This window comes from Canis lupus, chromosome 8 (assembly GCF_011100685.1).
Source record: "Canis lupus familiaris isolate Mischka breed German Shepherd chromosome 8, alternate assembly UU_Cfam_GSD_1.0, whole genome shotgun sequence".
NCBI lineage: Eukaryota > Metazoa > Chordata > Mammalia > Carnivora > Canidae > Canis > Canis lupus.
Window position 1 is genome coordinate 1,922,259 of NC_049229.1, and position 60,948 is coordinate 1,983,206.

The 60,948-nt window shown below is 40.8% G+C and overlaps 1 protein-coding gene and 1 long non-coding RNA gene across 5 annotated transcripts; one reads left to right on the forward strand and one right to left on the reverse strand.

Annotated features, from left to right (window-relative positions):
• Positions 1-16,798: 16,798 nt before the first annotated feature.
• LOC119872807 lies at positions 16,799-21,419 on the reverse strand. Its single transcript, XR_005363014.1, has 2 exons — positions 21,204-21,419; positions 16,799-19,287 (listed from the first exon to the last, which is right to left on the reverse strand). It is a non-coding gene; the product is annotated as an uncharacterized LOC119872807 (long non-coding RNA).
• A 196-nt stretch (positions 21,420-21,615) lies between these two features.
• GOLGA5 (golgin A5) lies at positions 21,616-54,733 on the forward strand. 4 transcript variants are annotated; one of them, XM_038544127.1, is made up of 13 exons: positions 21,616-21,815; positions 23,709-24,282; positions 31,030-31,257; positions 32,611-32,830; positions 33,692-33,815; positions 36,990-37,193; positions 40,896-41,066; positions 44,074-44,202; positions 46,395-46,493; positions 48,409-48,634; positions 51,176-51,281; positions 52,700-52,763; positions 54,263-54,733. In XM_038544127.1, exons 2-13 carry the CDS (start codon positions 23,739-23,741, stop codon positions 54,341-54,343), a joined length of 2,196 nt encoding a protein of 731 aa, XP_038400055.1. In that variant the 5' UTR covers positions 21,616-21,815; positions 23,709-23,738; the 3' UTR covers positions 54,344-54,733. The 4 variants fall into 4 exon arrangements, with proteins under 4 accessions (XP_038400055.1, XP_038400058.1, XP_038400056.1 ...); XM_038544130.1 differs by lacking the exon at positions 21,616-21,815 and adding an exon at positions 22,253-22,271; XM_038544128.1 differs by lacking the exon at positions 21,616-21,815 and adding an exon at positions 22,285-22,303.
• Positions 54,734-60,948: the final 6,215 nt, after the last annotated feature.

Here is a 60,948-nt window from a genome sequence, read left to right on the forward strand (position 1 = left end):
GAATTTTCATGTCCCTCTAGCAAAGGCTCACATTTTCAGAAGATAGTTCAGAAATGGCTGAGAAAGGTGTATGTGTGGCTGTGCGGGTGTTCTGAAGGGCAGCCCAGAATGATTGACCTACCCCAGCAGAGTTTGGAGAAGGCAGCTGAGAGCTCCTGGTGGCTCATCAAGCACAAAGTATAGAAGCAAACTGTAGAGCAGCACCATAGAGCCAGGAGCAAGTCCCAGTTTAGCATCTGAGAACCTAAGTGGGACCAGCCAGGTAGGCACCCCTGCCGTATGCCAGAGAACTAACCCAAGTAAGTGTCCAGGCAGCAGAGACCAGTAAATCTTGGAGGATAACATTGAAAAAGGGCCCTTCTCCCTGGCCACAGGTTACCTCAGTCTACCCTGTCTCCAGACACCATCTGGGAAAGAGAAGAGGGGACAGGAACTATGACAAAGTCTCAAAGTGAACAGTGACATAAACAAGATAGAGAAGATTTGTCTGTCATGAAGTACTCCAAGTGTTAGCAGTCCAGAGCCCTTGGTATTAGGGACCCAGGCTCCTCTGTCTTGAGTTCTTCCGTTCCTAGACTGTTGGCTTCATCTGGTCCAAGATTGCTCTACATCGTGTTCCATTCCCCAATATGTATATGTATCATGTCCTATTGGCCAGAACCGAATCACAGGGCCATACCTGGCTTCAAGGGAGGCTGGGAAATGTAGTTGGGCATTGCCATGGTCCTGGCTAAAACTCAAGGGTTCTATTATTAAAGGGAGAAAGAGAAAATAGATATTTGAGAACAACCAGACATTTCTGCCACCCAGAAGGTAGACTGATCACTTTTCCAAAAAACAGTGCTAGAAAGTGATTTAAACCAGAAGAATCTGAGATGCTTCTTCTTCTTCTTTTTTTTTTTTTCTTTTGGATTTTATTTATTTCTTTATTTGAGAGAGAGAGCAGAACAAGAGAGAGAGCACAAACAGGGGTGAGGGCCAGAGGGAAAGGGAGAAGCAAGCTCCCTTCTGACCAGGAAGTCCAACTCAGAGCTCGATCTGAGGAGCCTGAGATCATGACATGAGCCAAAGGCAGACTCAACTGATTGAGCCACCCAGGCATCCCTGAGGTGCTTCTAATTGGCAACCTTAAACTGCCTCCCTTTCCTTGCCCTTTACCCTACAAGACCCATCAATACCATCTGGAAAGGAAATAGAAGAACACAATATGGAAGGGAATGGAGGAACACAATATTTCCTGCCCATCTGAGGGTAACTGTGTGATTGTTGAACCTTACCAAGAGAGAAAACAGAACTATGTAAGGTTTTTATTTCAAATTCTGTTCCAGAACACCCAGGCAGGCCTGCATAGGCTCACCCTTGGGAGAGGAGGAGCAGGGGGCTGTATTGCAACATGCACTGTCACCCCTAAAGCAGATCTAGCAAGAGCCACATGAGTCTTCTGCAGAGGTCTGGTGAGGACTCAGTAAATTTAGTAGGCAATGATAGAAGAGGAGGAGGTTCTAGGGTAATCGGAAACACGTCTGTACTGTTCTATTCATTTATTTGTTTTTAATAGACTGCTTTTCTAGAGCAGTTTTAGGTTCACAGCAAAATTGAGCTGAAATAGGGCACCTGGGGGTCTTGGTCGGTTAAGTATCTGCGTTTGGCTCAGGTCATGATCCCAAAGTCTCAGGATCGAGACCTGCATCAGGCTCCCTGCTCAGTGGGACGTCTGCTTCTCCCTCTGCCCCTCATCCCCCACTTGTGCTCTTTCTCTCTCGCTCTCTGTCTCTCAAATAAATAAATAAATAAATAAATAAATAAATAAAATCTTTTTTAAAAATTGAGCTGAAAGTACAGAGAGTTTCTATAGAGGTCCCCATCTCCCATATGCACATGGCCTCCCCAGCTATCAACATCTTGGTCCATTTATTACAGTCAATGAACCTACACTGACACGTGACCATCACTCAAAGAGCACAGCTTATATCAGGGTTCACTTTTGGTGTTGTACGCCCTATGGATCTTGACAAAGGTAAAATGACAGGTAGCCACCATTTCAGTATCAAACAGAATAGTTTCACTGCCCTAAAAATCCCCTGTACGTGGCCTATTCATCCCTTCCCTCCCTTGGCAACTACTGATCTCTTTCTACTGTCTCTATAGTTTTGCCTTTTTCAGAAAGTCAGAGTTAGAATCCTATGGTGTGTAGCCCTCTCACACTCTTGGCTTTTTTTTTTTTTTTTAACTCATCTCTATACCCAACATGGAGCTTGAACTCACAACCCTCAGATCAAGAGTTGCATGATCTTCTGACTGCGCCAGGTGCCCCAGACTGGCTTCTTTCCCTTAGTTACATGCATTTAAGTTTCTTCCATGTCTGTTCACAGTTTGATAGCTCATTTCTCTTCAGTGCCAAATAATATTCCATGGGCTGGATATACCACAGTTTATTTATGTGTTCATCTATGCAAGGATGTCTTGGTTGTCCCCAAGTTTTGGCAATTATGCATAATGTTGCTGTAAACATCTATGTGGTGATTTTCTGTGGCTCTAAGTTTTCAGCTTCTTGGTGTAAATACATCGTATGGCCAGAGTATGTTTAGTTTTGAAAGAAATTGCCAAAGTGTCTTCCAAAGTGGCTGTCACTGTTCCATCTTGCATCCTCCCCAGCAATGAACAGGAATTCTTGTTCTACGTTGTCTCACAAGCATGTGGTGTCATTGGTGTTTGCGATATAAGCCAATCTATGCGTAGTTAGTGGTATCTCACTGTCGTTTTAATTTACAATTCCCTAATGACACATGATATTGAGCATCTTCTTATATGTTTATATACCATCCCTGTATCTCCTTGGGTGAGGTGTCTGTCCAGGTCTTTTGACCATTTTTTTAAAGATTTTATTTTTAAATAATCTACACACCCAACATGGGCCCAAACCCACAACCCTGAGATGAAGAGTCGCATGCCCCATCCACAGAGCCAACCAGGATCATTTTTTTAATTGTGCTGTTCATTTTCTCATTGTTGAGAAAACAATGTTACGAGTTAAGAGTTCTTTGTGTATTTTGGATAAGCCCTTTAAAAAATTTTTGTATTTATTTATTCATGAGAGACACAGAGAGAAAGGCAGAGACACAGACAGAGGGAGAAGCAGGCTCCCTGCAGGGAGCCCGATGTGGAACTTGATCCCAGGACCCCAGGATCATGAATTGAACCAAAGGCAGACGTTCAACTGCTGAGCCACCCAGGCATCCCTATTTTGGGTAAGTCCTTTATCAAATATGTCTTTTGCAAATATTTTTCTCTGAGTCTGTGGCTTGTCTTCTCATTCTCTTGACTTATTTATATTTTTAAAAAGTTTTACTGAAAAAGGATGACCCTTGAAAACACTCTGAAAAGTGAAGGGAGCCAATTACAAAAGGCCACATTGCCTCATTCCATTTATATGAAATGTCCCTTAGGCAAATCCATGGAGTCAGAAAATACTGGTTGTGAGGGGCTGGGAGAAAATGGGGAATGACTGCTAACACATACAGTTTCCTTTCTGGGGTGATGAAAAGCTTCTAAAATTAAATATTGGTGATGGAGGCACAACTGTGAATACTCTAAAAGCCACTTTACACCTTTAAAAGAGTGATTTTTGTGGTATAGAAATTACAATAAGATCATTACGTTTTAAAGTTTGTACTATAGAGCTAAAAGGTATACAAATTTTAGCTGAATACTTTCAATAGACATTTTTAATTAAAAAATTGGGGGATCCCTGGGTGGCGCAGCGGTTTGGCGCCTGCCTTTGGCCCAGGGCGCGATCCTGGAGACCCGGGATCGAATCCCACATCGGGCTCCCGGTGCATGGAGCCTGCTTCTCCCTCTGCCTGTGTCTCTGCCTCTCTCTCTCTCTCTGTGACTATCATAAATAAATAAAAATTAAAAACAAAAATTGGGCTTCAAGGCTCCCTAGGTGGCTCAGTCAGTTAAGTGTCTGCCTTTGTCTCAGGTCATGATCCCAGGGTTCTAGGATTGAGTCTTGCATTGAGCTCCCTGCTCAGTGGGAGTCTGCTTCTCCCTCCCTCTGCCTACTGCTCCCCCTGCTTGTTCTCTCTCTCTCTCTCTCTCTCAGACAAATATATAAAGTCTTAAAAAAAAAGTTAGGTTTCAGGTCAGAACACGATTCCATATTTATATAACTTCAGTAGCACTCCCCATCTAATTAAGGCTCCCTGTATTTTCTGTATCCTCTGAAACTGCCTTCTTTCTGGAACAAGACTTGGTGTAAATAAAAAGAGAAAAACAGAAATACCGGATTCATCTTTGCATTCCCCAAGTGCCTTTAGCCTTGGGGGTCCAGACATTTCCATAGGTGCCTTTGCAGTGTATTTTCAGAAGCAAGGGTGAAATCGAGAATTCAGGTCGGGGTCCAACCCCAGGGGTTACAATTCACATGTCCCACTCGGCTGAGTCTTGGGGAAGTGCCCTTAGTTACCAACACAAATAGTCAACATCTTCTCTTTTAGTCCAGTAAGCACTTCTTAGTCATTTGGCAGATGCACCTCAGAACCTTTGATTGTCATGTGATGATGTGGACTGGTCTGGATCAGGTGACTTACCCAGATTAATCCACTCAGTGGAGCCAAGCATTTCCTTTGAACTGTGTCCTTGGCAAAGCCTCTCAACATGTTAACCTAGCCAGAATATCATACCTCAGTGTGTACTGATAAGCAGATTGACAAAAGAGTTCTTAGATTCATGAAATCAAAGGCACCTCTGCGGGGAGGGGAGAGGTTTGCAGTGAGAGTGGACACAAATGAACGACCAGACACTGGCTGGGCAACCTTGGACGAGGGGTTCCACTGCCATAGCCTTCAACTCTTTCTCATCTTGAAAATGAGAGAGTTGAATTCAATGATCCCTCAGACCTCTTCCCACTTTAACAGATCAGCTGGTCTAGAGCTTCCTTGGACTCCTGGACTTCACATATCAGTACAGTTTTTACAAACATTCAAGAATTGACATGGTGTTAGGGGAACCTGGGTAGCTCCTTTAGTTAAATGGCCGACTCTTCACTTCAGCTCAGGTCATGATCTCTGGGTCCTGGGATCAAGCCCTGTGTGCTCGGCAGGGCATCTGCCTGAGGATTCTCTCTCTCTCTCCCTCTGCCCTTTCCGTTGCTCACACTCTCTGTGTGAGACCCTCTAAAAAGTAGATAAATCTTAAAAAAAAAAAAAAAAGAAAACCAACACAAAATGTTTACTTTTTACTTTACAAGGAAAGACAATGAAAAGAACCACTATTATTACTGCCATTTTCTATCATATCACTTTCAGAAAAGAAAGATAAATTAACTTTAAAAAGTAGGAAGGAAATAATCTCAGAATGAAAGACAGTCCTTGTTAAGAAAAGGGCTGGTGGGATGCCTGGGTGGCTCAGTGGTTGAGCGTCTGCCTTTGGCTCAGGGCGTGATCCTGGGGTCCTGGGATCGAGTCTCACATCAGACTTCTCTGAGGGAGCCTGTTTCTCCCTCTCTGCCTCTCTCTCTCTCTCTCTCTCTCTCTCTCCCTCTCTCATGAATAAATAAATAAGATCTTTTTAAAAAAAAAAAAAAGAAAAGGTTGACAACTTGGCTTCAGCATAAGCACTGTGTCCTGTCTTTCTCGTTTAAAAAAAAAAAAAGCTTTATTGGGATATAATCTAAATATCATACAATACATTCATTTAAAAAAAAAAAAGTAGGTTCCACAATGGGCATGGAGCCCAATGCTGGGCTTGAACTCATGACCCGGAGATCAAGACCTGAGCTGAGGTCAAGAGTCAGATGCTTAACTGACTGAGCCACCCAGGTGCCCCTCCATTCATTTTAAGTGCACGATTCAATAATTTATAGTATGTAAAGTTATGCAACCATCCCCACAATCTAATTTTAGAATATTTCCCATCACCTCCAAAAGATCCTTTATGCCCATTTCCAGTCATTCCTCATTCCCACCCTGAACATGAATCCACTTCCCATCTCTATAAATTTGCCTTTCCTGGACATTTAATCTAAGGGAATCATGTAGTATGAGGTCTTCTGTGTCTGGCTTCTTGAACTTAGCATAATATTTTCAGTGTCCATCTATGCATGTACCAATATTTCATTCTATTTTATGGCTCAATAATACCGTATTGTAAGGATATACCACACCTTGTCTATCCCTGGACATTCAGGTTGTTTCTGTTTATTGACTATTATAAACAATGCTACTGTGAACATTTGTATACAAGTTTTTTTTTCCCTTAATGTTTTCAATTCTCTTGGGTGTATGCTACAAGTAGAATTGCTGGGTGTGGTGGGCAGAATAATGGCCCCCAGACAACGTCTACATCCTAAACCTGAGAAACCTGTACATACGTGTCTGTATATGGCAAGAAAGTCTATAGAGATGGTTAAGGATCTTGAGATGAGGAAATTATTTTGGATTATCAAAGTGGGCCCAATGAAATCAAAAGGGTTATTATAATGAAAAAGGGGAGATAAAAGTCACCAGTGTCAGGTGATGCAGCGTGAGAAAGACTCATCTGGGTATTGGGGACTATTGTAGATGGAGGAAAGCCAGGAGTCGAGGAGCATAGGCAGCCTCCGAGAAAGGCAAATAATTCCCTCGTAGGGCCTCCAGAAGGAATGTAATCCTGTCAACACGTTGATTTTAAACCAGTGAGACCCATTTTGGGCTCCTGAGCTTCAGAACTATCAGAGAATAAATTTTTGTTATCTTAAGCTGTCAAATTAGCGGGAATTTATTACAGGTGCCACAGGAAACCAATTCACTGGGTCGTAAGGTAATCCTAGGTTCACTTTTATGTTACTAACAGACTTGTTTAGGGAAGCATTGGCGAATGAACTTAAGAATACAATTTGTCAGGGATATGGGTTCAAATCCAGCTCTACGACTTATTGTATGCCATCTTGATTAAGTTTTTTTTTATTAAGTTTTTAAAAGCTGTGCATTCCTCAGCTCCCCCATCTATAAGATCAGATTAATAAAAATACCACCCTTGCATTCTATTTTGAGAAATTTGAAGGGGACTTAGTATAGCATCTGGCATATGGGAAGCACTACATGGAATCATTTACTCTTATCATTACTCACATAGTCTTCCCCCAACAAAGCAATAATAGGACCTGCCCCCAGTAGAAACAAAAAATCTATTTAAACCTTTCAAAACATGTTTTCTTCCTCCCAGCAATAATCTTGCTCAGAAATCACAGGTTAGTCCAGGGACAGCAGTCAGTTACGTGTTTTTATCCAGTCCCTCAAGACATTGTTAGGCACCTAGCAAATGTTAGCTGAATACCAAAGAAATAAATGAATGGGAGCTGGCCAGAAGAGCCCTTTGATTCAAACTTCTGATGATCTTTCTAGAATAGATGAAGACCCTTTTATGACTTTTGGATATAAAATTTTGGAACTTGAATAACTTTGGAGATGACAGGGCCGAGGACGCTGGTTTTGCAAATAAAGAAATTGAGATATTGAAGGAAACACGACACCTAAGAGTATGCAGCAAGTTGGCCACAAACCAAGACTCGAAGATAGCTCTTCTGGTTTTCAGCCTAGATGCCTCTCTAGATGTTGCTACAAGTGATAGAGTCTAAGACTTTGGACTAAATGGGTTGATCTCAAGTCATGCCCTCAAAATCACTTGCAGAATCAAGTTCCTGGTATCACCCTGTTTTATTTTCTTATACTTCCTCTCCTAAATAAAGCTTCTTTCTTAATTTTAGGGTTCAGTAAATCAAAGAAATGTTATCGGTATTATTTCTTTCCACATCTTCAATCTTCAGCCCCCAACGAGCATGAAACAACATTGGCAAAAGCCACCATTGTCTTTGGCTGGTATCCTGGAACCCGTGACTTCCCCCAGCAAGGGCTGAATTGCATAAATAGTAAGGCTGGCTTGTGAGGCTCAGCAAAATACAGAAACAATAATTAACATGAACTCAAAAATAAAACTAGTTAACAGGAGGCCAGAGTTCCTCTTTTTCCTTCTTTTTCTATAGCAAAGCACTTGATTGAATAAAAGACTGCTGACTGAGAAACTAAAAAAAAAAAAAAAAAAAAAAAATCAAAACAGGAAGCAGTAAATGGCTAACAAAGCACTATATTTAAGAATATGCTAGACACCATCATGCTTTCGTAGATGAGCAGACAGCCCCTGACTCAATGAAGAATGATGCAGAATATATGTATACACTCCACAAGCGTGGAGACGCTTAGGGAGACTTAGGGAGACTTTATACAAATAGGGAGACTTCTCTTAGGGAGAATTTATACAAATAGACGTCCAGGGCCCCTTACTTTCTTTTATATCATTCAGGAAAGGAGTAACTTTATCACTTATATAGATTCATGCAACCACCACCACAATCAAGCTGTCAAGATACAGAACTATCTCATGAACACAAAAGAGTTCTTTTAAAAACACAATCTTGGAGTGCCAAGGTGGCTCCATTGGTCAAGCACTCAACTCTTGTTTTCAGCTCAAGTCATGATCTCAGGATTGTGCCATCAAGCCCCATGTCAGGCTCTGTGCTCAGTGGGGAGTCTGCTTGGGATTCTCTCTCTCTTCCCCTCCTTCTGCCCCTCCCTTCCTCTCTCTCTCTCTAAAGAAAAAAAAACCATAATCTTAGCACTATTAACACCCTAAATAATTTCTCAATACCACTATAATCCAGCCATTGTTCAAATTTCCCATTCTTTCTTTCTTTTTCTGTTTTTGTTTGAAAGAATATCCAAGTAAGATCCATCCATACATACAAATCTATAGGTCTCTTGTCTCTGCTTCTCTCTCTCGTTTTTGTTATAGTTTCTGTTTTTTTTTTTTTATTTTTTTATTTATTTATGATAGTCACAGAGAGAGAGAGAGGCAGAGACATAGGCAGAGGGAGAAGCAGGCTCCATGCACCGGGAGCCTGATGTGGGATTCGATCCCGGGTCTCCAGGATCGCGCCCTGGGCCAAAGGCAGGCGCCAAACCGCTGCGCCACCCAGGGATCCCTTCTGTTTTTTATTTTCAAATGTGTTTGTTGAGAAAATCAATTTGTCCTATAGAGTTTCTCTCATTTTGAATGTTGCTTATTGTATCTCCATGGTGTTAACATGTTCCTCCCTGAAGGCTTAATTAAGATTCAGATGCTAATTTTTTATGAGAATGCTTCTTCAGGAAGCACCTCATGCCTGGTTACCTCTCTATCTCTTTTTTAAGTAACAGCTTCATTGATATACAATTCACATAAAATTCACTCTTTTAAAGTATATAATTCTATGGTTTTTACCATATTCACAACATTGTGCAGCCAACACCTCACAATGTAATTCCAGAATCAGATAGAATTCCATCCCCCATAGAAATCCTATACCCATTGGCAGTCACTCCCCATTCTCTTCCACCTCCAACCCCTGCAAACACTAATCTACTTCCTGTCACTGTGTTTGACTATTCTGTGCATTTCATATACAGCTGACTCTTGAACAATGCAGGGGTTGGGGTGCTGACCCCCCATGCAGCTAAAACTCCATGTATAAGTTTTGATTCTCCAAAAGCTTAATTAACTACTAATAACCTACTGTTCACCAGAAGCCTTACTGATAACATAAGGAATCATTTAACACAGATTTTATATATGTATTACATACTATATTCTTATAATAATACAAGCTAGAACAAATAAAATGGAGACACCTGGGTGGCTCAGTGGTTGAGCATCTGCCTTTGGCTCATGTCGTGATCCTGGGGTCCTGGGATGAAGTCCCTCATCAGGCTCCTCACAGGGAGCCTGCTTCTCACTCTGCCTGTGTCTCTGCCTCTCTGTGTCTCTCTCATGAATAAATAGATAAAATCTTTTAAAAAAAGAAAACTACTAAGAAAGTCATAGGGGAGAGAATATACATTTATAGCATCATACTGTATTTATATTTTAAAAATCTGTGAAAATCTGTGTATAAGTGGACCTGTACAGTTCAAATCTGTGTTGATCAAGGGTCAGCTCTAATGGAATCATGCAATTGTGTTCTTTTGTATCTGGAGTTTTTTTTCAAAGATCATATCTATTTATTTGAGAGAGAGAAAAAGAAAGAGAATGAGAGCAGGAGGAGGAGCAGAGTAAGAGGGATAAGCAGATACCGTGCTAAGTGCAGAGCCCAATGTGGGTCTCAGTCCCATGACTCCATGACCTCATGGCTCCAAGATCATGACCTGAGCCATCAAGAGTCAGACGCCCAACTGACTGAGCCATCCAGGTGCCCCTTGTGTCTGGATTTTTTAAGCACTTAGTGGAATATTTTCAATGTTCATCTGCATTGCGGTTTATATCAATACTTCGTTATATCAATGGCTGAACAATATTCCATTGTATGAATGTGCCACATTTTTAATCCATTCAACAGTTGATGGATATTTTGGTTGTTTCCACTTGTTTATTAAGAACTGCACTGCTATAAACAGTTGCATATAAATTTTTGTACATATATTTGGACATAAAATTTGAACATATATTTTATGACTTTTGGGTATACACTAAGGAATAGAACTTCTGGGTCATTACTAAAATTTGTTTAAGTTTTCTTACAGCTCTTTTTTGTACTTAGGGTATATCTACGAGAATGTGCAGTCAAATAATTTCATTTTAAAGTCACTTGAAATAGTTTCTACTTGTGTGGTGATACCACAACTCAATACACAGATTTTATTTCATTTTTGCTTTGGATTTGAAGGATTTCTTTTTAATTTTAATTTTGTTTTATATTTATGTGAGATATTCTTTTTTAATATTTAATTTATTTATTAGAGAGAGAGAGAAAGAGAGAGCATGAACAGGGGGAGGGGCACAGGCAGAGGGAGAAGCAGACTCCCCGCTGAGCAGGGAGCCCGACGTGAGGCTTGATCCCAGGACCCTGAGATCATGACCTGAGCTGAAGGTACACATTTAACTGACTGAGCCACCCAAGCACCCCCCATGTGAGATATTCATATGGGTCCCCATGTCCCTTCTTTGCTCCATTCCCTAATAATCCAGCTGAAAAGATTGGGCAGGTGCAGGTGAGGAAGACAGCCAAGTTTGGAGGTGCCTCAACAGCTGTCAGAGTCCAGACAAGGTGAGAGACCCCACAGATCAGCAACCTGGCAGTTGGGGCCTCAGGAAGGAAGGTGGCCACATTGGCCAATGACAGAGCAGAGCTGAGAGTTTAGTTACATGAAGTGGGATTGAGCAAATACATAAATATATTGAGGATAATTGATAATGGGAGGCAAGTTTCTCATTGTCGGGGGAGAGAGTTCCAAATCTTAAAGGAAAAATCTAGAATGAACCTCTGTGGTGTTGGATTGGAAGTGGAGGTACTGCTGAACTCCTGTTCCCCAAAATAAAAGATAGATATAAAAATAGACAGCAAATAACAATGAACAAACCCAACACTCAGATCTTGGGTTCTAAGTGCCAATCTTTTTTCTAGCCAAGTGAACAAGGGACCCTTGGAGAAGTGACTGATTTTTGGAGTGAGGCACAGTAAGTCTATAATAAGCCGAAAACATGCTGTGGTATTGGAAAATGCTCTCGTGAGAGTGACATGTCAATGGGACAAAGCAGCTAGGTTCTAGGGCAACTTTTTTAAAAAGATTTTATTTATTCATTAGAGACACAGAGAGAGACAGAGACACAAGCAGAGGGAGAAGCAGGCTCCCTTTGGGGACTCGATCCCAGGACCCCACGATCACGTCCTGAGCTCAGGTCATGATCCAAAGGTGGGCGGGCACTCAACCACTGAGCCACCCAGATGCCCCTCTAGTAGTTAGCGAAAGAAACAGATTGTACTCTGTTGAATGAAGCAGGAATCCATACATCTACATTGACATCAATAAATGAAAGGATGAGTGAGAAAGAAAAGCACTTCCTGCAGTGGAATGTTACCTGATCAATGTGAGAAGAGAGATGGAATCATAAAATCATCATTTGGCTGTCATTAATCCAGTCAAAAAACATCTACGGATGCTAAATCCAGCAGGTGAATCTCGAATGAGAGGCAGGGATGGCAGGATTCTCACTGTGTTCTCACTTGGTAGGGAAGGAGGAACTCTGGTATCTCCTCCTAAAAGGGGACTAATCCGATTTAACAGGGCCCCACTCTTATGACTTCATTTAACCTTAACTACCCTCGAACATGCTCTGTCTCCAAGTCCAGTCATATTGGGGGTCAGGGCTTCAACATTTGAACTCAGGGTGCACACAATTCAGTCCTGTTGGGGAGTGAGAATTCCTGTCCCCTACAAGGTCCTTCTAGGGAGGCCAAGAATCCACTTGACATGTGACGTGAACAGGAGAAAATCAAACTTAATTTCATATGTATGGGGAATCCACACAGACATGGGAATTCCAAAGCCGATCAGAGAAAATGTGGTATGGATGTCCATCCTGAAGGAAGGAGAAGAGGGCAGGGAGCTGGGGTTTTGAGGGAAGGAATGCACTTCATGGGGCAGTAAAAAAAAAAAAAAAAAAAAAAAAAAAAAAAGGCAGACGTTAGTTACCTAGATGTTGCCCTACCAGACACGTATGTCTCTCTGATAACATTTATCTCTGGTAATAACTTTTATTCTGGGGAAGACTGTCAGTTTAGATTCTTCTATTTAGCTGAGGGAGGGAGAAAAATTCTCCTGAGTCCACAGAATCCCAGCATCTCAGAGTTGGAGGAGACTTAAAGATTACTTGATGCTGCAAACACAACATTCAACTCCTTTGGAGTTCTTCTGAGCTATCTCCTGACGGGGTGCAGGGAATGACTGGGTGGGGCTCTGCATACCCTCCTCCCCGCTCCCACCCGCCTTCATCTGCGCTCCTCAGTCAGGACTGCTCCACTTTGACATATTTTACATACTGGGCATAGACACAGGATTTCCTTTAAAGAAAGAACTCTATGCTTGATGATCACTCACATATACTTTAAAAAACACTAATCACCCATTTTACAGATGAAGAAACTGAGGAGGCCCTGAGAGTACAAGGGAGTTGTGCATGACGCCAAAGCAAGGCACAAAATGCTGTGTGTTGATGCCCAGGCAGGTTCTGTTTCCAGGACAACACATAGCCTCTTCTCCACCCAGCCCCACTGCCAATACAGGGTCACCTGGGGGTTGGGGACCTCTCAGCAGGAATAAAGACAGGCTAAGGAGGGGCATGGATGGGGATCTAGGAGGTTTCATCAGGGGCTTGGAGCAGCTTAGCATTCCAGATGATATGGGAAATGTGCATCATTCAGGCTCAATTCATGAGAAGATTACATTCTGTGCTCTATAAACAAAAGGACACAGCAATATCCCCTTTACCTGTCAATCCAGATAGAATATATATACGCACAAACACACATATGTGTATTGTAAGTACTCAGTGCCTCCTGCTGCTGGAAGATAAAAATGCACAAATTTCATTCTTCAGTTCTGTGCAACAGGAAATAGAACCACAGAACCCAGGAGCTGAAGGAACACAGAATCTTCAAATGAAGGCCACAGAATTCCTAAGGGATGCCTGTACCAGCTGGGCAAGTGACAGAAATGAAGACTATCATGTGATTCCAAGAGGCAGGACTACAAGGACGTGGAGGAATACATTCAGCCTCCTAGGATATTCAAAGTTCAGAAAAAAATTAATATTATTTATTTTCAAAAAATAATAGATTCACATGGTACAGAGTGCAGAGGGTACATACAGAAGAGGATTCATTAAAGAATAAACATCCCTCTCACCCCTGATACCAAATCAAGTTTCCTCCAGGAGGCAAAGAAAATACCCCTCAAAGAAAGTACCTTTCAAGAGATACACTCTACACAAATGGTAGCATGTATGGACACCAGTTTGTGTGTGTGTGTGTTTACCTTTTGGGCTTTTGTTTTAGTTTAACATAGATTGTTCAGATATCAGAGCTCTTTTCCTATCCCTACATAAGAGCTTCTGTGGTTTTTTTAAACAGCTGCACAACATCCCATTGGTTAAATGTACCAAGATTTTTCAATCAATGAATATTTAGCTCATTTCCAGCTTTGCTATTATGTAAGCAACACTGTAATTAATAACTTTGTGTATGTCAGTTCACATATGTGTAAGCATATCAGTAGTATAATTTCCTAAAAGTGGAAAATTTCCTAATTTTCCTAAAAGCCTAAAGAGTGTGCATTTTTTAATTGAGATACAACATAGATGCAAAAAAGAAAAAGAACAAATGTTAAGTATTGTGCATAATGAACTTTTAGGTATGTACCCACACCTACCATCAACACCAAACTCAAGATGTAGAGCATTATCAGCAGCCTAGAAACCTCTCATCTTGACCATTCCTACAAAATATCTATCCCCCTCCCTCAAGGTAACTACTACTATAACTTCCATAATCACAGGTTAGTTTTGCCTGTCCTTCATCTTCATGTAAATGGAATTATAAGTATGTGGTCTTTGAACTGGCTTCTTTTAACTCAACACTGTTTTTAACTCAACTATGTCTGATTCACCCATGCTGTTGCTTGGAGTTATAGCCTCTTCGTTTTCATTGCACATGCTTTTAGCCCAGTATAGACTAGCCCTGTAACCTCATCCAAGTGAGTTTGTTCCTTGGTGAGTCACAGATACACCAAGTGGAGTTGTCGCACAGAGTAAAATTTATTTGCAGCAAATAAGGAGATCATAGGGAATAGCCTCCAAAGCCATGACTCCCCGAGAGAAGGTGAATGGGTACCTTTTGTTTAGGGTTAAGATGGACATTTATTATTTTTATATAAATTTATTTTTTATTGGTGTTGAATTTGCCAACATATAGAATAACACCCAGTGCTCATCCCATCAAGTGCCCGCCTCAGTGCCCATCACCCAGTCACCCCAACCCCTCGCCCACCTACCCTTCCACCACCCCTAGTTCGTTTCCCAGAGTTAGGAGTCTCTCATGTTCTGTCTCCCTTTCTGGTATTTCCCACTCATTTTTTCTCCTTCCCCCTTTATTCCCTTTCACTATTTTTTATATTCCCCAAATGAATGAAACCATAAAATGTTTGTCCTTCTCCGATCGACTTACTTCACTCAGCATAATACCCTCCAGTTCCATCCACATCGAAGCAAATGGTGGGTATTTGTCATTTCTAATGGCTGAGTAATATTCCATTGTATACATAAACCACATCTTCTTTATCCATTCATCTTTCGATGGACACCGACCCAAAAGCATAAGATACCTAGGAATAAACCTAACCAAAGAGGTAAAGGATCTATACCCTAAAAGTTACAGAACACCTCTGAAAGAAATTGAGGAAGACACAAAGAGATGGAAAAATATTCCATGCTCATGGATTGGAAGAATTAATATTGTGAAAATGTCAACGTTACCCAGGGCAATGTACACGTTTAATGCAATCCCTATCAAAATACCATGGACTTCCTTCAGAGAGTTGGAACAAATTATTTTAAGATTTGTGTGGAATCAGAAAAGACCCCAAATAGCCAGGGGAATTTAAAATAAAAAAACCATAGCTGGGGGCATCACAATGCCAGATTTCAGGTTGTACTACAAAGCTGTGGTCATCAAGACAGTGTGGTACTGGCACGAAAACAGACACATAGATCAATGGAACAGAATAGAGAATACAGAAGTGAACCCTCAATTTTATGGTCAACTAATATTCGACAAAGGAGGAAAGACTATTCACTGGAAAAAGACAGTCTCTTCAATAAATGGTGCTGGGAAAATTGGACATCCACATGCAGAAGAATGAAACTAGACCACTCTCTTGCACCTTACACAAGGATAAGATGGACATTTAGACAGTGAAGCCTTGTCATCATAAGTAAAGGCCACCATAAAGTCACGCATGTGCCTCAAGAAAACATGCCTATGCGTAAAATGTGTGTTACATAAATGAGTCTAAGGCTCCTCCTCGGGTGTAGATTTTAGTATTATAATAAGATAAAGGTAATTGTAGGTCATATGGGGGTCATTCCATGGCCCATCTGCATAGGCATGAGTGAGTCAGTAGTTTGGCTCAAAAGGTCTGGGTGGCCTGGGCCAGCCGGATGTCTTGTCATGGTGGTCCCTGTCACTTGAGAGGTCTTTCAGTTTAGAGGGAATCTGAAAGAAGAGCTTAAGGAAAAATGGAAGACAAAAGTAAGTAAATACAAACAGAGAGGCAGTGAAGGTCAGGTCTTGGTCTAGCAGGTGACAGGTCTATGTTTAACTTTAATAGACAGAGCCCAATTTTCCAAAGTAGTTCTACCACTTACACTCCTGTCAGCAATGCCTGCGCATTCTAGCAGCTCCATGAATTCACTAATCTTGGTATTTTCCATCCTTTTACACTTTCACCATTCTGGTGTATGCATAAAGATATTTCCTTGTGATTTTACTTTGCATTTCTCTGATGATGAATAGCTTTCTCGTGTGCTTTTGGCCAATTAAAACACTTTTAATGTGCTTTTGGCTAAGCATGTATTTTTCTCTTTGATTATTTAAGATATTAGTCTATTTTTGTTAGGTTGATTGCCCTTTTTTATTGATTTATAAAAGAGCCTTACCTATTGTGGATACAAATCCCTTTCAAATATATGTATTGTAAATATCTTCTCCCAATTTTTGGCTATCTTTTCACTCTCTTAATTTTTTTTTATGGAAAGCAATCCTTAATTTTAACAAAGCCAAACTATCAATCTTTTATTTCATAGTCAATATTTAATATTTTGTGTTGTGTCCCATAAAAGGTTTTTCGTTTGGTTTGGTTTTGGTCTATCTCAAGGCGATAAAGATGTTCTCCTGTTTTCTTGTAGAAGTTTTATTATTTTCCATTTCACACTTTGGAACTGATTTTATGTACACTGTAAAGTAGGAGTATCTTTGTCCATATGGGCTGCTTTCACAAAAATACCATAGATTGGGTGGTTTACAAATAACAGGAATTTATTACTGACAGTACTGGAGGCTGGAAAGTCTAAGATCAAGGCACTAACAGATGTAGTGTCTGGTGAGAACCTGCTCCTGGTTCATAGACAGTTGTCTTCTCACTAGAGTGCTCTGCTCTCAAGGCCATAATCATCTGTCAAAGGCTTCACCTTCAAGTACCATCACATCAGGGATTAGAATTTCAACATATGAATTTTAGGGCTACACAAACATTTGGTCTATAGCAAGGGAATGAGATTCATTTTTTTCCTCATGTGAATATCAAACTCAGCAAGGAGCTTGTACATTTTAAATACTGATGTACATTACTACATTGCCCTCATAGAGGTTGTATCAATTTACATTTCTATCAATAAATGTAACTCCTGCCAGCACAATATGAGTGTATGTTTGCGTGTTTTTAAATTAAACACTTGGCTGTGGCCAAAACAAAACAAACAATACAAAAGCAATTAATTGAGGTTGCAAACTTATGACCATAAATTTTGGTTCAATTATTCATTTCATAAATGAAACCTGGGAAATGGGGCAGTTTGCTCAAGCTCACATAGCTAGGAACTAGAACTATGATCAGAACCAAGGTCTCTTACTCTCAGCCTAAATATATTCTAGTTTTAAAATTGAGGGTCAGCAAGATTAAGGCACTTGAAGCTAATTGACATCCCAAATAAGAATCCGGATCATCCAATTTCTGCCCTTTTCCCATGCTGTCTCAATTCATTGTACACTATTATTCATTATTCAACACATCAGAGCATCTGTCCATGCCTTGTACTTTCCTAAGCTCTGCTAATATAGCCACAGACCAGAAAGATACTCCACGCCCTCCTTCACGTAATCACACTTGTGTAAATGCTATGAAGGAGAAGCATGGTGTGGAAGGAAGAGTGCCGCAGCTGTAAAATGCTAGTGGGAGACACAGAAGGAGACACTCCCCTCACAGAGCTTATATTTTTACTGAGGGGGGAGGCAAACACCCTGAAATGTCAGTGTAACCAGGTTATTAGGAAATCCCAACTCAGTGGAGGCACCGACAGGAAATAATTTCTTCCACTAATTCTCTTTGACAATGCTTTTGATTTGTAGGAGATCCCATTTTTCCCTCCGAATGATAGTTTCTTTGAGATGATCTTGCCGGATTCTATAACTTTCAGTCACTTTCAGTTATTAGAACAGACTTGTCCTAATACTTAACATTCAGCTCTTTTAATTTCTTCACTTAGATTCGAGTTACTGTAGCATTCCCTTCATTTGAAAGATTTCCCTTAGTGTTTATTATATATTACATATATTATTATATATTATTTATTTCTCATAAGGAAGATCTACTCGCCACAAATTCTCTCAGTGTTTATCTGGGAATGTCTTTATCTTGACTTCACCTTTGAAAGATAATTTTTTTAGAGAATTCTTGTTTGACAGTTTTTTTTTCCTCCTTCAGCACTTTATATATGCCATTCCACTGCCTTCTCCATTGTTCCTGATGCGACATCAGCTTTTATTCTTGTCCCCCCTGTATGTGATGAGTTGACTATTCAAAAGCCAGGTAGTTTACAAGTCTGTCCTGTCTTTTATCCTACTGGGTTTTCCAGTGTCTCCTCTGTGACAGCGTAAGGCTTCATGTTGAGTCAGGATGAGCAGATGACTAGGGCTCTCTCAAGAGTCTCCTGAGCTTACACAGCCTCCCAGACCACCAGTATATGTGGGAGCTTATCAAAGCCCATGATGGTCTCCCTGCTAAACCTCTAGGAAGCCTTCTCATCAGTTGTTGGCCCAACCAATACGGCAACCTCAGCGGGCAGCTGCGAAGTTGGCGTTCCAAATGGAGGCTTCCCCTTGGTCATGTGGTTTTTCTGGCTTGGCTCCAAATCAAGCTGCCCTCTCTGGCAGCAAAGCTGCTCGTTTCCCAGCTTTCCCAGCCCTGGAAGAACAACTTCCATGGAAATGGAGGGGGGAGACTGGGACATTCTCTGGGCTAAAATGTCATGCACGCTCACTGTTCCTACACAAAGTTTAGTAGCTTTTCTTGATTAAATGTTTCTTAATTTGTGTCATGCCTATGATCGATTTCCAGGGAGCTGAAGTGGTTTTTTAGCACAATTTTCTCCAGTCTCATCATTTGCCATTTGGGGAGAGGATTTGCGGAGTTCCTCGCTCTGCCATTCCAAAAGTCACAACACAGCCCTGTTTGTTCAAAACCTTATTTTTCAGCTCTGTTCAGTGTTCTCCTCCCTGGTCCATGGAGCAGACTAGCTTGGTTGCACTAGAGACTTGGAGTGGAGGCTGGGGTCTCCCTCTGGTCCTCACATACCTTCTCTCCTTTCTTTTTCAAGGAGTTAGTTCCTCTGGTGGCATGAGGACAGGAAGGAAGGGAAAAGAAAAGAGCAAATTTTCTTCCTTATTGGACAAGGTTGTAACCTCTCTCTCTTGGTTATGCTGTTTCTCTGGCTGGTCTAGCCTGGCTCCAACGACCTCAGGGTGGCAGATCTCTATATGCTGAGTCTCTTAGGGAGCACCTAGAACATTCTGTAAACATCCTTTGGGGGTCCTGCTCACTGCTAATACATTTGACGTGGAGATTGGGCTCTGCTTCAACTTCTTTCATCCTTTCCCTTTCAATGGTTAAGAGCATTGTTTCTGTAGCCACACTAACCTGGTTTGAATCCCAGATGTACTACCTATACCCTGTGTGACTGTGCAGCTGCACCTTAGCAGACTCTAAGCTTAGGGTGGGTCATGGTCTGGTGAGGTCAAGAAAAGACCCAGAGACAGCGATTGAGATGTAGGGTTTCCTGTAAGTTATGTATAGGGACTGTAGGAGCAGCCGACTGGACAAAGCATCCGCTGCTGGGATCTACATGCAGCAAGTTCTACATCACAGCAACTTAGCAATTCTCAGTGGTCCTTCCCCTCTTTTTATGACCAGCGCTTCCCAGAATATCAAGGCCTGACACATGTGAACTTTGTTACAAGGGAGACACTCTGGGTTGGCCACCCCCGGGGCCCTGACCTTGAACACTGAACAACACATTCTGCTGCACATTCCGCTTGATAGGAATAGAGACAGAGGACAAGATCTCTACATTTTCAACATGGGCATTCAGGGTATGCTTGCACAAACTAGCTATGCAGCATGTGCCACACAGTGATCATGGGAAAGTAACAGCCTCTCTGAATCTGTGTCTTCATCTATAAAATGGAGGTATTAATCATATTTCATTAGGTAAGGATGTATGAGATACAGTCCCCAAATCTCAGTGGCGTCGAAAAGCAAAGGTTTATTTTTCACTCCTGTGACATGTTAGATGTGGGTGGCTTTGCATCTTTTTCCTTCCTGGACGCAGGGGTGGAGCAGCCCTATCTCGACTAGCTATTCTTAGGAGAGGGGAAGATCAAGATTGCTGATAGAACAGCTCTTAGGAACCAGACCACCTATCACAAGGTAATAACCGCATCTTCCTTACCATTGTAGTAAGAATTAAACGAGATGAAGCATGACCAATGTGTAACAGTATTCTGCACTTAATAAGGGCTCAAGAAATGTCACACAGAGAGAGAGAGAGAGAGAGAGGCAGAGACACAGGCAGAGGGAGAAGCAGGCTCCACGCAGGGAGCCCAACGTGGGACTCGATCCCGGGTCTCCAGGATCGCGCCCTGGGCCAAAGGCAGGCGCCAAACCGCTGCGCCACCCAGGGATCCCGAACTGTTAGATACTATTATTATTATTATTTATTGTTACTACTTCCAGCTGTTGATGAAAGTTTTTCCATTCACTAGACTGGACTACATCTGACTTGCGAAGAGAAAAAATTGTAATCCTTCCCAATATTCGATTGGAGAAAATAAAACACTGAGTCTAAGGGCACAGGCTTTCGAGGACTGTGGACTCTTCATGAGGATGGTCCTCGACAAGTTACTTAATCTCCCTGCGTCTTAGTTTCCACCGTCTGAAAATGGGGATCCCTGGGACTACGTTGTAGGCTTGTTATTAGAGCCCAGTCAGCCCGATCCCGTGCACCAGAGCAGGAGCCGAGTATTTGTTCGATCACTGAATGTGGATTTTAGACTAATTTCAAATATTCCATGAGCTGTATGCATAACCTAACTACCATTCTGCTGTATGGTAAGACCTCTTACAGGTCTTTTCCATCTTTTGGGTCTCAGCTCAAACTGGCACCTCCCCAGAGACACCTTCCGTGATCACACCATTTAAAGCGGTTCCCCCACTTCTTAAAATTGTCTCGCTCCGTCATTGGCTTACTTAATATCTGTCTCCGCCACCTGAAGGCAAACTCCAAGAAATCAGGGATCCTGCCCTGGGTCCTCTGCATCCTCATCCGTAAAGCTGGCAAGTGAAGGAGGAAGAGCCAGGTGCAGGCTGGCGGGCCCACCGGCAGCTCCCCCGCCCGACTCCAGCCTCGAGCTCCTTCTGGGCGGGGCCCCGCCTCCGGTGGGCGAGGCCTGCAGTGCTCGGCCGGCCGCGTGCGGGCCGACGTCCGCGGGGAGAGCGCTACGTCACACGCACCGGGCGGAAGGGGGCGTGGCCTCGCCGGCCGCGTGCGGGCCGTCGTCCGCGGGGAGAGCGCTACGTCACACGCCCCGGGCGGAAGGGGGCGTGGCCGAGGGCGAGGTCCCCGCGGCCGCCCGCGCGGTGCCGCCGCCGGAGTCGCCTGCGGGTGGCTGTTCTCGGCCCGGCCGCTCAGGCAGCTCGGAGGCCACTCTGTTGTGGGGTCCTCGCCGCCCTTCCACGTCTCCCGGAAGAGTAGCCGGGCCGCGGCGGGGCCCGGAGCAGCTTCCCTCTGGCCGCCGGCTGCTGCGGGGGGCGGCCCAGGAGGGCGCCGAGGCCGCAGTGCAGCCGCTCCCGAGTCCTCAGGTGAGGCGGCGGCGTGAGCGCAGTGGGCCGGGCGGGTCCTCCGCGGGCGCTAACGGCCTTGGGCGCGGGACCGGCCCGCGACCCCTCGGCGTGCGGGGGCTGAGGGGCGGGCAGGCGAGCTCCCGGGGCCGCAGCAGGTGCTCAGTGCCTTCGTCTCCCCTCCGTGTCCCCGCCGCCTCCGCCGGGCTTGGCCGCGCCGCCCGCCCCAGTGGCTCGCGAGGGCGGTGAGCGGCGAAGCGGGGCTGCGACTCGCCTACCTGGGCTCCACCCGCTGGCCCCAGCCTCCCGCGCCGTGTTGACGCCCGGCTCGGGGCGGGCGCTGCCGCTGCTGGGTGCGGACCCCCCGCCAGGCCCCGTCGCCCTCTTCGCCGCCGGGCGGGCCGTTCCCTGGGCGCCGCGCCTGAGAGATCGCCCGAGGGCACCGGACCTCTTAAGCCCGCTGGAGCTGCCACCCGGGCAAGTGCCCAGGACCCGTGTTTGTCCCGAAAGTGGGTGATCAATATTAAGGCGCGGGGTTCTGCTTTAAAGCCCTATGGACTTTGAAACGGGAGGCGAGTTAAGGGCATCGGCGAGTGTGTTTTGACTGCGTTCCTGGCGAGACTCGTCCTCCGCCCACTCCCCGCCAACGTCCCCTTGAGAACACTTTAGGTCGCGGTGGGAGCCCCCGGCCTCACCGCCGGACTCCTCCGCTTTCGTGTCCCGGCACGCCCGCTGTGCAGTACCCGGGCCGGTTATAGTCCCTTTTTGTAGGGAGCAGGTGTAGAGGCTGAGTTTCTTCTTGAGGTTATTCAGATACTGAGAGGCCAGATGGAAAGGCAGGGGGTAAAAAGAGTGGGTTTGGCCAACTTGGATTTGAGTTGCGAAGCTGCCATCTAGACTCTGGGATCTTTCCAAATCTTTTCCCCGTTTGTGGAAAAAGGAATACTGCTGCTGACCACATAATGTGGTCGTGAAAAATTATGTGTGATACATACAATGAGGCAGGAAAAAGCCACGTAAAACGTGGAGGGTGGTGAGGGAGAAGCGTAGCATGTGAACAGAGAATGACGGGACCTCCCCTAGGTGGGTCTGAAGCAGATGACACTGGAGACTAAGAACAAGAAAGAGTTAACAGTGAAAGAGCATTCCGAGCCAGAGGAGCAGTGCGCACATTCAAGACACGGTTGTTGACTGATTTGTAAGGTATTCTTCTATAAGGACTAATTCATCATTCTGATTCATTGTGGCACACTGTGAGTGCTCAGGTCTGCTCATCAGATACATGGCTATGCAGTCTTTTTTTTTTTTTTTTTTTTTATTCTGAACTTAGCCAGTGTGCACATAGTAGGTACTGAGTATGTAAATTATTGTAGGTGTACTTTACACAGATTACGTGCACACCTAAATTATCCATGATAATACCGCATGCTGTATGTTAACACAAGGATGGATTTAGTATCAGAAGTTTATTCAGGTTTTAGCACCTTAAGGCAAACTTTAGGGAATTGTTTTTATTTGGTTGTACTGCAATTTTGCCATATCAACTATTTGCTTTTTGAATGCATTTGGTACATTAATATTTGCCTTTTGTTGAAATAGTTATAACCGTAGTGATAGGTGTAATTATTATGGTAATGGCAGTTACTAAAATGAGTGTCTGCTGTGTGTCAGGCATTTTGCAAAGAGTTTTTTAAATCTATTATGTCATCTTTAAGCTGTCCTATAATGTAAGTACACTTATTTTCCTCATTTTCTAGATAAAGCTTCTCGGTTCAAAGTAGATTGCTCAAGGTTACATAGTTAGTAAGAGGCATGGTTAGGCTTTCAGTCCACGATTGTGTGACTCTGGAGCCTGGTCCTAACTGCTATGCTCTGCTGTTATGCCATCCTAATCACTTTATGTCGTTTTTACAGGTTCACCGATAGCATTCTTCTGCTTCCAACATGTCCTGGTTTGCCGATCTTGCGGGAAAGGCAGAAGATCTTTTAAATCGAGTTGATCAAGGGGCTGCAACAGCTCTCAGTAGAAAAGAGAACCCCAGCAACATCATATATAACAAAAATGCTGACTATCCTGAACTCCAGCAAAATACAGATTTGACTTATCAGACTGAATCTAAAGCCACATATATTTCCTCAGCAGCTGATAACATTAGAAATCAGAAAGCCACTATCTTAGCTGGCACCGCAAATGTAAAAGTAGGCTCTAGGACGCCAGTGGAGGCTTCCCATCCTATTGAAAATGCATCTGTTCCTAGGCCATCATCCCAGTTCGTTCGAAGAAAAAAGTCAGAACCTGATGATGAGCTGCTGTTTGACTTTCTTAATAGTTCCCAGAAGGAGCCTTCCGGGAGGGTGGAAATCAAAAAAGAAAAGAGCAAGACACCTGTCTTTCAGAGTTCTCGGACAGCAACTGTCAGTTCTATGAACACCAGCAAAACCACCGTGAAAACCATTGAGGAAAATCCTCCTGGGAGCCAAACTGATGGTAGTTAATCAGCCCTCTGTTTCTTTTAGAGTAAAGAAAATTGGATGTGTTATCATAGCCTGAAATGTTCTGGTAGTGTTTCTCATCTTCTGTTTTGTTACCTTTTCCCACTGGTACAGAGGCAGTCTCTGAAATGTGTGGTATAAACAAGGGTGACAACATGGCATGCTATTAGTCAATATACTATTATAATAGGGACCTTTAAATGCTGTCTGTTTGGTAACTTTGCCCAGCCTAGCATCTAAGAAATTCTGTCCAGAATGATTTTCTAAGATATTTTAAAATACAAAAAGGGCAGTTTTGAAATCTGAAAGAAAATGTAGTTTTGGATTTGGGACTGTCTCATTTCATTTCTTTCCGGGATTATAAAATAAGAGGCTGTACATCATATATATCCTGGATTGTGAGGATGTGTGTGTGTGTGTGTGTGTGTGTTTTCCCCGTGCATCCCTCAGAAGTAAAGCTGAGAGAGTGAACTTCAATCCAAGCTGGAGGGTTGAAGGCATTGACATGGTAGTGAAGTAACAGTTTAGAATTCGTGTTTTCAGTTGTTTAGTTTGATGTGAAATTGCCTCTACCTGTATATCTTCTCACCCCCAAAAAATGAAGTTAACATGGTAACGTGGGTAATTCAAGTACTTACGAACCATTTTTAAAATAGTAATACACATGATAGCTTCTTCCAGAGATTCTTTATAGAGATGATGATTAACGGAAGCTGGTTATTTTCTTAAAGGTTACAGCTTCTCCCACAGTCTTGGCTGTTGGTGAATAAAATCTGTCTTGTATCTTCAAGATAAAGTGGTAAAGAGGCAAGTTTGGGGGGCTTTCAAGTCCAGGTCGTGCAGTAGCAGTTGACTAATTATGTACACACACCTACATTTCTCTCAGCAGGGTCTGGTGGGTGAGACATGTGTGAACAGATAATTTACATAAAGTATATTAGTATATAGTATAGTAAATACAGTAATTGAGATACGGTTGGAGTATTGTGGAGACACTAAGGAGAAAGGAACTAATTGCCTAAGGTATCAAGTGATGATTCACGGGGGGGGGGTCTGTAATATGAGCTGGGACTTAAAGAAGGAGTAGAAGTTTTCCAGAAAAGGAGGATTGGAGACAGCATTCAGTGCAGAGAATCTTTAAAAAGTTTGATTAGAATAGTTGCTCTGGGACAGTAGTGAAGAAAATGAAGTTGGAGCAAAGGTTGGGAGCTGCTTCTAAAGGCCCTTGTATGCCTCTGTTTACATGTTTAAACCCATTATTCGTACACATCATTCTTAAAGAGTGGTCCCTAAACGACCTGCATTTGAAACATTTGTGTGATTAATAAAAAATGGGTTCCTCCCCAGACTTCTTGAATCAGACTTTCTGGGGACAGAGCCATGGCATGTGGTATTTTTGTTTTGTTCTCCAGGTGGTTACTAGGCCAGTGTAAGGTGGAAGTGACATAGCAATGTGGTGTTAACAGAGGTCATTCAAAGAAAGTTACAATATTTTTTACTTTTAAGGAAAACCTCTTAGATTTGTCAAAGGATGGATCAAGGGAAAGCTGGTTAGAACCAGTTAATACATGGGAATTTAAAAAAAAAAAAAGATTTTATTTATTTATTTGACATGGAGGAGGAGAGAGCATAAGTGGGGGGGGTGGGTAGCAGGGACAGGGAGAAGCAGACTCCCCACTGAACAGAGAGCCCACCATGCCATGGGGGCGCTTTGGAGCTCCATTCCAGGAGCCTGTGATCATGACCGGAGCAGAAGGCTGACCCTTAACTGACCATTCCACCCAGGTACCCCAATACATGGAAGTTATAAAGATTAAATTTTATTTCTTTAGGGCAGGGTCTCTCAATCTTGGGACTACTGACATTTTGGGTAGAATAAATCTTTGTTGTTGGAAGTTGTCCTGTCCTTTGTAGGATGTTCAGCAGCATCCCTGGCCTCCTACCCCATTAGATGCCAATGGCATACCCAGTTGTGACAACCAAAAATGTTTCTCTATATTCCCAGACGTCCCTTGGAGAGCAAGGTCACCCTAGGTTGAAAACCAGTGCCCTAGGATGCCTAGAAATATCTATAAATGGAATTGCTGAGTTGTGAGGTGTGCTGGTGTTCAAGTATACTGGTACACCAGAGTTGTTTCCTGAAGAAGTTGTACCAATTTATACTTGACCGACTGTGGTTAATATTCCTTTTGCTCTGCATTCTCACCAATATTGGATATTTTCAATGACTTTGTGCTTTGTTACTCAGATGTGAAAAGTTTTGTTGTTTTTTACTTTTCTCAGTACTAATGAGGTTGAGCATCTTTTCAGATATTTATTCAGATTTCATCTTCTGGGAAGTGCCTATTCAAGTCCTTTGATCAGTTTTTTTCCAGTGGATCATTTGTCTTTTTCCTTATTGATTCATAGATACTCTTCATATATTTCAGATGAAAAAGAAGAGAGGAGTTGAAAATCTGTTATCTCAGCAACCAGTATCATTCATTGAAAATACTTCCTTTCTCTATCAATCTGCAATGTCACCCCTGGCATATTATCAAGTATCCGTCTCTACATCACTGTGTTTTTAAGTGCACTGTGGCACTTAATTCTGTTTCATTGGGCTATTTGTTTTTGTGCCAGTGCCACACTGTCTTAATTAATGTAGTTTTATAGTATTTTGATATCTCCTAGAGCAATTTCTCCCACCTGGTCCTTCAAGAGTGTATTGGCTATTCTTGGACTTTTTCTTACATCCATATTCATTTTAGAATTTGCTTTCCAATTCTACAAAAAATCTGTTAGCCTTTTTATTGGGAGTCCATTGCTTCTATGTGGACAGTTAGTTGAGTAAGAATCAGCATCTTTACATTACTGAGGTTTTTACCTATTATAACATGATATAATCTCAATTCAAGTTTTAAATGTCTTTCATTAAGATTTTATAGTTTTCTCCATGAAGGTCTTACGTATTTTTTGAAACTTGTAGATGGTATCCTTTTTAATTTTTGCTTTCTGTTGCTGATGTATTGGCTTTTAACACAACGATCTCTACATAGCTCTTAATCTTCATATTTTTCTGTGCATTCATTTAGATTTTAAACAACACGGTATCTGTGGATAATGACAGTTTGGTTTCTTCTTTATCCTTTTTTATCTTTTAAAAAAAATATTTTCGTTGCCCCACTGCATTGGCTTGAACTGAAAACCAATTTTGTATCTTTTGTCTTAAACAGAATGCTTTGTTTCACCAAATACAATGTATGTGTTAGGCTTCTCATAGGTACTTTTTTAAATCAAGTGTAGAATGTTTCTATATATATCTAGTTTGAATTTTACTGTTGAATTTTAGCAGTGTTTTCTGTATGCGTAAGATAGCATATGATTTTTTTATGATTTTTGTTCATTAATATTAATGTGGTATACTTTTAGCTTGCTAATATTCTGGTTAGGATTTTTGCATTTATTTCATAAGCCAAATTGACCTGTAATATTGTTAGATTTTAATATTAGTTATGTTAGCCTTATAAAATGAATTGCAAAATGTTCCCTCCTTTTCTGTTGTCTTAATTATTTGATGTAAGATTATTTATTCCCTGATTGTTTACTGGAACTCACTGGTAAAACCATTAGGGTCTGGAGTGGTATTTTTTTATTTTATTTTATTTATTTATTTGAGTGAGAGCACAAGCCTAGGGGAAGGGCAGAGGGAGAAGGACAAGGAGATTCTCCGGAGCAGGGAGCCTGATGTAGGGCTGGATCCCAGGATCCTGTGATCACAACCTGAGCTGAAGGCAGATGATCAGTTGACTAAGCCACCCAGGCGCCCCTGCAGTATTCTTAATGGAAGATTTTAACTATTGATTCCACTGGTTTTCCATTTCCTTGTTTTTGGTAAATTACATTTTTTCCCCTTAGAGTTTATGTATTCCATATGCACTTTGGGAGATTATATTTATTTTACTTAATTTTAGAGAAATAATGAAAGTCATAGCTGAAACAAACCCAGTTGGACACTAATACATTCATACTGACCCTGTAGAAACTAAAGTTTGATCACAGATACTACCAGAAAAATATCAATATCTGGCACTGGGCTAAATGCCCCCCCCCCCTTTATTTTTAAATAGTGTTAAGTATAACTCACATATAATATATTATACATTTTTAAGTATACAGTTTGGTAGGTTTCAACATAGTACACATCTAAAAATTTTTTGGCATAGTGTTTATGATATGTCCCATTTTAATTCTCTCTAGCAAGTTTGTTTTCTATTTTGTTAATTTCTGATCTTTATTGTTAATTTCTGCTTTGGGGTTTATTCTGTTTTGTTTTGTTTTATTTTGTTTTTTTTTTTATTTATTTACCCATGAGAGACACAGAGAGAGAGAGAGAGAGAGAGGCAGAGACACAGGCAGAGGGAGAAGCAAGCTCCATGCAGGGAGCCCAACGTGAAACTCAATCCCGGTTCTCCAGGATCAGGCCCTGGGCTGAAGGTAGCAATGAACCGCTGAGCCACCCGGGCTGCCCTGTTCTGCTGTTTTTATAGCCTTTAAGGTGGATACAAAACTCATTCTTTCTTTCATTTTTAATGTAAACACTATAGAAGTCCTTCTAAAATACAACTTTAGGTATATCCCACAAGTTTGGATATATATTTCTTCAGAAGGATCTTTATTTTGGAAATTTTAAGCATATCAAAGTAGATTTTGATGACTCCCTCCAATATTACTTATTGTCTGGCTACATTAATCAATACTTGACAGCCATTCTTATGTTATTTATACCCCCTATTTTCCATCCCTTCCTTTACCTCTACCTTCCACAGAATTATTTTGAAGCAAATCAAAGATCTATCGTTTCTTCTAGAAATACTTCATTTTATTACTCTAAAAATGCAAGCTTTATTTTTTAAAAAATATTAATTTATTTGAGAGGAGTGGTACAAGCACGGGGAGGGGCAGAGGGAGAGAGAGAAGCAGACTCCTCATTGAGCAGGGAGCTCCTTTGTAGGGTTCATCCCAAGACCCTCAGATCATGACCTGAGCTGAAGTCAGGTGCTTAACTGCCCGAACCACACAGGTGCCCCAATATGCAAGCTTTAAAAATAAACATCCATGCCATTATCACCCTAAAACTTTAATAATTCCTTAGTGTCTTCTAGTGCCTAGTCATTATTCAGATTTCCATTTATCTCATAATTTTTTTCTGTATATTGAAATGCACAAATCTTAGCTATACAGGGAAATGGTTATATCTATGTAACACACACTTTGATGATGATGAACACTTCTTTCCCCTTTCCCTCATGTCCCTTTCCAGTTAATCTTTCCACCCTATTTCCCCAACTACCACTGTTCTGATTTTTTTACCTCAGTTTTTTTTTCTTTTAAAGATTTTTTTTTTTTTTTAATTCATGAGAAACAGAGAAAGGCAGAGACACAGGCAGAGAGAGGAGAAGCAGGCTCTATGCAGGAAGCCCGATGTGGGACTCGATCCCAGGTCTCCAGGATCATGCCCTGAGCCAAAGGCAAGACGCTCAACCACTTAGCCACCCAGGCGTCCCTTTTACCTTAGTTTTTGTCCTAAAGCTTCATATAAATGGAATCATGTAGTATGTATGTGTGTACACTCTCTTTTCTGACTTCTTTTACTCATCATTTTAGATTCATCCATGTTATTGGGTATATCAGTAGTTCTTTTTTATTCTCTAGTGTTCTATCAAATATTCTACAATTTATCCATTTTCTTTTATGGGCAATGGATTGTTTCCAGTTTTTGGTTATTGTGAATAAAGCTGCTTTGAACATTCTTGCACTTGTCTATTTTGTGGGAAAAAATGTTTTCATTTCTCTTGGAAATGAAAACCTGGGAGGGGAGTCACTGGGTGAAATAGGTGCATATTTAATTTCATAAGAAATCGCAGAACCTTTTTCCACAGTGGGTATATTGTGTTGTACTCCCACCAGAAATCTGTGAGAGTTCTGGCTGCTTCACGTCTTTGTCAGCATTTGGTGTTGTCCTTTTAATTTTAGCCATTCAGGCTGGTTTGTGTTGGTTCTCATTGTGGTTTTAATTTGCATTTCCTTGATCACTGAAGATGTTGAGAACTTTTTCATATGCTTTTTGATCATTTATCTTTCTTTGTGAAGTGTCAGCATTTTTACCCATATAGTTACTTAGTCCATTTGTAGCATATACCTGATTTTTTTTTTTTTAAAGTAAAACATGTATTTGGATCACAGTACTGAAAACAAGATGAATCTGAATTTATGAGTCTCTCTTTTTGTAAGGCACTTTAGATTCCAGTTTGGTATGTAACAAATTGCTCTGACCTGTTGTTACTCTCCTTGCTGAAACCCACAGCTGTTCTTTTGTGCCTTTCTAGTATTTTCACTGAAAAGAGTTTTCTCTTTTTTTAAGAAAATGCTTTGGAGACAAAGGGAAACAAACTCTTTTTACCTAAACCTAACTGCTTAAATTATCTCTGATTTTCTCCTTTCCAGAACTGTATTCTTGTGCTTGTTCTTTATCACCATTCATTCAGTACATCCAAATTTTGAAATCCTTAGAGCTCTATAGCCTCTATGTAGGAGAATGAGATTTCATCAAAAGGAAATATTTTGAGAATTTAAGTGATTTTTTTATGATATTTTAGCTATAGCAGTCACCTTGAGCCAAAAGACATTCTACCAAAGGAAGCTTTTTATGTGTATGTAGTGAGTGTTCCAGTGTCACAAAAATATACTCTCTTTCTTACAGAAACCTCTAATAATTCAGATTCTGGCCATGAAGTTCAGGAGGATTCTTCAAAGGAAAATGTATCATCAAGTGCTGCCTCTACTGACCACAACCCAACACCTACTCATGATGGCAAATCACATGAACTGTCTAATCTCCGATTGGAGAATCAACTGTTGAGGAATGAAGTTCAGTCTTTAAATCAGGAAATGGCCTCATTACTCCAAAGATCCAAGGAAACTCAAGAAGGTAGAGCCTTATTTAAATTGTGGAGGATTAGGAATTTAATATTTTAAAATAAACAGAACGTGATTACATTGAAACTTAGAAATATTTCACATGAAATTTATAGTGTTTCCATAGAAGTATAGGCCTAGATTTAGAAATGGGACCCAGCCATCATCCTTCCAACCTGAAACAGAGCATTGGCTTGTTTGGTCATTCTTTAGGAGTTATGAAATTTGAGAATTGAGAACATTAGTAATCATCTGGTTAATTTGATGTCTTCTGAATTTAAAGGGGACTGTTCATGAACCAAAGGTGGGATTAAACAAAGGAGTGCACCTGTAGGCGTGGTCAGAGTATTGCACTGCTCCAGGTGATGTAAAGTGAACACGGAATTCAGTTTGAATAATGCCCTCTTGAAATATGCAGTAAAGAGGCCCTAGAGTAGAAAACCCTTGGATTCCTCAGAAATGGGTAATTTAAAAGTAAATAATCCTATGAATGAGGTTGTGGGGCCAGAATATGTTAGTCCTAACATAAGTGTGGCTGAGGGAAAAAAAAGGGAGAAGAGAAGGAGTCTCTGCCTTGGTTCCTGGCAGTGATTGGAAAGGAGTGCAGGAAATGTTTTGCCAAGAGACAGATGGAAGCCCAGAAGAGTACAAGAGGAAGAAAGTTGAAGGCTTGTTGGACTGAGTTTAGTAAAAGCTTCACTTTACCAGACCCATGTAGACAGAGAAATAGAGCTTTTGCTGAGACCCTATAGAGTTTGCTTCAATATTGAAAACAAAATATTTTTTTGCTTGCAAACTGCTGTTACAGATGATATGCAAGGATGTGGAAATCTGTACTGCATTGTTCTTTTTGCACCAATGTTCTCAATTTTAAAAATAGTATCTTTTTGCTACAGTAATCAAGAGAAACAGATTTTTTTCCTGTTTATCTTCAGGTTTTGATTTTGTTTGTTTTGGTCTTACTGGGGTGTACATTATCTACCCTTGATTTGTGTTTGCATTCTTCCTGTCCCTCGCAGAACTCCACAAATCCACTCACTGGTTTAGTGTTCTGAACTCTGCTGTATACTGATTTTGGCTCCCAAATGCTTTATGATATGTCTCAAAAAGAATTTTTTTTTTTTTTCAAAAAGAATTTATTTAATGAAAAGCAGCTCACATCATGCCCTTTCCAACCTATTAACTGTAATATAGATGTGAATGATGGCCTTGAGAAATGAGTATCCCATTTGGAGCAAATTTGAAGATATATGTAAGCTCTTAATTTTGGCAGTAAGTACGATAGGGACACAAAGGAGAGTCTGTATGTGCTCTGAGAAAAATGTATCTGCACGAATAGAGAAATTTCTCTCTCTCTTTTTTAAAGAATTAAACAAAGCAAGAGCAAGAGTTGAAAAGTGGAATGTTGACCATTCAAAGAGTGATCGAATAACTCGAGAACTTCGAGCCCAAGTAGATGACCTGACTGAAGCGGTGGCCGCCAAGGACTCTCAACTGGCTGTGCTGAAAGTGAGGCTACAGGAAGCTGACCAGCTCCTGAACACTCGCACTGAAGCCCTGGAAGCCTTACAGAGTGAAAAGTCACGGTAGCTCATTCGAGTAATAATGAAAAAGGGAACTGGAAAGATTCATTCCAATATTAAGTAATGATAAACACTGTAGTGTGTACTACCTTATGAAAACTTAGCTTTTGTAATTCAGAGAGGGAAAATTTATATTTTAATAATGTTGGAAATGTGCCTGATTAAAAGTTGATTATTTGAATCTTGAGATGCATTGCTAGCAAATTCTGAATCTAAAAATATTAGAAAAACATAGTGTTATTAATTTTTTGACATATAATGATATGTTATATATGCATATATTTGGATGCCTAAAAATATAGATTGTATTCCATTAAAAGGCAAAAAGATATCTTTAAGAATATTTTAGTCAAGGGATCCCTGGTGGCTCAGTTGGTTAAGCATCTGCCTTCAGCTTACGTCATGATTCCAGGGTCTTGGGATTGAGCCCTGCATTGGGCTCCCTGCTTGGTGGGGAGCTTGCTTCTCCTTCTCCCTCTGATGCTCCCCCTGCTTGTGCTCTCTCTCTCTCTCTCTGTCAAATAAATAAATAAAATCTTTTCTAAAAAGAATATTTTAGTCAAACCATCTTTTTTAAAAAAGATTTTTTAATTTTGGAGGGGTGGGTAAAGGGGCAGAAGGATAGAGAGAGAGAGAGAGAATCTCAAGTAGACTCTGTGCTGAACATGGAGCCCAACATAGGGCTTGATCTCAGGACTCTGAGATCACAACCTGAGCCGAAACCAGGAGTCAGATGCTTAACCAGCTATGCCACCCAGGCACCCCAGTCGAACCATCTCTTTAGTGCTAACAAGCCAGTGCTTTAAAAATTAATCCCCCTTATCACTTGTACACTGTCCTTTCAAGTGGTGTCTTTTCTTTTAGAATAATGCAGGATCACAGCGAAGGTAGCAGCCTGCAGAACCAAGCTCTGCAAACCCTTCAGGAGAGATTGCATGAAGCGGATGCCACCCGGAAGAGAGAGCAAGAGAGCTATAAACAAATACAGGTTAGAGAGGAGGAATGACTTTATGCTGCTTTATAATGCATTTACTATTTAATAAAATTCTGTAGTGCATTTTGGAAAAATCTCTGTGACAAAAACCAAGTGTTTGAAACTTTAGCTTCATTCTTGCTAAATTTGCTTATTACTCTTATGTACTGGATTACAATTAAAGTTCAACATCCTCTGTGATCAACAGGATGTCGGCAGGAAATGTGGGGACTTTTCTTCTGAGACGGTACTTGAAGGGATGATGCATAGGTTGGACAGTGGTCCCAGAGAGAAGGGGTGTTACATTCTCTGTAGAGAAACCTCTGTCAATAGTAAAAGGGGAACAGCCCCTCAGCACCCCTTAAAAAAAGAAATATAACTAAAATAGATAATATTGGTTAGAGATAAATATTTTTTCATTTAATTTTATTGTGCAACAAACATTACCATTATTTGATGAAAAGCTGATTTGAGGCCTCTTAAAACTAGATGGTGCTGAGAAACTTTTGAGAAACTTTGCTAAGTGAGGGAAAAAAAGCCGGTGTGAAGCATCTTGTTTATTTTTTTTAAAGCTTTTTCTGACTCCAGTTTAATCTGATTCTTTTATTTCCAGAGAAAGTTGTGCATAATATGTAGAGTTTTACTCTTAAACACTTTTTTTTTTTTTTTTTTTTTTGCATTTTAGTTCAGTGATTCTCAACCCTGTCTATACATTAGAATCACTTGTGTAGCTTTTAATACTTTCTGATGCTGGGTCTTTACTCCAGGGAATCCCATCCCACTGTGTGAGGTAGGGCATAAGTAGTGGTGTTTAAGTTTTGTAAGATTCACAGGTGTATCTATTGGCCAGTGAGGTTGAGGACCACTGGTCCAGCCTGTTTTTTCAACAGGTAAAAATAGTTCAGCTTTGAAAGTAACTATCAGCTAGTGTGGGTTTTTTTGAAAATCTTATGAATGTATTTTACTAAACACAGTATATCCAAAGTACTGTCATTTTGGGACACCTGAGTGGCACAGTCCGTTAAGTGTCTGACTCTTGATCTTAGCTCAGGTCTTGATCTTAGGATTATGAGTTCAAGTCCTGCTTCAGGCTCCATGCTGGGCACGGAGCCTATTTAAAAACACCAACAAAAATCAAAGTACTGTCATTTCAACATGTAGTTTTTTTTTTTTTTTTTTAAGATTTTATTTATTCATGAGAGACACAGAGAGAGAGAGAGGCAGAGACAGATGGAGAAGCAGGCTCCAGTCAGGGAGCCTGATGTGGGACTCAATCCCGGGACTCCAGGATCACGCCCTGGGCCAAAGGCAGGTGCTAAACCACTGAGCCATCCAGGCGTCCCTCAACATTGTAGTTTTTTTTTTTTTTTTTTTTTTTTAACATTGTAGTTAATAATAAAAATCATTCATGATTTTTAATGAGATATTTTACATTTGTTTTTCCAAACTGACTCTTTAAAATATGGTATATTTTATACTTAATTCTGTCATAAATATTCTCACATAATACTTAATCTATATTTAGATTTCATAAAATTTAGAGGTGAAAAAATAATTCACGGGATCCCTGGGTGGCGCAGCGGTTTGGCGCCTGCCTTTGGCCCGGGGCGCGATCCTGGAGACCTGGGATCGAATCCCACGTCGGGCTCCCAGCATGGAGCCTGCTTCTCCCTCTGCCTGTGTCTCTGCCTCTCTGTTTCTCTCTGTGTGACTATCATGAATAAATAAATAAAATCTTTAAAAAAAATAATAATAATTCACATACCCAGTTGTTGTAAACATATTCAGAAGTTTTCCCCTAACAGACAATTCCTCAAAAAGTTAAGCGGAGAGTTACCATGTGACCTAGCAGTTCTGTCCTAGGTGTATACCCAAGAGAATTGAAAATATCTGTCCATGAAAATTATACATGGATGTTCAAGCATTATTCACAATAGCCCTGAACTGGAAATAATACAATATCCATCAGTTGCTGAACGGATAAACAAAGTGTACATACAAGGAGATGTCATTCAGCCATGAAAAGGAATGAAGTACTGATTCATGCTACGACAGGGATGAACCTATAAGAGATTATGCTAAATGAAAGACACCAAAGGCCACATATTGTATGATTTCTTTTTCTTCAAAATAGAAGTTAATATTGGGTCAAAGGTTTATGGCTTGAATTATTGCTGTGTGAACTATAAATGCTTTTGGACTTCTGCCTCACTTTCTGAGTGTTTTGGTGATGGGAGCTTTTGAGAAGGTAAAATATAAATCTCAGAACTAGATAGGCTAATAAGTGATAGGCCTTGTGTTTTCCTAGAGTGTGCTTTAAAAGTTTCTTAAGCTAAAAAATTACATTCGTGAGAAAATTGAAATAAAAGGAAAACAGTCATGCTATTAAAAAAGATGTAGTGGTTTACTTATAGCTTTCATTTGCTTTTTTAAAAAAATTTATTTATTTGAGAGAGAGGGTCTTAAGCAGATTCCACACTGAGTGCAAAGCCTGATGTGGGGCTCGAGCTCAGGATCCTGAGATCATGACCTGATCTAAAACCACGAGTTGAATGCTTAACCAGCTGAGCCATCCAGGTGCCCCTTCATTTGCTTTCTGATAGACTTTCTGTTTTTATCTGTTGATCAGCTAGTATCAGGCTGACCAGATTCACCTTGGAAATTTCTTTTTTTTTTTAATTTTTTTTTATTTATTTATGATAGTCACACAGAGAGAGAGAGAGAGAGAGAGAGAGAGAGGCAGAGACATAGGCAGAGGGAGAAGCAGGCTCCATGCACAGGGAGCCCGACGTGGGATTTGATCCCGGATCTCCAGGATCGTGCCCTGGACCAAAGGCAGGCGCCAAACCGCTGCGCCACCCAGGGATCCCCACCTTGGAAATTTCTTAAACAGATTTTCATTTCTAAGCCTACTCTTAGAAATTCCAAGTCAGTAAGCCTGGGGAAGGCTTTGGGTGGCAGTATTTGTTTAAAACTCCTTAATTGATTCTGATGCATTGCCATATTTGGGAGCCAACTACGTTAGATTCCCTATTCTTCAGTTCCTAACAAATGAAGTGTTTTTTTGTTTCTAACTTCCCTGGTATGTTGCTGGGCTGAGCTAAAAAATCCCATAAGACATCTGATCAGATGGTTGTAAAATATATTTCAAAGGAAATGGTATAAGTAAAATGTAAAAATTTGTCACAGAGTGAGTTTGCTGCACGCCTTAATAAGATGGAAGTGGAACGTCAGAATTTGGCAGAAGCAGTTACTTTGGCAGAAAGAAAATACTCGGACGAGAAGAAGAGAGTCGATGAGCTACAGCAGCAAGTCAAAGTGTACAAGTCCAACTTGGAGTCCTCTAAGCAGGAATTAATTGATTACAAGCAAAAAGCTACCAGAATACTCCAAGTAAGCATGAAATATGTTCTTTTGGATGTTAGGATTTGCCGGTGGGAGACACTTTCTGACTCCATATAGGTCTGTGAGAGGATGTGTTTATGTTTGGCTGGGTTGGCTCACTTCAGGTGCCTTCCTCAGAGGTATTACAGAAGGCTAAGATGTCCCTTGTTTCTACCACTTTTCTTTCTTTTTATTTAAAATTTTCCGTCACAGCCCCGGTCAGGTCTTCCACCTGTCACCTTAAACATGGCAATATGGACATGTGTTGTCAAGCAGACACTTTATTCTTCGTGGCTGATCCTCCATTGAGTCTTTCAGAGCCACTGGTCTCAGCCTCAGTCAGTGTCCCCCATGTCATCTCAGGGAGTGTTCAGCTTCTCTTTCCTGAGGGAGAGGTATCCTTTCATCTTTTCCTAGGAGGGTTTACAGCCTGTAGACTGGTTCATCTTCTGCCTTATGTCAGCTCTTCCTCCTACATCTGTCCTCTCCCTTTGTCTTCCTCTCTGCCTCCTTTTTCCAGCTCAGCTTGCTCAAGAGCATATGGTTACTTGGTGGAAAAACAAAAACTAGATCTTGGAACTCCTGCCTGAGGGAAAAACAATATTTTGTCTTTTTGACCACTTGGATCCATTTCCCTATCCTTTCTTTCACTATTAGACTTACTGGAATTGTTTTAAATATGCTGTCTTTCTCTTAGAGCTGTTAACTAATAACCCCTTCGTGTAATTTCTGTCCCTGGTACACTTCTGGAATTGTCTTCCCAGATGCCTCTAATGACCTGAGTATGTATTTTCTTTCTTTGTTTCTATGCACTTTGATTTGAGTAGAGTGTTGGACACTGTTAGCCTCCTACCTTCTTAAACTCCTGTTTCTGCTGCCACTGCACTGCCTGCTCTCCCTCACCGCTCTTTCTGTCTCTGTCAGACCCTCTTCCCAGTCTCCAGAGACAGAGTCCTCTCCCATTCAGTCCTAAGCCCACTCTTACTCCTTCCTTCACGTCATCATATATTCATTCTGCTTCTGTCTGTCACCTCGATGGGACTTAAGTGTGTCTCCAAACCTAACTTCCTGAGCCCAGTTGCTAAGCACCTTCCAGGCTTCTCTCCATGGGATGTCCCATCCCCTACACCAGCTTCTCCTTCCTTCTCCCATTTCCACAAATATTGTCTTCTTCCCAGGCAATAGAGCTTGAACCACAATGATGTTTTGACTCCACTTTTGTCCTTTATCTCCTGCCTCCTATTGGGTATGAGCACAATTTTGATTCTACTTTCATGAGACAGCATATCCATCTCCCCACAACTGTTCTAATTACTTTTGCTGTGTCACTCTAATTTATTAATTCGTTTAAAAGTACTTATTGAGCACCTAACTATTCGTGAGGCATATGATAGGAGTTGGGGGTGTGACTTTTTTCTGAAAATAGTATTCAGTCAGCAGAAAGACAGTGAGGTAATTGATGCGATGAAGTTACTGATGCAGTAAACCCTTAAATCTGCCAGGGATGTCAGGGATGACTGGAGATGCTGTCTAAACAGGAGCTTGAAGGATGAGTAGGAAGAGATTTCAGATAGAACAGCTGTGCTGGAGCAAAGAGGGTCTGAGGGAGCATGGTATATTTAGTGGACGGCAGCTAGTTGCCTGGCACTGGAGCATGGCGGGTGGGGAGTAAGAGGTGGGAGAGAAAACTCAATGACAGGCAGAAGCCAGACCATGAAGGGCCTCACATCCTGTGCAGAGGAGTTTTGATTTTTATCTCCTAGGTGGTGGTAGGGGTGTGAGGTAAGGGAAATCTGAGCAGCATGATCATATTGAACATGAGGCCTGGTGGTGATGAGGAGGTGAGGGGAGAGTTGGCATAGGGCTGGGCCCTTAGGAGGTGCTCCATTAATTGCTGCATTTAGGGGTGAGGATGGGATGGTAAGAGGGCAATGGTAAAGGGAAGAGTATTGGAATTAATGGTGAGAAGTTATAAGGACCTGGTCTAATTTGTGGCAATGAGGGTGGCAGATGGGACAGATAAGAGACATGTAGGAGGTGAGATGTGAGACTTAGGGATTTAACTGGAGGAAGAGGAAATGCAAGTGGAATGTAGGAGGACTCCGTTTTTCTGGTTTGACTGCATGAGTAATATGCTCCCTTAGTGCAGCAGAGAAACAGGAAAGACCATAGGCTAGCACAGATGGACATTAGGACAAGTCACAAGGAGTTTGCAAAATTGATGTGACACTGAGGTGAAAGGTTCAGGAAGGCAGTCAGAAATACAGGCCTGAAGCTCAACAAAGGGGTCTGGGCATTAGCTATATGTGGGCAGAGAAAGAATTATGTGTGTTACAGAAAATTTTAAAAATATAGAGAAATTTGAAGAAATCACCCATAATTGTACCACATAGAAAGGAAAAATTATTTTTGATGGAGGAGAGTGCATCTCAAATATTCCTTTCTTTTTTTTTTTTTAAGATTTTATTTATTCATGAGAGACAGAGGCAGAGACACAGGCAGAGGGAGAAGCAGGCTCCCTGTAGGCTCCCTACAGGGAGCCCAATGCTGGACTCGATCCCAGGACCCCAGGATCATGCCCTGAGCCAAAGTCAGATGCTCAACCGCTGAGCCACCCAGGTGCTCCTCAGATATTCATATTGAAGGTGAAAGAGCTGATGGTCCTTACTGCTGGCCTAGAATTATAGCACTTCTAAACTAGGCTTCCCACACTGAATCTCTTCTTCTAACTTATCCTTTCTGCTGGGGTCAGCAAACTTTTTCTATAAAGGGCCAAACAGTACATATTGTAGGATTTTGCAGGTTCTATGTAGTCTCCATCACATATTCTTTATTTTTTTTTATTATCCTTTCAACATGTAAAAATCATGCTTAGCTTGTGGGCTGTACACAAATAGGCCACAGGCCAGATGTAGCTCATCAGCCATGGTTTGTGAACACCTACTTTATACCACTGCCAGATTAACCCTCCTAAAATGCATCTCTGGTTATATCACTTCTCTGTCTACTTTTTAGTTGTTTATTTTAGCTCACCAAATAAAAGTCAAATATTTTAGTCTGGTACCTGAAGTGCCCTCCAGATTGGTCCTAGCATACTGTCTGAGCACATCTCACAGTATTTTCTAATACACCCTAATGCTTTTGCATTTTTATGCTTTGTCCTGTTTTCTTCACACTTGTTAAAATCCTAGCCATTTTTCAGGATCAGCATAACTACTGCTTTCTAATAAAGCCTTCTTTTCCCCACTACGTGGTTTCTCCTTGGAACTCTGCAAGTCATCTCAGCAGATGCTTCTCTCAACTTGTGTATTGCCTTCTACTAGATACTTGTAACTTAACTTTTAGTTTATAAGACAAAGGGTACTGTCTCAAATGAGAGAGAGCTCTTCATTGCATAGGTCTCTTAGCACAGTGCCAAACCCATAGTAGGTGTTCCGTAAATATTTGCTGAGCAGCATGCCATGGAGATAAAAACCATGAGAAACAATGAGAAGAAAATACGAGGGAAATCTTGTTAATACATTTTGAACAGTAACGTCCTCCAGTAACGTGTACAGCAAGGCTCTGTTGCATTCTTATCCTAATGTGGGCTTTCTTTGATGGAGAACATAATTGGACTATTTGCATAGTGGCTTAGTTGATGTAAGATTGATGGTATTCAGTACATCTCTGTTTTGCTTAAACATACTTCTTTTTTTTTTTTTATAATAGTCCAAAGAAAAATTGATTAACAGCTTAAAGGAAGGCTCTGGTTTTGAAGGCCTTGATAGCAGTACTGCTAACAGCATGGAGCTAGAAGAACTCCGGCATGAAAAGGAAATGCAGAAGGAGGAAATACAGAAGCTGATGGGTCAGATACATCAGCTGAGATCTGAATTACAGGTAAGATTCAGTACAGCTCGGCCGCACAGCCAGCACTTACCCCCAGTTATTGGCAGGTGAGAGGCTGCAGAGTGTATTTTGGAGGAAGGATATTAGTGAGGCAACGTGTGGAACTGGTGTGGGAATAGTGGTCACCTCGAGGAAGTGCATCTATAGCGATAGGTTTCCTGTCCGTGAGAGATGGACTGTGAAATCGTGGGGATCACAAACATAGGTACTAGGTTTGTTCAGTAAACAAATTCTTACCGTATGCCCACCGTGTGCCAGGCATCTTGTAAGCTTGGAGTTATAGCAAGGAACCAGACAGAATCTTCCTATTTATGGATCTTACAATCTAGTGATTGAAACACAAATTAAATTTGGGCTTGTCTATAAAACTGGGATATTTTCTGATATTGGAATGAATACTGGGACAGTCCCTTAATTATGGTTTCATGAGTGATTAGTCTTATGATACATAGTTTATGTGTAATTGCTATTTCTAATCCAAAATAAATTGGACCTTTCGTTTAGATTAAACATGGAGTCTTTGATGTAAATACCGTAGAAGGAGTCTCTGAGAATGAGAAAAGATAAAGTACAGGCTAACAAGTCTTCTTGAAAGGGGGGGAAAATATTTATCAAAGAGTAGTCATCCATGCATTTACTCAGCAAATTATTGCTTCATAAGATGTGTGTGACAAAGTAAAGTGTGGAAGTTGCAAGGATAGAGGTTCTTATCTAGAGTGTGGGCTTGAATATCAGATTTGGAAAGAAGTCCCATCTTTGGAACTTAGTAGACGTGTTACCTGCATGAGATACTTCATCTCACTGAGCCTTGGTTTCTCATCCGTAAAGTGAAGATAAACACAGGTTCTTTTGAGGATAGGGGATATGTGTAAAAGGGCCTAGCATTATTCCTGACATGTGTTAGGTCCTCAACAAATAGTAGCTAATATACTTTCTGGATTTCTTTCTTTTTGGCTAAGTAGAAGAGCTGGTGCTGTCATCCTTATAGTCTGTATAGTAGGATTTCTTTTCTTTCCTTTTCTTTTTTAAAGATTTTACTTATTTACTCATGAGAGACACAGACTGAGAGAGAGAGGCAGAGACACAGGCAGAGGGAGAAGCAGGCTCCATGTCCCATGTGGGACTCGATCCCAGGACCCCAGTCGGGGGTCATGCCCTGAGCCAAAGGTAGATGCTGAACCACTGAGGCACACAGGTGCCCCCAGCATTTTTTTTTCTTATAATTAATTTTGAATTCCAAAGAATTCAGTCTTGTGAACTTAGAAACTAAGTAGATGCTAATCCTGTTCATACCTTGTCTTATTCATACATATATTTGGGGTGAGATTATGAAAAATATGACTAGTTTTATTTAATATTCTTACCTCATGGGATCCCTGGGTGGCTCAGCGGTTTGATGCCTGCCTTCAGCCCAGGGCGTGATCCTGGAGACCTGGGATCGAGTCCCATGTTGGGCTCTCTGCATGGGACCTGCTTCTCCCTCTGCCTGTGTCTCTGCCTCTCTCTCTCTCTGTGTTTCTCATGAATAAATAAATAAAATCTTAAAAATAATAATAATAATAATATTCTTACCTCAGCATCATTGATATTGACCATTTATTTTTCATGAAGTTTAGCCACTGTCAGCTCATCCTCATTCAACCATATGGTTCATGCACTGTGGTAGCTGTAGTATCTGTTGGCTTCTCTCCCTATTTGCCATAGTAAGGAGTATAGTATATCTAGCAAAATGAGAGAATTGTTAATCAGTTTTAGCTAAGCACTTACTTGCCAGGCATTGCACTAAGCTCTCAGCATATGGCCTTCGTTTACTCCTTTCTATAATCCAGTAAGGGAAATGGTATAGTCTCATTTTATAGTTTGAAAAAATTCTTTCACAGAGAAGGAAAGTAGCTTCCTATAACTAGTAAAGTAGCAGAGTCAGGATTAGAACTTTAGTCTGATTCCAGAATATGTGAGGTTTTGGCGGGGGGGTTGAGTGTGGTTTTGTTTTGTTTTGTTTTGTTTTCAGATCTTGTGTACTTAACCATTGCTCTTACTGCTCGCCTCTCAAGAATTCATCTGATTAAGTCAAATTGATGACAAAGACTAGTTTACCTACTACTGACCCTGAAAACTCAAGGATTGGGGAAAATAATTGTACTTATTGCTGCCTTCCTCTAAATCCACAAAGTTGTGTGACTGTAGATACCACACTGGTATTATTATCTGGGAGTATCATTAATCTCTTCTTTTCAAACAGTATGTGAAGTGCCAGAATTTGCATAGATGAGTATAAAACAGCGCACCAAAAGATAAAAAAGTGAATTAAGATGCTGATTTTAATCTCTTAGAGTACTGTATGGATGGATACATGCTTAACCCATAGAAAGGTTAAATATAGAAACCTAGAGTTATGTTTTTTGCGACTAGTAGATTTCTTTTTTTTTTTACTAGTAGATTTCATAGCAAGTCTGGGAAGTGGTTTTTGAGTTTGAAGAAGTGAGAATAATGACACTAAGTGAAGGAGTAAGAAATAGAGAAAGATTAGAAAATGACAATAAAGCCAAAAAAATGAAATAATAAGCTAACCTCAGATGACATGAGAGAGAAATTATATTCCTACTGACAACACATACACAAAAACTAACTATAACCTGCAATTCCAGGGGCTTGATGCAGTGAAGTTCTTTTTGATGTTATGTTTCTGTTCCTTTGGAAATTGTTAGCTTTTGGATAGAGTTGCAGTCTCCCAGTTAGCCACTGTCAGCTCATCCTCATTCAACCATACGGTTCATGCACTGTGGTGGCTGTAGTATCTGTTGGCTTCTCTCCCTATTTGCCATTATTGTACTGCAGAGCATCAGCGTATGTGCTCCTTTCAGGCTGAGACCGTGTCTCGCTCATCTTTATCCCTCTAGTGCTTGCTGAGCCTGGTTCAGGGCACTTAGTGATTACTTGATAAATGTTGAAACGAAGAGGTAATTCTTGCTTTCACATAGAAGGCTCATTGTTTTAGGATATGGAAGTGCAGCAGGTTAGTGAAGCAGAATCAGCAAGAGAACAGTTACAAGATCTGCAAGACCAAATAGCTGGACAGAAAGCATCTAAACAAGAACTGGAGGCAGAATTGGAGCGACAAAAGCAGGTAAATATTTTAGATGGATGGTTAAGATGCTTCACTGGCAGTCCTAGGAGGAGACTCTCCAGTGAAGCAACTTACTGAAATTCTTACAGAATGGGCATAGAGTTAGACCTTTTAGTTCCCTCCTGTCTTGTTACTACCCACCCTTCTCACTGTTTATGTAACAGTTGAAAAATAGAGCCACAGAATGGTTATGGGACTTGTCTAATCTCACACAGCTAGAAAATAGAACCCAGAATGCCTCTCCCACAGTTCTTTCTGCTCCTTGTCTGTATTTCGTTTTATCTCCTTGTCATGCTGTGTATGTATAGGATACCTAAAAAAAAAAAAAAAAATCAGTCTATTTTCACATTTTATTACATTTGTATTTTCTAGGAACAGCAGTAATATTAACAGAAATATAAATACAACATTAGTGCCAAAATTAGATTACTCTTTCTGTTTGGAAAGAAATATTTATAGACTGTTCTTACAAATCGTGTTTAAAAATACATTTCTTTGTTTAGTTAGGAGTTGTCTGTTCCACAAGCCAAATTCTTTTACTTTAGTATATTTATATAATAATTTCCTTGTTAAAACAGTTAAACATGCTTGCATCCACATTTTCAGAACAAGATGCTGTATCTAATGTTGATAACATCTATAATTTCCTGAATAATGACAGTTATAGGTACTTAGTATACATTATTTCATGTTCACGATAAAATCTATATTCTCTTTTACAGAAAATCATTCTTACAATTATCAGTGCATCACCTATAACATTTCCAGCTTTGGATATTTATATTCTTTAAATCTTTTTTTTATTAGGATTTATTTCTGAAACTGATTCTATTCTCAGAAATGTCTGTTTTTATTATGAAGGTATGACTTATATCTGTTACTGAGTAGTAAGAAAAAAACTGATCGAGTGGCAACCTGCAGAGTACATCATAGGCGGCTGTCTTAGGTAATTTAGTTATAAAATTGGCTGTCCTTTCAGAAATTGCGTTTTAATTTATTCAAGGAGCTATTACGTATTGAAAGGCAAAAATTTGATGTTCTTGATGGTTAATGAGATAATTTTCATTTTATTATGGCAGATGGTCTTACCATATCCGCTGCCAATGCCCAGTTTTAAAATGATAGAATTAAGAAGAGGCAAATGCAGCTGAATATAGCTCTAGGCTATTTATTTAGTCATTAGACATCCTAGGTATAAGTGCTTAATCTAGGGATTAAATAGTCCTGTAGTGTTCCTTATTAATTTAAGTAATTTCAGCCTTAAATTTTGTGCTAGCCTAAAGCTTAAAAGAAATCATGCAGATCTTCTGGTAAATTACAGTTCTCCTACCCTAATTGCTGCCTCATTTTCTCTGTTCTCACTTATCTCAGTTTTTTTCATCTGTGAAGTGAGCATGTTGAACTAGTGTTCTAAAGTAGTCTAGCAATTTGGTCCTGTCTCCTGTTTACTTTTTAATGTAGCCCCTTTACTTACTTTGTGTGCACAGTTAAGCATAATGCTTTTGAAGGTTCTTAGTTATTCCTTCTTCCCTGGCATGTGCTTTGCTCTTAAATTCTGACTGACACCGACTCATCCTATCCATTGTACAAACCAGCAGCACATTCATACAGTTCTTAGTGAATCCAGAGGTATTTTTTTTCTCCTTTATTGATAGAGTAAAACAGGTTCATGATATTGTCTGATACAAATAAGCACATGAAGAGCTACTCAGCATCATTAATCATTAGAGGAATGTAAATTGAAACCATAGTGAGATACCGATACATCCCCATAGAATAGTACTACTTAACCGAGCCTGACGATTCCAGATGTTGGGAAGGATGTGGATAGAACTAGAACTCTTTCATACTGCCGTGGGAATGCCAAATGGTGCAGGTATTTTGAAAACTGTTTAGAAAACAATTTGGCAGGTTTTTTCCATTTAAGTTAGACATAACATGTACATGATCCAGCAGTTGTAGTCCTACATATTTGCCCAAGAAAAATGAAGACCTATGACCATGGAAAGACTTGATACATAATGCTGGAGTACTAGTAGTCAGACCCACCCAAGTCTTTTCACGTGTTCATTCAGTATAGATGCGGCACACGTTGGCTGAGTCCCTCCGGTGTGTCAGGAACTGTTTTAGGTATTGGGGATGAAGTAGGGAACACTGATTTAGCTTCTGTTTATTCATGTCTCACTTTGTAGGAATTCCACTACATAGAAGAAGATCTGTATCGAACAAAGAACACATTGCAAAGCAGGATTAAAGATCGAGAAGAAGAAATTCAAAAACTTCGGAATCAGGTATGAAAGAGTGTTCACAATTTGGGAAAAGATACCATAGCAAAGCTAATTTTTTTTAAGGATACAAAAAGACCTTCTTTTCCCATATTTTCACCTGAGTTCTGTTGCAACGTGAGATAGTATTTTCAATCTGATACAGAATTTTTATCTAATACCATTTGAATCTGCATTTGCTATTTTCTGTGGCTTGCTTCATCTAGAAGGGTCTTGAAGCCAGAGCCATCTGAGGACATGGGACTTAACCCAGAATTTCATATCTTATAATTTCAGTTGTTGTGCTGATTACCAGTTTTATAATTATTGTTTCTCTTTCCTAAGAAAAATCCAATGATAAATCTTCCTATTAACAATTGATAGGTCTTTGGTAAAGTCACCAAGCCCCCCCCCCCCTTTCTTTTTTTAAGATTCTGTTTATTCATTCATGATAGACACAGAAAGAGAGAGGCAGAGACACAGGCAGAGGAAGAAGCAGGCTCCCTGCATGGAGCCCAATGCAGGACTCGATTCTTGAACTCCAGGATCACACCCTGAGCCACCCACGCATCCCCCAAGACCTCTTTTTAACTCTGAAAATGTAAAACATAGGAAATGACATGTGCCACCACCCAGATTTACCAGTGCTTATCGTTAACTGTGACAAAATCATGCATTCACTTACCATGTAACTCAAGCTTGTCCTTTTCTCCGTTATGTTCACATTGTCCTTAATCCCTTATATTTATTGGCTCAACAAATAAGGGAGCTCATTGATCATTTAAATAATTTATGTAAGGATTGATTCTTCATTTTTTAGTTAGCTAATGACTTAGTTTGAACATAAAAAGTCAAATAATTTTAGTTTTTAAGTTGTTAGACTTCATAGTAATCCATAATTCAAAAAATTTAATTTCTGTAGGAGTTGGGAACATCTGATTTCAGTGTTCATTCTTCCCTCACCTACCTTTGCGAAGTGCTTACAAGTGGTAAAATGACTTGCTAGCAGAAAATTAAAAGAAGAGAGCATTAACACATCAGCTGGTTTAATTCTTAAACTTCCTTGTGTTTATTAAATGTTTTTTGAGCTACTACTAAGCCTAAGATATTGTGCTATTTTTGTTAATTAAGAATTAATCTTAGGGGAACATCTCTTAAAGATTTTTTATCTAAGTAGAACAGAGGAAAATCTTTGTCTCATAAAAGGAAGTTGATTTATACTATTTTGAAAAGAGATGAGCATCTTAATACATTGCCAAAAACAAAACAAAACAAAAAAAAAAACCAATCCATAAACAAGTGGCCAAATAAGCATATAAGTAGGTGCTCAAAATCATCAATCCTCAGAGGAACGCAAATTAAAACCTCAGTGGGATATAGCACTACATTGATACTAGAATATAGTAGTATCCCTAAATATCACGTACAGAGAGGCATAGCAATTTGTCTGAAGTCAGATAGCTAGAACACTGCAGAGCAGAGGTGAAAACCTCAGGTTGTGGTCTTTGCAGTGCACCACAACTGCTGAGTTATGGAGGGTTTTGAATCCGGGTCAAGCCGTTCAGACTGTCCTGTGGATCAATGCCTTCAAATATCTTTGGCCATGATGCCACAGTAAGAAGTAAAGTATACTTTGTGTCTCAGTACTCACAGGTACTTACAAATACAACACTAAGAGGTTTCACAAAACAGTACTCTTACATAGCACATGCTGTACTCTCTGTTCCATTCTATTTTATTACTATTTTAAAATATGGATTGTGATCTGCCAAGTTGATTCTCTGGCCCATTAATAGTTTGAAAATCTCTTCTGTAGGAGTATAGGAATTACCACAGAGTTTTGAGAAATTGATGAATGCCACGCTTTACCTGTGGGAACGTAGATTCTATGTTGTATGACTTTTGTTTTATGTAATAACTTTATGAACACTTTGCCTTTCAGCTTACTAATAAAACTTTAAGCAACAGCAGTCAGTCTGAGTTAGAAAACCGGCTCCATCAGCTAACAGAGACTCTGATCCAGAAGCAGACCATGCTGGAGAGTCTCAGCACAGAGAAAAACTCTCTGGTTTTCCAGTTGGAGCGCCTCGAGCAGCAGGTGAACTCTGCCAGCGGAAGTAACAGTAACGGGTCTTCCATTAATATGTCTGCAGTTGACAGTGGCGAAGGTAACAAAAAAAGGAATTTTCGAAAGAACATTACATTGCCTTAATTTCTAACTTTGCTAATTCAGGCATGACTTTGAAAAGTTACAGAAAGACCATTTTTATTTGAAAAGAAGCTCCCTTCAGCAAAGCACGGCTTTTCTCTGATATGAGGCCTGAGCCATACACGGTTTGACATGATCATTAGCAAATAGGATAGTGCACTGATTAATAATACCCCTCGTTAGTATGGGAGTTGGAGAAGGGAGGTCCAAGGAATAATGATCCTATTGAAATACAAAGGGTATGCCACCAGCTTGATGACAAGGCAGATGATTTGGCAGAGAGGGGCTTTCAGGAAACTTAAAGGAAGATTTGTTTTAATAATCTTCTAGTCCATAATTATGAATTTTAAAGCTAATACTTAGTCATATATCTGTGCTCTATAATTTCAATAGAGAAATCTATAGATTCCCAAAGTACATAATCAAGAAGGATGCTAAAGACTTCAGTATAAGCTTCAACAGGGATCCCTGGGTGGCACAGCGGTTTGGCGCCTGCCTTTGGCCCAGGGCGCAATCCTGGAGACCTAGGATCGAATCCCACGTCGGGCTCCCAGTGCATGGAGCCTGCTTCTCCCTCTGCCTATGTCTCTGCCTCTCTCTCTCTCTCTCTCTCTCTGTGACTATCATAAATAAATAAAAATTAAAAAAAAAAATAAGCTTCAACAGATCAGGTTTTTTAATCTTAGAGTTTCATAAAGTCTACAAAGTAGTCCAGCGGATCTCTCAGTTCCTTGGCTTTAATAACATGGTTGCTGTGAAAAGAAATATCCAAAAAAGGATATTATGAAATCATCCAAATATTTTCTTACCCTAGATAACATTTTGGAATATCTTCTCTCAGACTTTTTTGTTTGTTTATATTATCTGTTTTATTGGCTTTTACCTTTTTTTCATATAAATCCATTTTTTTAAGTTTGTTTATTTATTTAAGGGGGGAGGGGCAGAGAGAGGGAGAAAGAGGGAGAGAATCTCCATCATACTCCCCAGTGAGCACAGAACCCGATGAGGGCTTCATCTCACAACCCTGAGATCATGACCTGAGCCAAAAATCAAGAGCCAAGACACTTAACTGAGCAACTCAGACACCCCTAGAGCTTACTTAAAAAAAAAAAAAAAAAAAAAATCTAATCTCTGATGCTAGCGAAACAGAAAAGACAAAATAGCACAGAAAAGGATTCTAATTAATATATAAGAATTAAATATATAATAATCTGTCAGAAATTAGTGAATGATGGTGGTGCTAAACTAGCTGATGAGCTGGGGGGGATTTGTTTAATGTTAAACCTTCATTTCATTTGCACACAAATTAATCCCTGTTAAAAATTAAATATTAAATTAAAACATGGAAAAATTAGAAATTAATATTTATAATATTTCTGATTAGAAAAATGTTCACTAGTAAACACACCAAAGAAGGCAAAATAAAGCACTTTATTAAAGCCCCAAAGGAGGTAAAATAATGACAGACTAGAAGGAGGTCTGCAGGTATAGTTTCCAGGCAAAGAGAAGAGCAGGTGCAAAGGTCCTAAGGTAGGAGCAATGCTGGCACGTTGTAGGAACAGCAAGGAGGCAAGTACAGCTAGACAAGACTGAGTAAGGGGAATTCAGAGACTTTGGAGGAACTATTTAGGCCTGTATAGGGACTTTTACTCTGAATAAAGTATGAAGCCACTGAAGGACCTTGAGGAGGTGATTGATATGACTGCATTTTAAATGCAAAATGCCTCTGGAGTGGAGGTGAGGATGAGAGAGGAGCCGTTGGATTAATGTGTGTGAGGGATGATGGCAGTTAAAACCAGAGTGGGGCTTGAGCAGTTATTTTAAAGATAAGCAGGCAGATTGAATGTGGAGTTTGAGAGAAAGAAAAGAGTCGAGGTTTTTGGCCTCGACATGGCTGATGGAACCATGTTGTCATGTACTGAGATAGGGAAGCCGGCAGGGTGAGTAGGTTGGCAGGGAGGTAGGAAGTCAGAATCATGGTTTGGGGCATGCTGAGTTTGAGATGATGTGAGACATCCAGATAGAAACAAAACAGATTAAAAAAAAAAAAAAAAAGAAACAAAACAGATGATGAGTCTGGAGCTGGTGATCTGGGCTGGAGATAATGAACCTGGGAGTCATCAGCTTTGGAGAAAGGGTGTCTGGCCTCACTCTTGCTAGCACAGAAAGAAAGTGCTCATTAGTGTCAACTCTCAGCAACACTTGGTATTTGTAAACTTTAATTTTTGCTGACTTCATGGAGAAATAATGTTTTTAGTTTTTTAATTTTTTATGGATATGGAAGTTTAAGTATTTTATATAATCAAATTTATCTGTCTTTTCTTTATGGTTTTGCCTTCTTTGAATATAATGCTTAGAAAATTGGCCTTAAGATTAATTTCTTCCATACAAATGGAAGAATATTTTGTAATACAAAATACAATATATATTCAACTATAATTTTGTTAGGATGTTGCTTTTGATGTTTGTGCATTAATTCATTATTTTCTTGCTTAAACAGGCACACGGCTCCGAAATGTTCCTGTTCTTTTTAATGATACAGAAATGAATTTGGCAGGAATGTATGGAAAAGTCCGAAAAGCTGCTAGTTCAATTGACCAGTTTAGGTAAGCAAGTGCAGTACTGGTGAGGAATGGGGCATCGGCTCCTTCTGTGCTATTTTCCGGTGGCTCCAGTCACAGCCCCATCAAGCAGAGCTGATACCTAAAGTGACATTTACCCTACTTCCTCTCTCAATATTTCAATCTCAGTGAGATTGCTTTTTGCAGTCTTCCAGTGCCTGTGTTTTATTAAAGACGATTAACCCTGATCATTTAATTCTTTCAGTAGTAAACTCTTACTAAATCTCATTGAGAAAACCTCTAGCTCATGTAAATACATCCGTTGGAATCTTTTCTTTCATTACTTTATCATGTGAGAATAAAAGATGCCACTGTGTCTAAGTGAGCTCTGCTCATTTTAATATAGACATTGTATCTACTACATAAGCAATGTTACATATTACTGTTACATGTATATTTACATGTTACATGTTACTGTATATTTGTAATTTCTTTATACTAACAGACATGCACCTTATAAAGAAAATGTTTTAACTATATGGTATGCCTTGATAAACTTTATGTTTAAGTAACCCACTAAACTCTTTTGCCTCTTAGTGTTTATAACTAAACACAATTATAATGAATTGTTGCAAATAATCCTACCTTTTTGTGTCAGAATAGAACTATGGTGTTAAAAGTCAAGAGGATGATTTTTAAGGTCCTTGAGGCCACAGATGGGCCAAAGACAGCATAGTCGTTATGTCCAGATTATTAAGCACATTTATTTCAACTATTCATTTATTCAACATATGTAATAATTTTTAGAGAAACTAGATACACAAGGCATTATGCTGATGGCAGTAAAAGCAGCAGAAAGGCCTAGAAGAAAGGTGTATTTGCCTATATGGGTATCCATCTTGACAGGGAAAAAAATGTTGCAGAGCAGCGTGAGTAGTAAGGTCTGGACATCGTATTGCTTCTCACAGTTACTTCAGTTAAGTGTTTGCTGAGTTTCTACAGTTTTGTGCTGTTAGAAGCTGTGTCCACGTACCAGCCTCCAGATGAGCTCTTTGCAAGTATTAACCAACCAGACTCTTTCCTATTCACATGTTGATGTTTGCCTTAACTCTTGTAATTTCTTTGGTCTCTAAAAGAAGAGTTAGAGAGGGACCAAATTTGCCTCTTGTAGTTGTAGCTGAAGAATTAAAAGAAATACTGTACTTAACAGTCAAGCACAAACCATAGAGAAAGTATTTGCTTACTATGATGTTTCTGTATGGTTATTTCAAGTACTCATTTAACAGTCTACCTTAAAATGATTTTTCTTTTACTGTGGCCACATAGTTTAAATGAGAGAAATCCAAAAAAGAGAAAAGAAAAATGAGAGAAATCCTAAAGAGCATCATTAGCTGTTGCCATAGGAGGATGTGCTTGAGTGTAACTGTTCCTTCTCCGCCCCCCCCCCCCCCCCATTTGTGCAGCATCCGCCTGGGAATTTTTCTCCGAAGATATCCCATAGCGCGAGTGTTTGTCATTATATATATGGTAAGTACACTTACTTGAAAAAATAAGTCTGCGCTTGATTTTTAACAAGTGTTTTTTTCCAGCTGCTGCTCATTTTGACCAGCAATTAGTTTTGAAAGAAAATAGAACTCATTTTTGGTCATTTAAAATTTTTTTTCTTCAAGGATGCAAGTAGAGTTACAATTCATTACATGTAAAATATAAATTTTTCAAAGGCTTGTCCTGCAATAAAATTACCTGTAGTAAAACAAAACAAAACAAAAAACACAAAAAAACCTGTAGTGCAGTTGAATAGTTACCTCTACTTCTGAGCTCCTCTAATGACCACAATGCAGTGCAAAACGATTTCATTTTTATCTTGATGTGAACTTTCTTTGATTATTTTCATATGTTTTGCTTTATTTTCTGGAAGAATCTCAAGGTTGATTTCCATTCTTTCAGATTTGTTAGCTGTAATACAGTAGTCACCATGGTTTGGGATACTGTTTCATGTGTCCTATGACCCTAAAAAGCCCTCTGTTCTGAGTGAGGATGTCTAAGAGTAGTTGAGTTCAATTAAGACAAGCAGTCTTCCTGAAAAATTAAAAAACGCTTCCTTAGAAATTTCTCTGTGATCCACTAGAGGGAAGAGTTACTCCTTTGAATAAAAAGTTTTTAAGAAGTGAGGAATGGAGAGAAGGAAAGAAAAAAATTGGCATCAGTAAGGACAGAATAGGCCCAGCCAGGCTGATTCCCTGGTGTTGGAGATTATAAAGAACACCTGTACCACATGTCAGCACGAGATGTGAGGCACTTAGGAACCTCACATGAAGTCAACACTGCCATGAGGGAAATAGGGGAAATTCATTACTGTAGGTCCTGTGCTAGACCCTAAATCAGCCTCTGAAGCCTGACACATGATTTCTGTCATGAATGTCTTCCCATCTCCTCTTCACCTAATCATGGCTAAACCCTTTTGCAAAACACCAACCATACAACCATGACTGTTCTAAAAAGCCTTTGCAACCAACTTCATGTATATCTAGCAGTTTTATTTATTCATTCAGGAGAAACACAAAGAGGGGCAGAGACAGAAGCATACTGAGCCTGATTGTGGGACTTGATCCCAGGACTCCAGGATCACAGCCTGAGCCAAAGTCAGACGCTCAACTGCTGAGCCACCCAGGCGTTTTATCTAGCAGTTTTAATCATGGCACCTGCTCTGCATTATAATCACCTGATCAGTTATTTATGTGCAGCCGTGCATACTGTGACTGTGCTAACAATTTTGATAATTCTTAACTGAGAATTCTGTGGCTTGCAAACTTATCCTCCATTGCACTTAGCTATTTTTTTCCACATTTGTTTCTTCATTATTTATCTGGTAAACATGTATTGGGCCCCTGCAATGTTGCAGACCCAGGGCTAGCCACAGGAATGCAAAGACAAGACATGGTTCCTGCCCTCAGTGCACTACACAGCGGGCCTTTGGTGAAGATTGATTTTTTGGCTAATCTGTAAATTGTTTTCTCTTTCTTTAGGCTTTGCTTCACCTCTGGGTCATGATCGTTCTATTGACTTATACACCAGAAATGCACCATGACCAACCACATGGCAAATGAACTGAACCCAGTTGTTTCAGTGGTTTGTTGTCTTTTTTCAAACTTGGGATCTGCAAAAGGACTAGTTGCCTAAAATTGCTGAGGACAGTGCACAAGGTTATTTCATCACTACAAGCTTTTAACTTGTTAAATTATTATACAAGTTCTCTGCTACCTAAAGCTTCCTCTCATTTCCTTCAAATGGTAAGAGTTTCTAAAACAGACAATAATTTAATAATCTCAGCTCTGCTTTGTCTGAAGTCAGAGGTTCAGTGTATGTTTGTATACACATAGATGTGCTGGGTTTGTTCGCCCCTGTACAGACCATCCTATTAAGTGACATGCATTATGGGTTATAATCAGGGAAACTAATTATTTGGTGATACAAATAAAATTGTTTTCTTTTGCTAATTCAGTCTGCTTTTGTATTTTCATATATTTAGCTTTGCAAATATGGATTTACTTCTTACATGTTAAAGGTTTGATTGGTATAAGTTTTCATTTAATACATAAATAAAGTTTTTTGTGCTTTTTTTTTTTTTTAAATAATAGTTTCTCATCTCCCTTAAATAGGACCTTTCCAAACCGGGCTTTAGTGAGTAGAGCAGGCATGAGCAATGGTGTCACCTGTAAGTGGTTCTTGATGCTCTACACCTGCTCTGTGTGTTCACCCCTTCCTCTCATCCCTGCCGTGCTGGCTTCCTCTGTATTTACGCACTCATTTACTGTCCTTCTCTTTTCTTTTTCTCTGGCCTATACCCTGGGTTAGCTCAGGACACCCACAGCCCCAGCGTGTAGCATTTAGGAATGAAATCAGATTTATCAACCTTTGGACTTAATAAACTCCAGCACAAAGACATTATGGAGTTATTCTCTGGAAAGAGACATTTTCTTTAAGTTCAATGTAATGTCTCCACATGTCTGAATTCTTATCTGGTCCCTTGGTTACTGGTGGTCTCTCTTCACATGTGATCAATACATGTAGATCTTGGGCAGGGGTATAGTTCTTCCTGTCAGGAATGTTTTTGAAGAAGTCTGCTGGTGCCTAACTAAAAACCTGATCAGAGTTTCTATGCTTAATGACATGTGTACTATGACTTTAATTGACCTATAGATTCTTTAAAAGTTTTGATAGCCTAGGAGATACTAAATATCTTATTAAATATTAAACATGTTTCTTATTTTTCTTTTTTTAACCTTATTTTCTTATTTTTCATCAGAAAATGAAGTGGTTTTTTAAATTTATTTATTATTTATGATAGACAGAGAGAGAGAGAGAGAGAGAGAGGCAGAGACACAGGAAGAGGGAGAAGCAGGCTCCATGCCAGGAGCCCGACACGGGACTCCAGGATCGCGCCCTGGGCCAAAGGCAGGCGCCAAACCACTGTGCCACCTAGGGATCCCCAGAAAATGAAGTTTTGAAGGTCATCTTATGTATGCTTGAACTTTTTCTCAACTTAGCATGAATGAAAAAGTCAGAAATGCCACATCAGCTAAAAGTGGATATGAGAGAGGTGCCTGGGTGGTGGCTCAGTGGTTGAGTGTCTGCCTTCGGCTCAGGGCGTGACCCCAGGGTCCTGGGACCAAGTCCCACATTGGGCTCCCTGTGAGGGAGCCTGTTTCTCCCTCTGCCTGTGTCTCTCATAAATAAATTTTAAAAATAATAATAAATATATTTTTTTAATGGACATGAGAGATTGGGGGTAGGGACACGTTACTCAATCTGCAGGGTTTATGTCACAGTTCTTATGCAGGTGTAATAGCCTCTCAGAGTGGAGCTGTGAGGCCAGATTTGATCTCAGTCTTGCTAATATCTTTGAAAGGGTTTTTTTTTTCCTTTCCTCTAATTTGGGAACATTTCTGGAAAATGATTAAAACCAGGTTACATACTTAAAATGGAAAACAGCACATGCCTCATCGTTGTGTGCTGCCAGACTTCCCATCTCCGCACATCCTCCTGGCTTTTGTTGGGATGCCTCTAAATCTTTTTTCAGTCTTTGTACTTTCTTGGCTTTAGAAATAGTTTGACAAAGTGTTTCCAAGATTGTTTTTCTACAATTACTGTTTAATTGACTTCCAGTTTCAGTATTCTTAGCCACTGACAACTGGGGAATTTTTAAAAGTGTTCCCTTTCATTTAACCTCAGCATGAAACCTTGACCTAATTAAAATTATTACATGAGAGCCCATCGTTTCCCTTTCCAATCCAGTGTATTTGTTTAAAGACATTATATGTATGTGTGTGTGTGTATATATATATATAATAAATATTGTGTAGAATATATACATACATGATATACATGCACATATATTGTCAGAACCGTGTACTGCTTCGTATTTATAGCTATCAATCAGAAAATAAGATTGTTTTATTATTATGAGAATATTTTTCTCTATACTTCATACTTACCAAAAGCTAGCATTTCTGTTGCTACAGAACAAAACCATCAACAGAAAAGCATGGGTTTTATAAACATGTTAAACAGCCTGTTTGGTCGAGGAGGGGATAGGCTGTCTGGGGATGGGCGGTCCAGCCTTAGTTTAAGAAGGCTTATGTCCATCTCACCTTGTAGGGGCAAAACCCGAGACTACTCACATGTGCTCTCACTGGGTGCTCGCTCCCCATTGCAAGAGGCTGGCTGTACTGGAAAAGGCCTGTATGGCCACCTTGATGGGATAGAAGAAGAAGGAAACAACTGTTAAAGCCCAAGAGCATAGTGAGGACTGACGGCCTCAGGCAGGCACTTCAAGCCGTGCTCAGTCAGAAGAAAGGAATGAGAAAAAGGTCTTAGTGCTTATTCTGAACGTTTTTTAACTATTAACTCTTAAAAATAAATAAATAACTCTTTCCCAAGCAGGAAGAACATGGAATAAATGAACTTCATGCTTCTAATGGGTGACTTGCTTCCCCAACACAGACTCAAACACACAAACACCTCAAAAAAGATTTTTTTTTTTCTAAGAACATGTGAGCATCAAGTGTGTTACCTACAGAATTTTCATTCATAGAAGATGTCCCAAAGAAAAAAGTGAGTGGTCAAGTTTTATTTTAAGCTATAATAAGGCTACGAAGCAATTCAAATTATGAGTGCCCTGTGTGCTGGTCCTATCCAGGAACTGAGGGTAGCAAGAAACAAAAGTCTCTGCCCCAGCAGGGCTTATATATAAGTGGGAAAGCCGACTATAAGCATAGGCATAAGGTGACCCTTGGCATTAAATGCTGGGAAGAACAATGTGAAGGTACAGGGACAGGTAGGAAGGAGAGGGGATGGGGGAGTCCTCTGCAGGTACAGGGCCTGAGTGCAGGGGTGGGCCGTGCGGAACACCCACGGAGCCTCCTGGGCAGGAGCTCATGTAAGGGCAAAGCCTCTGGAATGGGAGTGTGCTTGGTGAGGCCAAAGAGGCCAGCATGGCTGGAGCAGAACAAGGGACAAGAGAGTGGTGGGGCTAATGTGGCAGGGACCTGTAGTCCAAGGTGAGGACTCGGAATGGGAAATCCCTTTTTATTTCTCCTTAGTAGCCCCCCTCTGATGGTGAACTGCCAGTTTCTTTACATTTCTTTCCTAATTTTAAAACTTTAAAAAATCTATACTTTAGAAATCCACGGGCTGCAATGGTTCCACATGCAGATGATGAATAGCATAGATTTCATTTTGTTGCCGGGAAGACAAGCTGAACCCGAGGCAGGTGACTACATTTTCCTATGTAGTTACAAAGACTACCAGATCAATGAATCTGTGCGTATCCCCCATAACTTCTTGGTTTCCACATTCACTGTTAACTCTTCATGTTTGTTCAAGTCAAGAACAAACAAAAATGAAATGAAATCCAAGAGTACAGCTGAAGAAAAACGTGGCCCATGTTTGACTACCCACATGCAGCATGACTCACTGCCTGGCACCACTGCTGTCACATGGTCTGACCTCATAAACTCCAGTGCCTTTGGATGTTTCTGACCCCTGAGGGTAAAGATAGTCCTTTTGCATCCTCTGTTGTATCCCTAGTGCCTAGACTAGTGCCTGCACATACCTGACCTTCTGTTGATGCTCACTGCACTTCGCTGACTGCATCAGGCAAAGCCTGAAAGCTCTCGCATGGTTCCTCTACGCGCTCCTGAGACCTTCACTCAGCACCTACCCCGCTCATGCTGCGCATCTGGTTCCTAAAACCAGACCAAAGAAGAGCAACTAACTGGCCGGGTATGTTGCCAGTGCTGAGGACTCAGGCTGAGCAGCCTGCCAGGATTTCCCCAAAAAGGGAAAAAGCTGTCAATATTTAAAATACGAAAACCAAAGGTGACCCAAGGATCCTGCTGGTCCTACCCCTACATAGTGAAGAGCTCTAATCACCAGGGAACGTTCAGTCATGCTTCCTGGACTTTCCTGAAAGACAGTGGAGAAGACTTCTGAAAGCAGAAAGTTACTTAGGTTCAATTTTTGGAAGTTCTGCAAAGCAACACCTGCGTAGAACCAGGTTCTTCTATCAAATTTCCCCATCTTCCCCACGGGGCCCCTCCCCTCTAGGAGTGCTGTTTAAGCTAAGTTCGCGTAGTAAGGTTTGTGCACACACACCTTTCAGCTATTTGCAATTTCCTTTAACTCACAAACATGGTGTAAGTCAATTGGACTCAAGAATTAATTAAAACCTTGGAATATAATCACAGCTAGAACATGCCTATAACAGGGGCTGATATCACCAGCAAGGGGGTGAAAATTGGTTCTTAGGAGGATAAAAATAGCTTAGTGTTTTCATGGATAAAGCCCAGGTGCATGCAGTGCACTGAGATTTCACGGAGGGGAGTGATGATGACGGAAAAGGCTGAGAGACCCAGCCCTCGCCCTCAAGGAGCCTGCACTCCAGCAAGGGAGACTGATGCACATCAGAGCTACGCATGGTCTGGTCGTCACCACCTCTGAGCTTCTAGTGCAGGGGGTATGTGCCCTCCCCAAGCAGAAGCTTTAAGCGTCCTCCTGTGGTTTTGCCCCTCCCTGTTCCCCTGCCATGAGCCCTGCCTGTTCAGGTAGGTGCTCCTCCTCCTCCTGTTTGAAGGTCCAAACAGTGTCCACAGTGGACATGTAGCTTAAATGAACAGAATATCTCCATGTCTGTGGGACCCTAAGACTTGGGAGGTTGGTTCCTGGAGAACATAAGCTAGCGATTGCTAATGTCCCCACTGGTGCCATGCCTCCTCGCTGCCTCCAGACCTCCTTTTCTACCACCTGTCCCTGCTGCGGTCAGCCTTCATGCCTCTTTCTCTACGAAATCTGAACACCGCCCTCCCCCCTCTCCAAAAAAAGAAAAGATACATAGTCGGGATCCCTGGGTGGCGCAGTGGTTTAGCGCCTGCCTTTGGCCCAGGGCACAATCCTGGAGACCCGGGATTGAATCCCACGTCGGGCTCCCGGTGCATGGAGCCTGCTTCTCCCTCTGCCTATGTCTCTGCCTCTCTCTCTCTCTGTGTGACTATCATAAATAAAAAAAAAAAAAAAAATTAAAAAAAAAAATAAATAAATAGATACATAGTCTGGGTGCCTATAGGGGCAGGATAACGACCCCAAAAGATGTTCATGTCCTAATCCCTGGTGACTGTCCTAGTCCTAAGACCTGTGACTGTTATGGCAAAAGGGACACTGCAGGTGCAGGTAAATTTAGGATTGTGATGCAGGGAACTTATCCTGAATCATACGGTGATCCTACACTGGCCCTTAAAAGATGGAAGGAGAAAGCAAAGTCAGAGGAAGATGTGGCAGAAGCAGAAGTCAGAGCGGTTCAGTTGCTGGCTTTGCAGGTGGGGAAGGGCCATGACCAAGGAACACAAGCGGCCTCTCACAACTGAGGAGGAGGAAGCAGATTCCTCCCGAGGGCCTCCCTGGAGGCCTGCAGCTCTGCCAAGGCCTTGAGACTAGCCCAGTGAGGCCCACTTCAGACTTCTGACCTCCAGGGCTGTACTAAGTCATTTGTATTGTTTAAAGCCACAAAGTTTGTGGTAACGTGTTACAGCGGCGCAGACACCAGCAGGGCCCCTGCCGGGTTAGGAGCTCCCCAGCACACCGCGGTCCCTGTTCACCACGCTGGTGCCAGATGGCGCTGCCCCTTCGCTTTCCATCACTCTACTAGACCCCAAGCCTGTCCCATGCCCCAGTGGTATCTGCAGAGCCTCGAAGGGTGTGTTGATTTCTAGAATGGTGCAATTTTAGAAACTAGGACTAAGGAGAAACAGTGATGTGTGACAATGAAGAAATACAAAGCTAAGAATCAGATGCTGCCACTTTCTGGCTTAACTAGCTGTGGCAAAGTCACTACAAATCTCTGACTTCAGTTCCCTCATCTTTAAGAATGGAGAAATGGGAAAGAATCACAAAGAATTTCCCTATAGATAAAAAGAGCATTTTCTGAGTTGAAAATGTATTCAAATGTTATTTTTGTTGGGTGATGTGTTATTTTTTTTTAAAAAGATTTATTTATTCATGAGAGACACAGAGAGAGGCAGAGACACAGGCAGAGGGAGACGCAGGCTCCCTGCGGGGAGCCCGATGTGGGACTTGATCCCAGGACCCCGGGATCACGCCCTGAGCTGAAGGCACTCAACCACTGAGCCACCCAGATGCCCCAATTTTAAAGTTGGGT

Coding starts and splice junctions, on each gene's coding strand:
- GOLGA5 (XM_038544127.1), top strand. CDS start 23,739: ATGTCCTGGTTTGCCGATCTTGCGGGAAAGGCAGAAGATCTTTTAAAT. Junction 24,283..31,029: donor TCCTGGGAGCCAAACTGATG/GTAGTTAATCAG, acceptor TCTTTCTTACAG/AAACCTCTAATAATTCAGAT. Junction 48,635..51,175: donor TGCAGTTGACAGTGGCGAAG/GTAACAAAAAAA, acceptor TTGCTTAAACAG/GCACACGGCTCCGAAATGTT.